The sequence below is a fragment of the Protomyctophum bolini genome (genome assembly GCF_963924005.1).
Source record: "Protomyctophum bolini genome assembly, chromosome: 16".
NCBI classification, from domain to species: Eukaryota; Metazoa; Chordata; class Actinopteri; order Myctophiformes; family Myctophidae; genus Protomyctophum; species Protomyctophum bolini.
In genome coordinates, this window is record NC_137877.1 from 42,493,260 (window position 1) to 42,565,348 (window position 72,089).

The window sequence follows — 72,089 nt, forward strand, 5'->3', positions numbered from 1 at the left end:
AATCACACCCATGTGAAGTGAGGGGCGCTCTTGTCGTCGTACATCATCCAATAAAAAATGTATATACTTCTTCATGAAAAACATCAATTGAGTCATCAAAACAAACATTACATTTGTTTTTATTGTCTATAGCGTATTCTTAAACAAGCATCGTTGAAAGACAAACATTAAAGTTGTATATAGGAGGGGCTTTTCAAAAAAGAAAAGAAAAAAAAGATCACACTCCTCCTTCGACTATTTGTTTAATTATTATTCTTCCAGTTGCTGTTGGCAGTCATGGATGCCAGTTCCCACCTGATGTCATGTGTGAGTCCCGACTGCTCCAGACCATACTGAATAACAGCTAGCTGGCATAATGTCTTCAGACTGGGACTTAAGTCTAAGATGTGCAGGTCATTGGGTGTGTTGAGTCCTCCAAACAATATGATACAATCTTCCACCATGCAGCAGCACATCCTAAGCCTCTGAGACGGACATTTCCCTTTGGGCTCGACCTTCTTCATCCAGGAGAAGGTTTCTGGGCTGAATTTCCACAGATCATTGAAGTCCTGGTCATTGAAGTTGCTGCCACCAAATATGTACAGCTCAGAATTGTAGGTGAAAGCTGAATGACCATAGCGTCGTTCTGGAAGAAGCTGTGCAGAAGGTATACTCAGCCAGTAGTTGGTCTCTGTGTCAAACATTGTGAGGTTGTTGTAGAGGGCCCCAAGGTTCCCCCGGCCCCCAAATACAAACATCTTTGTTCCGATGATGGTGGCAGAGTGACATGACGAAGCAGGTGGCGGCGTGCCGCTAGCGTTGATTAAGGACCAGACCATTGTGGTGGTGTCCAACCCGTAGATGACATTAGTCCATCCAGTCTGCTGGACGTTATGTCCTCCATAGATATACATGACCTTCCCCAAGGCACATGCTGAGTGGTCCCTTCTTGCCTCGGGCAAAATCCCAGAAACCGCGGGCCTGAACCATCGGCGAGTGTCGACGTCAAACGCGTAAAGCACGTTGCCGTAAGGAATCCCGCCCCAGATGTAGATCATGTCCCCTATGGGCACAGCTGAGTGGAGACAGCAAAAGCAGGGAACCTCGAGGGGACGTTCTCCTCTTCCATTTTCCACCACGGGGAGCAACTTCACCCAGTGTAGAGACTCTGTGTTGAAGATGTGCACGCCGATCTGATCCACGTTGTCCTTGTTGCTGTACCCTCCAAAGGAGTAGACCTTGCGCCGTACTGCTGCAGCAGCATGGAGCCCTATCTCTGGCCCTCCCTTCAGGTGTACCCTCCAGTGGAACATCTCACGAGCCACGACGCCGCATGTCTGTCTTCCAACTAACTACAGCGTAGCAAAAGCGTTGCTAAATGGTGTTCTGTCTATTTGACAATTCAGTTTAAAGGACAATTACTTGGTTATGATGACGATATCACTGATGACGTCATCATTTCTTTAACCTTTAACCCCCCCAAAATAATCATAATTATTGTAACTGGGGACCACCCTAAATAATCATATTGGAACTGGCAAGTGGCAACCCCCAAAAAATTATCCTATTTGAACTGGGGACCGCACCAAATTAATCATATTCGAACTTGGGACATCCCCAAATTAATCATATTCGAACTTGGGACCCCCCAAATTAATCATATTCGAACCAGGGACCCCCCCCACCCTAAAGCACTTGTAGTAGTTGAGGCATTACACTGAGGCATTACATTTAGTTTTACTCGGTTAATAGCAGATCTACAAGCTCACAACGTACGCCTTGTAAGGCATTATGAGCTTGTAGATCTGCTATTTTCACAACTTTTGCCTCTTTGGCTCTTTCTTATATTATTTGACAATGTGGCCAATGTTTCACCAGTTTTACATTTACATTACTTTTGATGGCGTTGTGGTCTTTCTTTTCTATCTTTTTTGTTGTTTTTCTTTGTTAAAAAGGTCTTAAAAGTTCTTAAATCGACACTTCACTGTCGTCTGGGGCTCCTACAAAATCACGTGGTGAACGCCCTGGGGGTTCACGTGACAATACCCTTCCTTTGGGGGAGGAAATAGGATAGAGTAAATGATTCAGTCTGATTCAGTCATTTTACAGTAATTTTGCAATGACCTTGCTATGTAAGATCACAGACATTCTAGGACTATAACTAAAAAACATTGCATGCATGCACCTGGGACGTATCCTCAGTGATGTATCCCAAGGTCATCGGGGTTTCGGGTCTCTCGAACATCATACCCCTCACTCAGGTGACCCAGCCGGGGTGATCAAGTCCCGACTTACGTCCCAGTAGCTACCCTCAATCAGTCCCAATAGGGAAAAACCAGGGCCACACAATCCGTTGCTCCGGAACTACTCTGCCAGGACTGGGAGAACCAGATTCTGGCATGTGGAAGGACTAGGCTCTGTGGGTTGACTCCTGTCCGGGACCCTCCTACGTCTCACCAGGTCCACTCCTGCTCTCACCAGGCCCAAGACCTGTGCGTTCCACCAGACTCCCAGCACCAGGCACTTCATTCAGGAGTGGTGGATTATAATGGCCCTTAAAAATGTTGGAAAGGTAATTCATTGGAAAGCCAGACAATGATGCAGGACAGTATTGTTGGCTGCTAGGAATGTCACAGAAAATGTGAAACCAGAAAAGATTTATTACTTAATTGTCCCAGACAACAGGACAAGCCATAATGTCAAGCCTTCAGGTGTTAAATGAGTAGTTCACCCAAAAAGATAGTTACAGTATTTTCTATCAATTACAAACTGTCACGGTCCGTGACAGTGTGTAATGTTTTCTTGTGTACCCTGTTCTTGGTTTTTGTTTTACCCTTCTGTTGTGTTCCTGTGATATTGTAGTTTTGTGTTTTCCCTGTGTCTTAGTTCCAGTTTGAGTTTCACCTTTAACTTGTGTATCTTTTATTTTCTAGTATTGTTTTGTGCCTTCCTGTCTGCCCCTGTAGTTCTGTACCTGCCTTGTCTAACCTGTATTGTGATTAGTCGTAGTTTTCCACCTGTGTCCCCCCCCAGCCAATCCCTGTCTTGATTTTGAGTTTTGTTTCACCTGTGCCTAGTTAGTCTGTCTATTTTTACTCACCTGTTTGTTCAGTTCCCTTGCTAGTTCGTCACTTTATGTCAGTAGTGTTCTCCTCGTGTATCCATGATTGAACTTCAAGTTCCTTGTGGCAAGGGTTTTTTTAATAAATAAAAACCTTGCATTGAAGCTCATCTGCCTGCGCCTATCTGTCTGCTATTGGGTCCTAAAGCTCCTGCCTTTGCACTGTGACACACACACCATTCCTAGGCCAAAACTTTGTCTCTGGTAGTCTCCTACTGACCGATGAACCGGGCATCAAATTATTGGCTTAAGAATGCGACAAAAACACAAAACTTTTAACTCAGCAGGGCAGTAGGACAATTTAACAAATAGCACTATGGAAGGCTTAAAATAATGAAACAATGTACAAATCAGTCAATTCATATTTCCCACTAAAACCCCAAGCAAAATTATACACAGGGTTGAAGTGGATATAGTCAGTTGTGTAGTCTAGTTTTAATACCCTGGGGTCTAAAATAGGCGAGCCAAACATATACCATCCTAGTCAACCAGACTGGTAACCACTAACCGCCTCCCATTCCGACATACCGCCATTCCGACATTGACGTCTAATTGTCGGAATGGCGGTACTTTACATTTCTTGGAAGAGTCCCGCCATTCCGACACAGGACATAATCCCGCCATTCCGACACGGGATATATATATATATATATATATATATATATATGTATAAATATATATATATATATATATATATATATATAACACATAATAAATAATAATAATAAACCGATTATCTTTATAATGAACTGTCGGGGCTTGCACGGCGCACCTCTCTCAACCCCTCCCCCTCTGCACACGCCATTCCGACACGGGATGTATATATATATATATATATACAATAATAAATAATAATAATAAACCGATTATCTTTATATTGAACTGTCGGGGCTTGCACGGCGCACCTCTCTCTCTCTGCACACAACACGCACATCTGAATATATGATTTCATTCAGACCCCCCTCCCCATGTGTCAACATTACCTTAATAAATAAATAAACTGAACTGAACTGATAATTCAAACCAATAATAAACCAATAATGATTATTTATTACAATTGTATATTATATATACAAGTATCTCTGACTCTGTACCATAACGAACTGTCGGGCTTGCATGGCGCGCTCATCCATCGAACACACACACACACACACACACACACACACACACACACACACACACACACACACACACACACACACACACACACACACACAAAAATAATAGGCGTAAAATGATGCATGCACAGCCCATTTCCTAAAACACACAAATCCCCCATATCCACGGCATATGGGTCAGTGATAAGCCTGTTTTTTACGCATTCTTATTTTGTGCTATTTTTCACATGCAGGTGGAGACGCACAATTACGCACTCATCATGAATAAGGCTGAGCAGAAGTTAGGGGGCATTTTCTGTAGCAGGCCAAAGAAACCGAATAAGATCATGACATACTTACTTAAGCCCCCCCCCCCCCCCGTTTCTGTACATTTCCCTCCTTATGGAGTTGGAACAACTGATGTTCAGGAGGCGGAGAAACACACCATGACCATACCTTCACGCCATCCTCCGCCCTCCATGACAATCAACCTGAGCCTACTTATACCCGCCCAATACAACCCAGCATCCTCTATGCTTTTCGTATGAACGCTCGTACTCGCTAAACCGCTCGTACACCACATATGACAAGTGAAGAAAAAAACCAGCAAACACTCAAACCAGCAACCGGCTCACCTGACACCTACCATGGATCTTTCCACCTCGGGCGACGACCCCGATCTCCCCGAGGGCATCCAAGGGAGCCCAACGCTCATCTCGGACACTGCCTCGTCCAGCGACGCAGACAGCCGTCCCACCACAGCCCCCCAGGCCGCCGCCTCCCAGCCATCCAGGCAAAGCCGCATCCGGAGCCGCTTTCAAGCCCGCATCCGAAGGCTTCGCGCAGAAAAGAAGAAGGGTCGCGAGACCCGCAACCAACTACCGGCACCAACCCTCCCTCCACCCATCCAGACGACCCAGCACGCCAGGCGCGTCCTCACCGCCACTCGCAGCCCCGCCACCACGCAACCTCCCAGCAACCCAAGCCCGCCTCAACCCGCCATCTCAGACTGGACGGTAGTAGGACTACATAGGCAGCTCCGCCTGCTCAACGTCCCTTTCACCCGCTCCACCAACAAGGCCGGCTTGTTTAAACTTTTCTGCGACAGCACCATGGACAGCAACAACAACAACAACAACACCGCAACAACTCCCTCAACTTCCTCAACTTTCCCAAACCCGCCCACCGATGACGTCACGAGGTGCGCTCCCAGCGCGGCCGCCACCCATGACGTCACCCGCCGGCCCAAGCGGTCCCGTGCCGTCTCAACCTCTCTCCCCCCCCCCACCTCCAGTGTTGGGTATTTACATTATATTGCGTTACTTTTCGCTTGTTTAATTAATTGTGGTCAATTTACAAGCATTGAGTTATAGTGTTGGTTGCCCAACACTGCCCGGTGTTGGGTGTCTTGCATTACATTCAGATTACTTCCTGCTTAATTAATTGATCTTGGTTGGTTTACAAGCATTGAGTTACGCAGTGTTAGTTACCCAACACTGCCCGCGTTGGGAGCCTTGCATTATATTCAGATTACTTTCTGCTCGAATTAATTAATCGTAATTGATTTCCAAGCATTAAGTTACATAGTGTGGTCACCCAACGCTGGCTTCCTCTAACTCCCCCCCCCCCCCCCTTTCCCCCCTCCCCTCCATTCCTACCTCATTTCTTTCCACCTTTCTCAAACAGTGCAATTCCAACAAGCTCAAGCTCCCTCCCCCCCGCCATCACAATTCCTCCAATCAGCGAAACCCCCCCAGTGCCCGCCCCCCACATCCTCACGTCCCTCCTTTCCCTCCTGACCTCCGCCGCCGCGCAGGCCACACCTTCCCCCAACCACCCCCCCCTCCCCCCACTCAAATTCCTCCCATCCCCCCATCCATCGCAGCTCTCGTGGCTGCGTTGATTCAGGCCTCCGCCGAGGCTCCCAACCTCCCTCGGGCCTCTCCTGCCTTCCCACAGGCTTCACCCGCCTACCCGCCCTCCCCGGCCCCCCCTCCCCAGGCTCCGCCCACCATCCCTCAGGTTTCCCCCGCCGAGGCTCCGCCCACCTTCCCGCTGACTTTTTCTGCCTTCCCACAGGCCTCACCCGCCTACCCTCCCCTCCCGGCCCACCCTCCCCAGGCTCCGCCCACCATCCCGCTGGCTTTTTCTGCCTTCCCACAGGCCTCACCCGCCTACCCGCCCCTCCCGGCCACCTACCACCCCACGCTGACTCCTCCCAGCGTCCTTTCCGACTCCTCCTACCCTCTCCCCCCCCGTCCTCCCAACTTCTCTCTCTCCACAGCAACCCCAGCAGTCGTCCCGCCCAATGCCCCAGCAAGAAATCCCCAGATCATCGGCGCCACCCTCCGGAACCAGATCCTCCTAGGTAACGACATTGACCTAGCCACCCTCCTCCGCCCCTCCACCACCAACACAGAGTCCCGCATAATCGAATGCGGAGACCTCGCCATCCAACTCCGCAACCCCACCCCTTCACGCTCCGCCATCCTCACCGTCACCGAGTTCGGCCTGGCATTTTCCCTCTACAGAGACGTCATCTGTTCCACCTACCCAGCCCGGCGCCAGGAGCTGGATGACTACCTCACCCTCATCCTCGACCTGGCAGTGAGGTTTGGCGGCTCACTCTTCTTAGAGTACCACCGCCAATTCTCCGCCACCGCCGCAGCAAGGCTCAACCAGCTCAATACCGCCACCTACTGGGGCCAACTGGACCTAGAAATGTATTGCCGAATCTTTGCAGGAAGGCTCGCCATCACCTGCAACTTGTGCGGCAACCCCACCCACCCCGCCAGCCAGTGCATCCACGCCGCCCCACGCACCTCCGCCGCCAGCCAGTACTCAGCCGCCAGCCAGCAGGTCCACGCCGCCGCCAAACCCACCACCAAACCCACCACCAGACCCACCATCAGACCCACCACCAGACCAGCTCTCAGCGTTCCCTCCCTCCTCGCCATCAACGCCGCCCCGCCCCCGCAACGACCCCCCCAATACCCAGCTTCCAACCAGTCCACCGACAGGTTGGGCCGCCCTGTCCTCTACTGCGGCACGGAAGCAATATGCAATAATTTCAACAGCAAAGGGTGCGCCGCCGCCGTTTGTAAGATGCTCCACGTCTGCACCCACTGCGGGGGCGCCCATGCCCGCATCACCTGCCCCCAACACCCCACCAATCCTTCCAAACCCAGCTGACTATCCCGGCACCTCTCCACCCCCATCAACATCCCAGCCCTGGCCGCCGCCCTCTCACGCCACCCAGACCCCGCAACCGCCTGCTTCCTCCTCGGAGGCTTGAACTACGGCTTCTCCCCCGGCCTCATCACCCTCCCCACAAACAGCCACACCTGCCAAAACCTCCAGTCCGCCATCACCGACCCCGACTCCGTCACCACCCTGCTCACAAAAGAAGTAAAAAACGGTTTCATGATCGGCCCATTTTCCACCCCACCATTCCCCATCTACCGCATCAGCCCCCTCGGCATCGCCACCCGGAAATACTCCGGAAAAAAGAGGATCATCCTCGACCTCTCATCCCCCCACGGCACCCCCACCCCCAGCATCAACAGCCTCATCCCCAGCCCCACATACTCCTCATCCGTCTCATTTCATTTCATTTCATTTCATATTTATTTATTTCATTTCAGTTTGGTTTTTACATACTTATATTCATTTTACATATTATTTTTTTTACATATTCCAAAACTGAAAAGAAAAGGAGCAGGAAGAAGATAAATCTTATTTATACCTGCCCCTATCAAAATAAAAAAATAAAACAACTAACAACTAAACCCTAACCCTAACCCTCACCCTAACCCTAAAAAAGAGAACAACAAGACGAAATAACATAGAGCTCAACAAGAGAACAAACAAAAACAAAACAAAACAACGCTAAGGGAACAAAATAACACTTATCTAACCTTCTCGTTCATATTTTAACATTTTTTCCTTTTTAAACACTTTCTTAAACTGAAACACTGTTGTACAACTCTTCAACTCCTGGTTTTGTGAATTCCATAATTTTATACCTGTGACAGAAGTGCACATTTGTTTTAGTGTAGTCCGGGCGAACAGATGTTTAAAATCATGTCTTCTTCTGTGGTTCTCATCCTCTGAGCTAAACACAAATGACTTCTGTAACTGTATTGGTAATGATCTGTTTTTCGCTCTAAACACCACCAATAATGTACGTAATTCAACCAAATCCATGATTTTTAAAACACCTGATAACATAAAAAGCCTATTGGTGTGTGCTCTGAAGTCTTCTTTATACATGATTCTTAACGCTCTTTTTTGTAACATTATCAAGGGAGTCATATTACTCTTGAATGAGTTGCCCCATACTTCCAGACAGTAAATAAAATATGGTAAAACCAGTGTACAATACAACATCCTCAATAAATTCGTATCCAAATCATATTTTACTTTGTTCAAAATAAAAATACTTTTTGCCACCTTGGCTTTTATATATGCTATATGATTTTTCCATGATAATTTCTCATCTAATATAACACCCAAAAACCTAAATTCATTCACTCTTTCAATATTCACTCCATCTATAGAGAGAGTAATTTCATCCTTTTTCCTATTAGAGAAAATCATAAACTTGGTTTTCTTCAAATTCAATGATAACTTATTTTTATTAAACCATTTTTTTAATTTATCCATTTCACTTGTAATACTTTCTGCTACCTTTTTTAAGTTATCCCCGGAACAAAATAAATTAGTGTCGTCTGCAAACAAAACAAACTGCATTAACTTTGACACTTCACAAATATCATTGATGTACAAAATAAAAAGTTTGGGTCCCAAGACCGAGCCCTGCGGTACCCCACACTCAAGCCTCATAATATGAGGCTTGAGTGTGGGGTATTATAATCAGATTTAAGATCCCCCAACTGTACATATTGTTGTCTGTTGTGAAGGTAACTGATCAACCAATCTAGCACTACACCTCTCACCCCATAATTATTTAATTTGGATATTAAAATAGTATGATCAATTGTGTCGAACGCTTTTTTGAGGTCAATAAAGACCCCTATTGTGTGTTTATGATTGTCTATTGCTGTTGTTATTTCATCGTTTATTTTCATGAGTGCCAGAGCTGTGGACCGGTTGGTCCGAAAGCCATACTGACTCTCACTCAGTAAGTTGTTCTTTTCAATAAATGAATCCAATCTTTGTCCATACAGTTTTTCAAGCACTTTTGAAAACTGGGAAAGCAGCGACACTGGTCTATAATTAGTAAAATCATGTTTATTTCCTGTTTTAAAAAGTGGTATAACCTTTGCCATTTTCATCCTGTCGGGGAAAACTCCTGTATTAAAAGAAAGATTACAGATATAACTAAGAGGTTTAATTATACAGTCAATAGTCTTCTTTACAATGATCATATCTATCCCATCACAATCGGTTGATGTTTTGTTCTTTGATTTAGCTACAATTGATTTAATTTCATTTTCACTCACTTCTCCCAGAAACATGGACTGAATTATTCTACTTCCCCCTTCATCATTTTCATTTTCCCCAGCATGTTGTGGAATGGCATTGGCCAGGCTTGGCCCTACATTAACAAAAAAAGAATTGAATTCATTCACCACTTCATTTATATTTTCTATCACTCTCTTGTTGTCATTAATAAAATAAGTGGGCAATTCTGTGGATGTATTTTTATTCCCTATTACCTGATTTAATATTTTCCAAGTACCTTTAAGATTATTTTTGTTTTCTTCTAACCTTTTGTTATAGTATTCTTTCTTTGCTTGTCTCATTATGATTACCAGTTTATTTTTATACACCTTGTATTTATTTTCAGCCGTCTTTGTCCTGAATTTCATAAAATCTCTATAAAGTTTGTTTTTCTTTTTGCATGCATTTTGTAAACCTTTTGTTAACCAGGGCTTGTTATTGTACCTATTCTTATTTCTGCATTGTGTTAATGGGCACCGTTTATTATAATGGAATAGAAAACGATTCAGAAATGACTCATATGCATCATTTATCCCTTCTGCATACACTCCTTTCCATTCTTCATTTAATAGGTCATTTCTTAATTTATTTATTGATTCCTCCGTTCTTATCCTAATATATCTGTGACAATTTTCCTCTCTCCTACTCTTTATTTGACTGTTGAACGTTACAAATACTGGCAAATGATCGCTTATGTCATTTATTATTAACCCACTCTTAATATCATCCTTTAATACATTGATAAAAATGTTGTCAATCAGCGTTGCGCTGGTTGTTGTAATTCGACTGGGCTTGGTAATTAAGGGGTAGAACCCTCTACTATATAATGTGTCCAGAAAATCTGATGTTGCTTTATGATTCAGTACCCTGATTAGATCTATGTTGGTATCTCCACAAATTAGACATGTCTTATTTTCATTTAATCCATTCATTAGTTCTTCTAGTCTTTCTTTGAACAATTCTACATTAGACCCAGGTGTTCTGTAAACACACATGACAACAATATTTTTCATCCCTTCTAATTCTATTTCCACTGATAAACATTCCATTAAATCATCAATTATAGTTGTCATATCTTCAACCCTTGTACACCTTAGGTCACGATCAACAAATAAGGCTACACCCCCTCCTCTCCTGTTAGTCCTATTGGCGTAAAATAATTCATAGCCCTCCAAATTAAAATCAACCAGACCTTTCTTTTCGTTCAACCATGTCTCAGATAAAGCAATTACCTTAAATTTTGTCTTGAATGTATTTAAAAAGTCCCTGATATCTGAAAAGTTTGCATACATGCTTCTAGAATTAAAGTGAATAAGTGAAAAAGAATTGGCAAGTTCAACATCATCCCTGACTTGGTCTTCAGTATAGTATTTGCACGTGTTCCCAATATAATTGAAAACATGACTCTCCGGGTCAACACCATCTAAATCATACATATTATGTTCCATTTCGGGTCCCTTTAGTATTTGGTTCTCATCTAGTAGATCAGTAACTAACTTAACCATTGGTAAGTCCAGCCCAAATTATTAAACAAACTATAAGCAGATTCATGTTTCGTTTTTTATTCTTTTTAGATGCTCTCATTTTAAAAATTATACCTTTGTCTGGCTTGTCGTTCCCTTCATGGAACCTTGCCCTCCCTCCCCCCTTCCCCTCTCCCTCCCACCTCCCCCCACCCTCAAACCCCAGAAAGGAAAGAAATAAAAAGGTAAACATAACATATAAATCCCTTATTTTCATCCTCCTGTAAGTGAAAGACCTCTTCCACTACTGAGAGGCTCCCGAGCCACCCGACATCCATTTACATACAGACATTCAGACCCAAACCCCAGTGTAACGGATGTGCTTCTCTGCGTCACTGATCAGTTCATTTTTTGGAGAATTTACAATAGTCATAGATGGTCTCTCTTGACTCTCTTTCATAAGTAAATGTATCTCCGTTCAATGTGAGAGCGATAGGGGTCTACCTTACATTGCCAGCAGAAAAAAACGTCTCGTTGTCTCACCCAGCACCATTGCTTACGTTACGCGTCGTCCCTGGTCTCAACGGGTAGGGTTGGCGGGGCTGGCTCACCGCCCCCGGCCTCCGCGGGCGCGGCGGGCCTACCATCGCCATCCTCAGCCGGTGGCGCAGGTCCATAGCTCAGAGCGGGCTGTATCACGGCTGCATAGAAGGTCTCAGCCTCGTCCGGGGTCTTGAATATTGTTGTCTTTCCGTTGAAAGTGATGAGAAGCTGTGACGGTTGTCTGTATCCAGTCTTCACTTTGGCGTTGAATAGTTTTCTCCTTATTTCCTTGAACTTGGATCTTCTTTTGGTTTCTTCCGCTGTCTCGTCTGGGTATATCCTCACGTTCATCCCGTGGAAATTAATAGCACCTTTTTGTTTTGAGATTTGTACCACCGCTTGTTTCACTTGGAGCCGCTGCATTCTAGCAATCATGGTTCTGCTGTCTTTAGTCGTCTTTGGTCCAACTCGGTGGGCAATTTCAACAAGAGGCTCACAGGGCAGGTCCGCGGCCTGGAATGCCTCCTTGAAGAAGTTAGTCATGAATGCCGTGGGATTACCTTTCTCGATGCCACTTTTTAAGCCGACTACGCGTACATTGAATCTCCTGCTGTACATCTCCAGTCGTTCGATCTTGTCACTGAGTTTGTCGTTTTCTTCCTGGAGTGTAATATTAGAACACTCCAGGTCCGATACCCGTCCGTCCACATTAGAAACGGCGTCCTCCACCTCGCTGAGTTTCCCCTTGCATTCCGTGACAGCGTCTTCTACAGCTTTTAATTGAGGCCGAATGCTGTCAATAGCTGTGCCCACTTCCTCACGTATAACTGTGCGAAGTGCTGTCAGCCCCTCTTGGTGTTCTTCTCTTATTATATTGCGTATTAGGACGGCTAGATCTGCTTTGTTGATCGGAGCAGTCATTTCGACGGTGCGGCTTCTCAGCGTTATTTTCGTATGTTCACTCCTCAAAGCGTCTTTCTTGGGTGGCATTACCCACTACAGTTAGTATATTTAATTTAGCCAATTGTATTGGCATTGGTTCAGGCGATTAGAATATTTTAATTCATTTTTCAAAATGTTTGTCGGGGGCTCTCTGGCGTGTCCTCACGTCCTCACGTCCTCACTCCATGAACCGGCCAAGGCGCCCAGCTGGCCAAAGCCGACGTCACCGCGGCTTTCAAAGTCCTCCCCCTCCACCCCGACAGCTGGAACCTTTTTGGGGTTTTCTGGCAGGACTCCTACTATTTCGCCGTCCGCCTCACCTTCGGCTGCAGGAGCAGCCCAAAGCTGTTTGACACCCTCGCCGAAGCCCTCTGCTGGATCCTCCTCAACAACTACAAGCTCCCCTACGTCACCCACCTGCTCGACGACTTCCTTGTCGTCACCCCCCCTCACGCACCCCCCGCTTCCGGCCTCACCACTCTCACCTCCGTTTTTAACGACCTCGGCGTCCCCCTCGCCCTAGAGAAGACCGAGGGCCCGTCCACCTCCCTTGAATTCCTAGGCATCACTCTGGACACCGTCTCACTCCAAGCCTCCCTGCCCCCCGACAAGCTCAACCGCATCACTCTCCTCCTCTCCAACTACATGGACCTCCCCCAGTGCAGCAAGCAACAGCTCCTCTCCCTACTCGGCCATCTCAACTACGCCATGCGCATCATCCCCCAAGGCCGCTCCTTCATCTCCAACCTCCTCCACCTCTCCACCTCAGTCCCTTCCCTTCACCACCAAGTCACCTTCGACTCCCCCTGCCAGATGGAGTTGCGCCTCTGGCACCTCCTCCTCTCAAATTGGAACGGCATCACCTTCTTTTATAATGACTTCGTCTCCTCCCCCGAAGACCTCCAACTCTTCACGGACGTGCCCCCCTCAGTAGGCTTCGGCGGCTACTATGCAGGAAGGTGGTTCTCCTCCCCCTGGCCTGGCGAACTCCACCTCCTCGACCCCGACCACACCCAATCTTCTACCCTATACGAACTCTACCCCATAGTCGTCGCCGCAGCCCTGTGGGGCACAGAATGGACAAGCAAGAGCGTTCTCATACACACAGACAACCAGGCCGTGGTCCACATCATCAATAAAGGCCGCTGCTCCTCACTCCCCGTCATGTCCCTCCTGCGCCGCCTAACCTGGCTCTCAGTCACCCACCAATTTCTCCTCCGCGCTGCCCATGTCCCCGGCCACCACAACGCCATCGCTGACTCCCTTTCTCGCTTTCTTTTCCAGAAATTCAAGACCTTGGCCCCTCACTCCGATCCCCTTCCGGTCCCGGTCCCTCCATTTTCCGACATCACCTTCCCGTAGAGCATCCTCTCCACCACCTCATCCTCCAGTCCCAGCATTCCATCCTGCTGAGCATAGCAGATTCCACCCTCTCATCCTACCGGACAGCGTGGAACAACTTCCAGTCCTTCCACCTCCGCTACAACCTACCCTTCCCTTCCCTTGACCTCCTTTCCCTCTCAGCCTACATCAGCCACAGCGCCTCTGCCCTCTCCACCCGTTCCTCCACAATCCGTGTCTACCTCTGCGGGATCAGCTTCTTCACCAAACTCCTAACCGGTTCACCCCATCCATTCACTCAGCACCCCCAAATCCTTCTCCAACTCAAAGGATTACAGCGCTGCGAACCACGGCTCCCACCTCGGCGCCTCCCCCTCACCATAGAGATCCTGGCCCCCTGCATCCATACCATCAGATCCGGCTACGCCAACCAAACCCTCAACTCCACACTCGAATCCATGTTCCTCCTCGCCTTCTACGGCTTCCTCCGCTGCTCGGAGTTCACAGCCGCCAACCGGAACTTCGACCCTGCAATCCACCCCTGCCTCTCTGACATAACCTCCCACGACCACGACACACTGGTCTTCACCCTGAAACGAAGCAAGACCTCCCAGCATCGCCCAATTCCCATCTACCTCTTCCGCCTCAACTCTCCCACCAGTCCCTTCGAATCCCTGGCCAACCACGTCCGCCTCAGACAATCCCAGCACGCTCTCCCCCCGGACCCCCTCTTCACCGACGAACACGGAACCGTCGCCACCCGCGGCTGGTTCCTCCTCCACCTCCGCCAAATCCTCACCCTCTCAGGCTACCCTGCAGAAAACTTTTCCGGCCACTCCTTCCGCATCGGCGCCGCCTCCACAGCTGCCAGCCGAGGCCTCCAGGACCACACCGTCCGCCTGTTAGGTAGATGGTCTTCCCAGGCATACCTGACCTACATCCGCTCCTCCCTCCACGACATCAAGCAGGCCCACAACTCCCTGGCCTAGTGGTCGCCCCCGTAGTCCTTTTGGGGATCACGCCTCCAAGCGTACTGCGGGCTGACCGACACGCGGTCACGCCCCCACGTGTACCGCGGGATGACCGCCACACGACCCCCTCCCCAAAGACTTCAGGGTCGGCGACCCTCCCCGGAACCCACGCCTCGCTCTCCTCCTCATCATCACTCTTCTCCTCATCACTTCATTCTCTCATTCAATAAAACCTTTAAACCTTTCCACAATGGTGTGTTTATTCCAACTAGTGAAATGGAGTTGGAACAACTGATGTTCAGGAGGCGGAGAAACACACCATGACCATACCTTCACGCCATCCTCCGCCCTCCATGACAATCAACCTGAGCCTACTTATACCCGCCCAATACAACCCAGCATCCTCTATGCTTTTCGTATCCCGCCACCATCCCCATCACCACCTCAAGACCAGCAGCATCTCCACTGCTCCATCTCCTCCATCTCTCCTCAGTTCCCACGGGGGATCACGCCTCCAAGCGTACCGCGGGCTGACCGACACGCGGTCACGCCCCCACGTGTACCGCGGGATGACCGCCACACGACCCCCTCCCCAAAGACTTCAGGGTCGGCGACCCCCCCCGGAACCCACGCCTCGCTCTCCTCCTCATCATCACTCTTCTCCTCATCACTTCATTCTCTCATTCAATAAAACCTTTAAACCTTTCCACAATGGTGTGTTTATTCCAACTAGTGAAACATGATTTATGTTTTTTATTTTATAGAAGTGTATAGGCCTATAGGCCTACGTCTCTAAATGTCCTGATTAATTGGAAAGGTAGACTCTTTTGTAAACAAGTGTAATGCTTTGTCAGTGTGTCGTCCACAGCAAGTATAGCAACAGTCTTTGTATAGTGTGAAATGTATAGGCTATACCCATTCTGCAAACTGAATAATACTTCAATCAATCAAAGCTCTAACTGTACAACAAGTTAAATAATCACATAAATAGAGTGCAGAGAACAGTGTGGTGCCTCAAAGAACCTTGCATGTAAGATAAAATCATAGAAAATGCATGGGCTTCAATACCATATCCCTCAGCTGTGGTCTCTCACATATACCGGCAACTTTACATATAACATTCATGCATACACGTAGGGTAGGGATCTTTTAGGATTTTAATGGTAGGTACTGTAATTCCTTCCCTCAAACAAACAAAAAACGTCAGCAATATAGAAAATATACAAAAAACGTAAAATTTACTAAATATATACAGAACATATACAAAAAAGCCATATAGGCTACCAGTATAGGCTTACCCAACGAAAAATTAGGCCTATTCAAAGCTGACTATCAGGTACTGCACTGCCTCCCAGTACTGCTCCAGTGTCCTCTCATCCCTCCGGTACTGCCTCTTCAGCCTCTTCAGCCTCTCCTCCTGCCTCCTCCATTTTCTGAGCTGTGTTGGTGGGCGCTCACCGCGGTCTGCCATCCCGCAAACCGTCTCCACCAGGCGCTGCTCATCTTTGAGCCGGCGGATGAAAACCCAGATGGAGGGGTGCGTTCGGTCCATGGCAGCGTTCCATCTGTGATGGAAACCTGAAACAATCATATATATGTGTAAATACAGCATACACAGATAATCTGTAATATTATTTTGTTTAATATTATTTTGTAATAAGTTTTTAGTTTAGTTACCTTCAACGCGGTTGTTCGTCCTATTGTCAGACCCACGGAGAAAAACGTTCCAGGTGCGTGGGGGGAAGGTGGCATTTGCCCCCACTGTCCCCACGTACGTGCGCTCCAGGTACTGGATGAAGTCGTCCAGTTGTGGGTGGACACGCCTCAGCCGTCTGGTCTCTCGGGACGCCACCAGGAGAGTGAAATTATTCCTGACAACGGCCAGCGGCAGGAAACCAAGGGCCATGGCCTTCCTAATCCACTTCTTCAAGTAACGGTTCAGCCGATATGGACCTGCAAAAGATGTGAAGAAATATGAAATAACGTTTTTAGTTAAAATGTAACCATTCTGCAAACTGTTAATAAATACTTCAATCAATCAAACAAACTAAATACCTGGAGGCACAGTGCATTTTTTCCAGATATATTATTGTGTGTACTGGGACAAGTTGATAGGCTTTCATAAAGATCACATAACAGTCTATGCCTGCATGCAGGTGCAGGATCATGTTTTATGGAAATAGAATGGAACATTAATTTAAATGACTCGTTAACTTGTTGTGTGCTGTTGTGTTAATACACTGCCACTGACCTGACAACCCAAGCTCCTGAATTTTCCGCCATAAGCTCTGGCAAAAATGGAAATACGTGTAACACCCATAGGTGCGGACCCCTGGCAGCTCAGCTTCAAGAGCATTCATTGCTGCCAATTCAAAGTCCGTCACCACTCTGTCTGGCATCCATCTGTAGATTTATGACAGGAGTGATGAAGGATAGAAACAGACAGACAGACAGAAAAATGGGTTACTCTTATTTCCCAGAAAATATAAAGCAATTAAGGATACAGTGAATGTGCAAACAGACTGACAGACTGACAGACAGACAGACAGACAGACAGACAGACAGACAGACACTCAATAACCTACTCTTGTCCAGTGACTCGGCGGACTCGACGCTTGATGTGCCGTAGGACGCTACGGTACATGGCTTCGGTCTTTCCGCTCATGAGGACCATGCAGAAAGGCAGGGCCCCATGTACAGGCCATGGATGGTGTAGAATTGATAAAACGGCCTAGGACACGTTTTAAAAGTCCCGTCCATATAGATCTAAAACAAAATTCAAATGTTTAATTCATATACATGCAAAGACTATATATATAAATTAGTCTATTATTTCCATTAACCTTATATAGATTTAACTGTGACGGATACAAAGTTTCATGACGGACGGAGGGTTTCTAACCTGGCGGCACTGGGCAAGCTTCCCGAAATTGTCTTCGGTCCCGAAGACAATATAGCCGTGGGGGATGTTGTGCTTGGAGAGAAACTCATCCCCCCCCCAGCTCACAGCCCATTCTCCCACAAAGGCCACTTCTTGGAGGGTATGTGGGATAGGGGGCATGAGGCTGGCCCGTCTCCTCTCCAGGCGCGTCCTTACGGCCTCAAATGGAGGCATATCGCCTGGGCCAGGATCTGATTTAAAAACATTATAGGGTTATGTTTCGTTCATATATTGACTTGCAGAATTAAGTTTGACAAGCATCATGCTACAGAATATATCATTACCTGGTCATAGACCCTTCTTGATGGGAGAGACGGATCTGCGGCCACGTGGCGCAGCATTTGCTCTATCAGAGCAGTTGTGGCCAACAAATCCGTCTCCTCTCCATGCCCGTGTTGGCCAGGTCCGTTGATAACGCGGATTTGGGGGTCATCCGCATCAACGTCGAAGGCATTGGTGGTTAAATACACCCGGCACCCTGTTCTCCCACACCGCCAGTACATACGGTCATTCCGTACCTTATTCCTAAGGTAACGGAATTCCCCAATTACCAGCACCCTGCCACCCCGACTGTTTGCTATCTGCATATACGGATCCATCATGAAAGAAAGAAATACCACGAGATGCTGTTCTTTTATACTAGCCTAAACAGGTGTTATTCGTAAAAGTAATTGCCCTCTGATTAATTCAGGGTCTGAGCGTAAAAGTGATTGGCCTCTACAAATTAATAGGGAGCTTGTGCGTTAAAGTGATGGGCCTCCAATAATCCGCAGGAGATGGGCATAGCCTACACGTGATTTCTCCCTTCTAATTAACACAGGAGCTTGTGCGTAAAACTGTTTGGACTCTACAAATTAATACAGGAGCTTGTGCGTAAAACTGTTTGGACTCTACAAATTAATACAGGAGCTTGTGCGTAAAAGTGTGTGTGTGTGTGTGTGTGTGTGTGTGTGTTACCAGTGCAATCTTATGCCCTCTGCCCATGGAAAACATTGAATTGATACTCTCACTTCTGCTGATTATAGTAAAATGAATCTCAGAAATTTGTGGGGAATTAGGAGAGAATCATAGCCTACATTGCAATTGGATTCAGCAATAATGAAATACTCTTTAATTAAATTAATTAATAATTTGGGAGAGACCTGCCACACCTGCAAATTGACAATCTAGTTGTCATATAGCTATACATGTATCTGATATTATGTTCCTTTATATTCAATCTATCAGAAGAAATGTTCCGGTTCTATCTATCTATCTATCTATCTATCTATCTATCTATCTATCTATCGCATTTCAACAAGAGCTGTCCACATAAACTCGGTGCTGAAACGAAATCACGCTGCCAGATTTAGCCTTGTCATACGAGCTCATCATGTGAACCATAGGCTATGCCAGACTAACCGATCGTTCACTTCACACGGATAGAGGTGACGGGTGACCACCTCTATATTGTTATGGACTACTTATGACTTCACTTTGTGTGGTGTTGGAGGCGAGTGGGTGCAATAATGCCACACCAAGTAATATGCAGTCAGGAACTTATAGGCCTACTTGGCAGAACGGCAGGTATACACACATCAGTTCACAGGACGGCACAGGAATAATAACAGCACTTCACAGGTCGCAATATCACAGCAGGCATATATTCTGTAACTCACGCATCCGTAAACACTGATACATGCACTTCTTTTTTAATATACGTTTTTATTAGAAGGTTTGACAAGTCAAAACAGTTTAACAGTATCTCCCCCCCCCCCCCCTCCCTTGCTAAATGCCTACCTGCCAATAATGTAGAGTACAATACAAACAAATAGCATGAGGCCCTATATTAGGAGGACACATCCACATCCGACACATGTTTAAGAGAAAGGGGGAAAAAAAGTCATCACAATTTCAGAGACCTTTAAAGTGACCTGCCAATGCCAGAGGCCTACAAAATGGTATGAGGCACTATTGGGAGGTTTCCTGATTAGTAAAATTAGAAATTAGTTTTGTTTGGAATTTGGATTAGAGACCTCTATTTTGGGCAACTGAGCGTGCAGGCAGGGGCGTCAGCAAGCTCATAGAACCATGGTTTATTCTGATAGCCGGAAAGATCAATTAATTTCTATATGAAAGATTACCAATCGTCATTCACTTCTCCTGTGAAAGATCAAATCCCAGGTTGCGTGCGCATTGACAGCCTACCCCTTACTGATGATTTGGAATGTTATATTTTTGCAATTGATGCAATTTTTTGCAATGGATTCATAAAACTAAATGGAGAGGGAAAGGGCGCGCTCCGTGCGTAATGAAAGCCCGACAGTTCAACAGATCCCTGGCAGTCAATAAGCTTGCATGGTTGGTTATTATTATTAGCCTATATTATTATACTAGTGTTTACACATGGGAATACAGTGCGTCCGGAAAATATGGATTATTTTTCGTTGCACAAGGGTGTACGCGATGTACAAGACCACGGATGAGAAGCGTGCACAAATAAATCAGGAAACATTCTCTCTCTATATCTCTAGTGTCGATGATCAATAGATGCGATGTGTGTGTGTGTGTGTGTGTGTGTGTGTGTGTGTGTGTGTGTGTGTGCGTGCGTGCGTGCGTGCGTGTGCGTGTGCGTGTGTGAGAGAGAGAGAGAGAGTGAGAGAGAGAGAGAGAGGGCGTGGTAATGCAAGCCCGACTCCCGCTAGTTCATTATAAAAGAGAATTGAATCACATATCATAGAGGACGTTAAAATAGACAAGTGAAAGATTGAATAATTTTTCAAACATAAATGACACACGGAGCAACTAAGGGAAATAATCAAAAGCATACTAAAACTAACCTCTTGAGTTTTAGACACACTAACCTAACAACCGAAAATAAAGTGACAACAGTGCCCTACCATTGCCTACTCTACTCTAATCTAACAAACTGTACAAAAAGCAGGCTTCCGTGGCCCGGTGCTCAGAACGTAGAAATACTACTGGTGACACAATTTAACCTCACGCATAGCAACTCTTGCTATGCGATGGTTCCATAAGATTACTCCGTGCATTCTCTCGCTGCACGGAGGGCGCGCTGCCTCTAGCCTGCTCCACTCTGGAGTGACTGTTGGACAGCGGCCGGGAGTGAAGGCTTCAGGACGCCTTTATGCCGTCAGGTGGGCGCAGGTGAGATGCGGGTTGGAGGAGCGAGGTGCGGAGCGGGCGACCAACAGTGGAGCCGGAGCGGCAGGTAATGCTCCCCACCAATGGCTGCGCTGACGGATCTACATGCAGTGAGGGGTTAGGCAAAGGGACGCGCACTGTGCACACCACGCAGGCAAATATATACCTATAGGCCTGCGGCCGTAACACCAATGCTATAGAATGATGACCAATGCTATAGAATGATGACCAATGCTATGGAATGATGACCAATGCTATATGAAAACACATACTGTACCTGTGATTTGTGAGAATTGTTTATTTGCAAATTTGTATGGAAATTAATGTTATATAGGTTTGTATTGTCCAGTGTTTGTTCAACTATTCTGTTAGTAGTAGAGCTGGGCATAATTGATCTGTGCAGGGATCTGCTTTAGGTTTTACTCTAGGGAGTAGCCTATGCATACAAGGTTTTACTCTGGGGCGCCTGTCACACCTATCAGACAAGCGTCTTATCAATGTTTTATCGTTTCATCTGTCTTGTCGTTTGTCGCATCAATGTACCACAATGCTTTGCGTAATCTGGGCGGTGCGTGGGCGGTGCGAGGACATGCGGAAACAGATCCACGTGTTCGTGTTGCCTGTTGTTGTCCTTACGCTGTTAGCTGCGGGACACAGTAGCTAGTAGCTTGTTGGTTGTGTCAACGTGTTTGTGGTGACAAAATGTTTTTTTGGAGGAGAAAGAGGGCTCTTGTCCTGGCGATGTTGGTGGCGAGGAGAAAGAGGGAAAGGGAGACGCGCCAGAGAGAGCTTAGCAACGACTCCATTATTTTTAATAAAGCGCATCCATTTTACCACAACACACGACTTGCTGCATTTCAGGCTGTTAGCCATGGGGCGCCTGGGCGCACGGCTCTCTCCTATCTGCAGTCAGACCGTTCAGCGTTACTTCAGGAGAGGAGACGACAGATTGAGTGCATGCCACTGCTTTGGCATTGCCAGTGGACACCTCGATGTTAATGTTATTAAAAAAAATGAGAGAGAAAAAAGGGGGGGAATCATAACATTTCATGCCCAAAATGATTGTTTGGGAGCAGTAGCATTTTCAGAAATATAAGTCATGGCTACGACTCTTTCATAATCTCCAGTCCAATGCGCACTGCCCATGCGAACTGAAAACATGTTCATTCATATTAACTGTTTTATTTTATTTTAACAACCAAATCATATGGAATGGTTTGAAGAAACTTCACGGAGTCGACGTGACACCTGAATTATTTGATAGCTTGCATGCAATCTCTTTTGATATGCTACTGTACTGTTTCTGCAGTTTATAAGTAGCTCCGGTCCATTCTGTCAATGCAGGGTGTGCGTGTGCGTGTGTACACGATAAATATCTAGTACATTTGTATATTCACGTACAGTCGTACAAGTAGGCTACACAGCATAGGCACTCAGATCATAACACAGGGCAGAATCATATAAGCATTAGGAGTGAAAAGGCATGCACCTTGAATTATAACGTTTGTTTTAATTTTCTGTTCGGCCACGACGGGCAGGGATTATATTTTCCTGTTGAATTGCTTACTGGAACAGACCAAACTACTTTACTTAACAATAAAATCATTTTCGTTAATACGAAAGTGCATAGGCTTTCCTCTTCCGTGTCTGCACTATGCAGAAAAAAAACAACAGACTCAGAGTGTGAAAAGACCGCCCAGTGCAGCGTAACAAACGGACCTTCTCTCCTATTGGTTGGCGGGTAAACCCAACCCTTTTTGTCTTGTCTGAGGTGCCGCCCTGTTCTCCAGCTTGTCGCCTACAAAATGTTTTGTGTCTTGTGTCTTGCCCCCCCCCCCCCCCCCATGAAACACGTTTGTCTGATGAGACCACGTGACTCCCATTAGAAATGCATTGGGAGCTGTCTTGTCTGATGCTTTTCATCAGACAACCATAAGACGCTTGTCTGATAGATGTGACTGCGGCCCCAGAGTATGCATACAAGGTTTTACACAGATGGGTTTCTGAGGCTGTCTCACAGGAGAGGCTAGAGAGGACAGCAGGGAACTCACTAGCACACTGGATGCTTTGAGGAAAGAGCATAATTATACTATACATGCATAGTGTATATGTTCACTGCATTTTACTGGATTTTGATACTTGACATTCTCTTTACAATATGATAATTTTGTTGCACACTAAGTAAGTGCACTGAATGATGTTTGTATGTAGATCCTTTTACCATGAATTTGACTTTTTTTTCTTTCTTTTTTACATGATTCAAGAATGTGTCTCCTCAGTTCAAAATAGCAAGATTTATTGGCCATAATAACGTCAGGCAATATCAATATCAACTGTCTATTTTCAGGAACTCAACAGACAAATAATGAAAATTCGCCTGGCTGTCGCCCGCTGTTAAAATGTACTGTAATGCTCTCTGTTGTAAACATTGAACACTTTACAAACCTTTACAAATGTAATTTCCAACAGTGATCAAAGACCGGGTCAAAGTTTAGGCTGTATTTTAATTTGTATTTGTTATTTTTATTCTAACTCAAGTTTCTATCGGCGACACAGATGTTGCTTTGCTGTAAACCAGTGGTCCTTGAGGGGGTTCCAGGTGGTCCCCAGATAAATACATATGATGAGTTGGTAACCATCTGGACCTTAACACATAGACTGCTACAGGTTCTAGCGGACCCTGGCTTACTGGTGCTGAAGGCTTAACATGGGCTTTTTGAACTTTTTGGGGGGCCCACAGCGAGGGGCCTCTTATAGCGAGAATCACAATCGCATAAATAAAAAGAAAGCCCAACTTGTCCACAAAATTATGATTCTACCATCTTCCATTCTGGAGATATTGACCTTTTTCTAACACCTGCTTTTGCCTGCACGCTGCTTGTGAAAAAAAACAACAGAGATATGGAGGCCTGAAGTTGACAGACATTTCAGTTCAGTTTTTTTAGTTCAAAAGACCGATATAAAATTGAGCACAAATAATATCCTATACAAACCATATACCGAATGAAAGCCCTGAATGTCTACTTTTAGGAGGAAAACAGTACACATTGTACACATATACAGTTTGTCACTAATTGGCTATTGAATGCAGCTTGCGCCCACCAGAGAACTTTAGAGAAGGCATGGACCCGAAGAACTATTATTCACAAAATAAGGCCTATAGCGACATGTACATACTATATACCGTATGAAACAGTAGACTCTCTGCTTTCATAAGAAAAATACCACCCAGAAAAATCACACCCCTGTGAAGTGAGCAGTGCAATTGCACTGCTCACTTCACAGGGGTGTGATTTTTATTATTATTACAGTATTAGTATTTTTCTTATGAAAGCAGAGAGTCGACTGTTTCATACGGTATATAGTATGTACATGTCGCTATAGGCCTTATTTTGTGAATAATAGTTATTCAGGCCCATGCCATCTCTAAAGTTCTCTGAAAAAGATAATTTTAGAGAGCATGGACCTAACAACTAAATATTCACAAAATAAGGCCTATAGCGACATGTACATACTATATACCGTATGAAACAGAATACTCTCTGCTTTCATAAGAAAAATACTAATACTGTAATAATAATAGAAATCACACCCCAGTGAAGTGAGCAGTGCAATGTTGCACTGCTCACTTCACAACATTGCACTGCTCACTTCACAGGGGTGTGATTTTTATTATTACGAGTAAGACGCGCGAACGCGGAAGGCGAACGCAGATCGTAAATTGCAATAACAATTAGAATAAATTACAGACATGATCTGCAGGGTGTCATAGTTAGTGCTTGGACCACGCCAGCTCCATATATGGTCACAAAAGACGCCATCACACTCATGTCACCATGACTCAGCCATAACCATATAAGGAGTCCCCAAAGCAGGACCACGCCATCACACTCATGTCACCATGACTCACAAATCACTCAGCTCCATATATGGGCACAAAAGGGCCAGGTCCACATATACAGTAAGCGGGACAGACAGACACACACACACACACACACACACACACACACACACACAGACAGACAGACAGACAGACAGACAGACAGACGTGATCTGCTAGGTCTCATAGTAAGTGCTCATTGCATTCGCAATTACAGTATTAGTTTTTTTCTTATGAAAGCAGAGAGTCTTGATGCACATTATCTGATCATAAAACGGACTTGGAAACTTTCTTCAATCGTAGCCCCATATGTGCCCTCTCCCTACGCTCATTGAACTCATTCTGTGATTCGAGCTACAAACAATCGCAGTAACGGGGGGGGGGGGGGGCAACTAGGCTTTGAGGAAATGATCTTGCATAATCAACATTATTGTCGATTGTCGTGTGCCGCTCCAAACATGTCCAGACATACCACTAACCTCATCGATCCAGTCTCGCGTATCTATAAGGTGAGACGCGAGACTGGATCGGATTGTGTCTGGACATGTTTGGGAAAAAAAACAAGAAAAACAACGAGATGGATGCGGCAGCAGCAGAAGCAGCACGTCAACGTATTTGGAAGAAAAAAAACGAGAAAGCACCACCTGTCGTTGCAAGACAAACACCCGTATGTTGCTGATAGACAGATAATAATCGATCCGATTTTGTCCTGCCGTTCATTTTATCACATTAGGTGCAGGGCAGGCTGCTCGACGGTGAGTTTATAATAGCCTGTTGTAACGAGAAAGGGGGGTGGATTGGATGGTTGGATGCGAGCAGCGCAGCAGCAGTACGGCTTGCGATCAGCGACCAACGTATCATGGCGGGCCCTCGATAATGATGTGCAATCTGTCCATGACTAACTCCACATGTGTCTGGCAAACGTTACGTTATGAAATCAAATGCCGATCGTTGCAGGTTTATATACGGGCAGAGAGCAAATCGCGTTGTATCTTGTTCCGAGAATGAGAGTGAGTGCAAGCCTTGCAGTTGAAAGCAGTGGGGACTCGGGAGTGGGGGGGGAACTGCCAATGCGATCCAAGAGGAAGAGACCCCCCCCCCACCATTCTCCCTCGGGAGAAACCATGTAGAAACAGGAGGGGAGGGGGAATCGAGTGTATTCACACAAACAAGAGCATTGTCCCATCCATTTTAGATCCCCTGACATCTGCGTTGGTCTATGCCGGACGGCCGTCTCCAATACGTCGTACGTCCTCGCATAGACCAACCAATAGGCGGTGCCAGACGCTTCTCAGACCAACACCTCTTTTCAGCAGGGGGGGGTTTTAACTCTTTTTAGAGCCGATCGGTGTTACATTATGAGTTGTCCGGGCGCAAATATAGTTGAACTATAGTAATCAATAAAAAAACGTTTTTTGGACCATAAAACGTATAAAAACGTTATGCGCTTCTTGCGCTTGGCTATAATAAAACGTTTAAAAACGCTTTCAGCATTCTATGAGTTAAAATGAAACCAACCAAACTATCAATAATGCAATAATAATGCAGGTTCCGCCTATACCTTTTTGATCATGTCAAATGAGTTTAATACAGGATTCTTCTTGTGATGTTCCAATGGCATAAGATCGAAATAAACCATTCAAACAAATATAGAAATACTCAACCTTGGTCACATTTATTCAGTGGCAGCAAAAACAAGTCAATGTAGTGCAAGTCCAACTATGGCCAGAAAATCTAGATCAGGGGTGTCCAAAAGGTAGATCTACCAGTAGGACACAAAGGCTCTGCAGGTAGACCACATGACACCCTAAAATATATATATAATTTAATTGTCCTATTCCAGGACATTTGTAAAGCCAGAGCCGCTATTCCAAAGCCCCCTCAGGTACATTTATAAACTATTTTCAGCAATGAGAACATTTGGTGGGTAGATCTTGTTGAGCTGGTCCTTTTGAAAGTACTGTAGTAGCTCTCAATTCAAAAACATGTGGGCACCCCTGATCTAGATTGTAGTAAAAGGACCTTGGTCACATTTATCAGTGGCAACAAAAACAAAAACAATTAAAAGTAGTGCAAGTTCAACTTGTGCAACTGTGTTGCAAGAACATCTAGATTGTAGTAAAATATCTAGGTATTTTTCTTTACTGCGGTAATACGGTTGTTGACAACCAGACATTCTGTGTATTTAACTGACTGAAACTCGTGTCACACTGTTAAACTATCTAGTTTTAGCCAACTAAATATGAACACTGGCATAAAAAAAAACTAAAACATAATTGCTCAGACACTTCAACAACTGATGGCAAAAACAAACATTCTTTGTTCTGTATTCATACATACAATTGTATAGTACAAAACACTGAAGTCCTTAAACCAGAAACCTAACGCCAACCCTAAACCCTAAGGTAAGTGGGGAACATAGAACCTGGGGAACATAGAGATGACCCCGCTGGCGTCTGTTCAGATTACTTGAATGCCAGAAACTCTTGTCACAATGTTTACACTGAAAAGGGATGTAGCTCGTTCATTTTGTATTGATAACGGGCAGTTTATCGATCAGCCTTATCGAGCCCACTATCAAGCATGTTCTAGCAGCTATAGATCAGTTAATTTGTTATTTTCAGTGTGTTTGTGCCAGGCGTGGATGATTACATTTATTTATTGATCACCTCCTGTCTTGATTGTTTAATGTTGCTTAATGTAAATCCCTCTGGATAAATGCTAAATGCCTAAATTGAAAACATGATGTCATGGGCCGCTATGCTCCATAACAGGCTTGATAAGCCCAAAGCTTATTGATAACGGGTACTAAATAAGCTTGTTATCAGATTTTGTCGGGTATCGGTTATCAAACTCAATCCCTAGTGTGGACATGCTGGTGTGTCTTGAGATAATTTGACTGAGTGAAACTCTTGTCACAATGTTTACAGTTGAAAAGTTTTGTCTCCAGTGTGGAGACGCTGGTGCTTCTTCAGATTACATGAATAATTGAAACTCTTGTCACAATTTTTACAATGGAAAGGTTTTACCCCAGTGTGGATATGTTGGTGTGTCTTCAGATCACCTGACCATCTGAAACTCTTTTCACATTGTTTACACTGAAAAGGCTTTTCTCCAGTGTGGATACGCTGGTGTCTTTTCAGGTGCTGTGATACTCTGAAACTCTTGTCACAATGTTTACACTGAAAAGGTTTTTCTACAGTGTGGATGTGCTGGTGTGTCTTCAGACCACCTGACTGTCTGAAACTCTTGTCACAATGTTTACACTGAAAAGGTTTTTCTCCAGTGTGGACACGCTGGTGTCTGTTCAGATTATTTGACTGAGTGAAACTCTTGTCACAATGTTTACACTGAAAAGGTTTTACTGCAGTGTGGACACGCTGGTGTCTCTTCAGATCACCTGCGAAAATGAAACTCTTATCACAATGTTTACACTGAAAAGGTTTTTCTCCAGTGTGGATACGCTGGTGTGTCTTCAGATGACATGACTGAGTGAAACTATTGTCACAATGTTTACAATGAAAAGGTTTTTCTCCAGTGTGGATATGCTGGTGTATTTTCAGATGACGTGATAGACTGAAACTCTTGTCACAATGGTGACAGTGGAAAGGTTTTACTCCAGTGTGGACACACTGGTGTCTGTTCAGATTATTTGACTGAGTGAAACTCTTGTCACAATGTTTACACTGAAAAGGTTTTTCTCCAGTGTGGACACGCTGGTGTTTGTTCAGATTACTTGACAGAGTGAAACTCTTGTCACAATGTTTACAATGAAAAGGTTTTTCTCCAGTGTGGATATGCTGCCTATGCTGGTGTCTTTTTAGAAGACGTGATAGACTGAAACTCTTGTCACAATGGTGACAGTGGAATGTTTTTTCTCCAGTGTGGATACACCGGTGTGTCTTCAGAACACTTGACCATCTGAAACTCTTGTCACAATATTTACACTGAAAAGGTCTTTCTCCAGTGTGGAGACGCTGGTGTGCCTTCAGATCACCTGACTGAGTGAAACTCTTGTCACAGTGTTTACACTGAAAAGGCTTTTCTCCAGTGTGGATACGCTGGTGACTTTTCAGGTGATGTGATACTCTGAAACTCTTGTCACAATGGTGACAGTGGAAAGGTTTTTCTCCAGTGTGGATACGCTGGTGCGTCATCAGGTGATTTGCCCGGCTGAACCTCTTGTCACAATGTTTACATTGGAAAGGTTTTTCTCCAGTGTGGCCACGTCCACTTGTCTTCCCCCAATCATCAATCATGGCTTCAGTGAGTTCAGTGTCAGATTCAAGTTTAACTTCAACTTCAGGGCAGTGTGAAGAGATGTCTTCATCAACTTCACTTTTCACTGCTACTAATGTGAACATTGACCCATCACCCTCCTTTGGTCTTTGAAATAGCATCTCCTGTTCCTCTTTAATCAGTGGAGCTTCTAGCTTCACCTGGACCAGACATGGGCTCCTCTCCTGCTGTTCAGGGGAAACCTCCTTGAAATCTGGAAGGAGGAGAGGGGAGGTAACATCAGCAGAGATAAACACAGTTTCTTTAGTACATACTACACACTAAGGCTGCAACAACGAATCGATTAAATCGATAAAAATCGATAATTGAATTCGTTGCCAACGAATTATCTTAGCGATTATTATCGCGGGTGTTTTCCAACATTAAAATGTAACATAAAGCTGCTTTCTTTTTACCGTTCAGTAACGGCACTAGGCTGAACGAACAATATGCAACGGGTCGTATAAACACAACACAAGATGGTCTTGAACGTGACCAGAGCGCTCCGCATCTATTCTACCCCTCTCTCTCACAACTTCAGTCTCCCCCCCCACACACACACACACACACACACACCGCAACGATCCTGTTGCAACGTTAGCTTGCTAGCCTAGCAAGGTTGTGTTTACTTTTGATAGCTTTAGCAGCTATCGCTAACATGAGGAACAGCAACAACCAAGTCCTCTTTGGCTCTCCGTGTTCATCGGATTCTTTATCTTACATAAAGAAATACGAGCGACCTGTTAAAGAAGTTAAGAACACAGCGTGGGGACAGAAGTCACAGTGACAGACTTGTACTGAGCGTGCCGTATGTGACTGTGAGCATTGCGGGCTGAGAGGACTCCCCCCTCCGCTCCCAAGGCTCAGGAGGGAGGGGGCTGTTTGACTGTACTGTGCGCTGGGCAGGAGCATGTCTTAACGGTAGAACGGAGCGGCACTAAAAGTCAGCATTGCAAAAATAAAAAGTATGATTTTATAGTAATGATTTATATAAAAGTAAGTCAATTCTGTCTTTCATATATTTTATTTATTCCATGAATATTTTTCTTCACAGTTAGGTTTGTGGGCAGGGGGTGCTTAGGGAGGGCTGAGCCTCCAGCAAGGGGGGCTAAAGCCCCCCCAGCCCCCCCCTGGCGCTGTCGCTGACCCTAAACCTAAAGGGTCTGTAACAGAGTACAAAAATGGAACCAAATGGACTCAAAATTGATTTTACAATAGAAATTAAAATATAAAAATTGGGGTCCCAGAGATAGAAATGGAAAGAAAGACAGTCAGCTATACACGGTCAACATTACAGATTACAGATTACAGTATCATTACAAGTAGGATTGGCAATGAAATCAAATTGGATAAAAAAGGGGGTAACATATTAATTTTGAAGGAGTATTCATTTTTATTATCTTTATTGTTAGTTACAACATGCCTAAAATAACTTGAAGCTAATTTTTTTAAGTAATTGCAAAAAGGTGCCATAATCCGATTAATCGATTCATCGTTTAAATAATCGGTTATGAAATTAATCGTTAGTTGCAGCCCTACTACACACATTAAAGGACCTGAGCCTCCTCAGGAGGTACAGTCTGCTCTAGGGGTGTAACGATATAGTAACGAAAACAGCAACATTGATTATGTATCGTATCGTTTTGCTATGCAAATAATCGATTGTATCAATACTATATTTTTGTGCACGGTATTTAGCAATTTTCAGAAGATAAAAGGGGATTAATTACTTAGTTTAAAATAATGTCAATGTATTTTAAATAGTTACTGTATCGATTTCAAATAATTTAATCGTATCGGATCACCATAATGAACCAATATCGTCCATGTATCGTATGTATCGTATGGCTGTTGAAATGTATCGTTACACCCCTAGTTTGCTCTGTCCCTTTTTGTAGACGGCCTCTGTGTTGTCTCGCCGGTCCAGGTCTTTATTCAAAAGGACAACGCGTTGCTTTTTTAAAACAAGCCCCGCCAACAGAGCTAGCTCCCTTTGTAGGAGCAAGATACGGCCAGGTCTTTTGCAGGGTCCTTACAATATGTTTTAAACTCACATGTTCAATGATTGTTTTTTTTCATGATTGCATTTGTTTTTTCATGATTACATTTACTATTTTCTGGTTATCATATGCATTTCTACTCATTACCTTTTTCTATAGCCACATGGTCGGCACCAAACATCTTGAATGCTACGTCCTATGCTAGCTACGTGTGTATTCAGCTCTACAGTTCCCTCATCAAAAGGTACTGCTTTAGACTTGTGCTTGAATTAGGCATGTACGTTTACTGTTTTCCTTTTTCTTGAACCGTATATGTTTGGACAGTGGACACCTTCCTTGCATGAACAAAAACAAATCTAAATGTTTCGTTGTCAATTTCTGTACACCTAGCCCTCATCCAAACAAACTAATTCGCAATGACCTACCAACAGTGATGAAGAAGTGTGTGAAAACATGTAAGGTAGGTGATGATACCAATTTGTTCAGTCAGTGGCATAGCAGGCACTACCCCCATATGTTTTACAAATCTTTGTTGTATAAACACGTTTGTCATCTCGTCTCTGTTCATTTTATGACAGTCACGCAGTCACAGTAAGTAACCTGAAACTGGCACGTGTGTTACAGCGGAATGAATGGGCCACGTGTCGAAAATAGCAGATCTACAAGCAGGGAGTAGTATAATAGTGTGGTGGCACAGTACCAAATCTGACCACTAGTGGCGCTAGTGAGCAATTAATGCATAAATTATGCAAATGAGTAATTAAAATTCTCGACATTCCTTGAATTCCATAGATATAATTAGCATAATCATAAATCATAAATATCCATAAATATAAATATCCATAAATATAATTAGCATATAATAGTTTATTATTAAATAATATATTTATATATTTATAAAATGCATGATGTGGGGTATGTGTGTGTGTGATTAGCTGGTACATCTCAGCTCTCCCTCTCCCTCTCCCTGCGTCACCATTTGCCATGTCCCCAACATGTAAATTTTGTCACTGGGGTTAAGGTGGGGGGGATGGTCGCTAACCTCAGGCAATATTTATTTAGGGCAGGGGGGTCACTGTCTTAAGGGGGGATGGGCTCTAACCATGGGCCAGGTGCGACATGCAAATTAAATGAAGCGCGGGGGTGGGGTGGGGGGATGGGCACCCCCCCTCTTTGTGGAATGCTAGGTGCCAGACATGCAAATTAAATGAAGCGTGGGGGTGAGGTGGGGGGATGGTATCTAAACAGGTGCAAGTTAGATAAACAAGGGGGTGGGGTGGGCTCTAACCAGGTGCTAGTAGTAAAATGCAAATTAGATAATCACAAAGGTGGGGGTCCTTATCTTTGAAGTGAATTGTATGCATAAATTAATCAAGGTAGTATTTAAATTCCTTACATACATTGACAGTGGGTGTGTGATTCCACCTAGTGGTCAATATCTATATAAATATTTACACTGCAATACCATTTATGCCCTGATGTGATCTCAGTCATCTAGGGAAATGTTTTTCAATCATTGGTCTGGGGACCACCAGTGGTCCTTGAATGTAATTATTGTGTAAGTCAAGGATATCCCCCTAGTGGTCAATTTCTATAAATATATTTACAACTGCAATACCATTTATGCCCTGATGTGATTTCAGTCACCTAGGGAAATGTTTTCAAGCAATGGTCTGTGGGCTACCGATGGTCTTTGAGAGGGTTCAGGTGACCCTCCCCAGCTAAATCATGGAGAGTTGGTAACCAAATAGTCTCCTTATAGATCTTTAACTCTATACTTTTCAAAATGTTGGGTCTTTGAATTTTGTATGCTTCATGTGGTACTAATGTGTTTGGGTTATTGTCTGTCTTGTATTATTTTTGGTGTTTTGTGTTGGGATCTTTGAATTTTTTATGTTTCATGTTGTCCAAATGGGGTTGGGTATTGTAAATCTTGTATTATTTTTGGTGTTTTGGGTTGTGTCTTTGAATTTTGTATGCTTCATGGGGTACTAGGTGTTTGGGTTATTGTCTGTCTTGTATTATTTTTGGTGTTTTGTGTTGGGATCTTTGAATTTTTTATGTTTCATGTTGTCCAAATGGGTTGGGTATTGTAAATCTTGTATTATTTTTTGTGTTTTGTGTTGTGTCTTTGAATTTTGCATGCTTCATGTGGTACTAGGGGTTTGGGTTATTGTCTGTCTTGTATTATTTTTGGTGTTTTGTGTTGGGATCTTTGAATTTTTTATGTTTCATGTTGTCCAAATGGGTGGGGTATTGTAAATCTTGTATTATTTTTTGTGTTTTGTGTTGTGTCTTTGAATTTTGCATGCTTCATGTGGTACTAGGTGTTTGGGTTATTGTCTGTCTTGTATTATTTTTGGTGTTTTGTGTTGGGATCTTTGAATTTTTTATGTTTCATGTTGTCCAAATGGGGTTGGGTATTGTAAATCTTGTATTATTTTTTGTGTTTTGTGTTGGGTCTTTGAATTTTGCATGCTTCATGTGGTACTAGGTGTTTGGGTTATTGTCTGTCTTGTATTATTTTTGGGGTTTTGTGTTGGGATCTTTGAATTTTTTATGTTTCATGTTGTCCAAATGGGGTTGGGTATTGTAAATCTTGTATTATTTTTTGTGTTTTGTGTTGTGTCTTTGAATTTTGCATGCTTCATGTGGTACTAGGTGTTTGGGTTATTGTCTGTCTTGTATTATTTTTGGTGTTTTGTGTTGGGATCTTTGAATTTTTTATGTTTCATGTTGTCCAAATGGGGTTGGGTATTGTAAATCTTGTATTATTTTTGGTGTTTTGGGTTGTGTCTTTGAATTTTGCATGCTTCATGTGGTACTAGGTGTTTGGGTTATTGTCTGTCTTGTATTATTTTTGGTGTTTTGTGTTGGGATCTTTGAATTTTTTATGTTTCATGTTGTCCAAATGGGTGGGGTATTGTAAATCTTGTATTATTTTTTGTGTTTTGTGTGGTGTCTTTGAATTTTGCATGCTTCATGTGGTACTAGGTGTTTGGGTTATTGTCTGTCTTGTATTATTTTTGGTGTTTTGTGTTGGGATCTTTGAATTTGTTATGTTTCATGTTGTCCAAATGGGGTTGGGTATTGTAAATCTTGTATTATTTTTTGTGTTTTGTGTTGTGTCTTTGAATTTTGCATGCTTCATGTGGTACTAGGTGTTTGGGTTATTGTCTGTCTTGTATTATTTTTGGTGTTTTGTGTTGGGATCTTTGAATTTTTTATGTTTCATGTTGTCCAAATGGGGTTGGATATTGTATATCTTGTATTATTTTTGGTGTTTTGGGTTGTGTCTTTGAATTTTGCATGCTTCATGTGGTACTAGGTGTTTGGGTTATTGTCTGTCTTGTATTATTTTTGGTGTTTTGTGTTGGGATCTTTGAATTTGTTATGTTTCATGTTGTCCAAATGGGGTTGGGTATTGTAAATCTTGTATTATTTTTTGTGTTTTGTGTTGTGTCTTTGAATTTTGCATGCTTCATGTGGTACTAGGTGTTTGGGTTATTGTCTGTCTTGTATTATTTTTGGTGTTTTGTGTTGGGATCTTTGAATTTTTTATGTTTCATGTTGTCCAAATGGGGTTGGGTATTGTAAATCTTGTATTATTTTTGGTGTTTTGGGTTGTGTCTTTGAATTTTGCATGCTTCATGTGGTACTAGGTGTTTGGGTTATTGTCTGTCTTGTATTATTTTTTGGTGTTTTGTGTTGGGATCTTTGAATTTTTTATGTTTCATGTTGTCCAAATGGGTTGGGTATTGTAAATCTTGTATTATTTTTTGTGTATTGTGTTGTGTCTTTGAATTTTGCATGCTTCATGTGGTACTAGGTGTTTGGGTTATTGTCTGTCTTGTATTATTTTTTGGTGTTTTGTGTTGGGATCTTTGAATTTTTTATGTTTCATGTTGTCCAAATGGGGTTGGGTATTGTAAATCTTGTATTATTTTTTGTGTTTTGTGTTGTGTCTTTGAATTTTGCATGCTTCATGTGATACTAGGTGTTTGGGTTATTGTCTGTCTTGTATTATTTTTGGTGTTTTGTGTTGGGATCTTTGATTTTTTTATGTTTCATGTTGTCCAAATGGGGTTGGGTATTGTAAATCTTGTATTATTTTTGGTGTTTTGTGTTGTGTCTTTGAATTTTGCATGCTTCATGTGATACTAGGTGTTTGGGTTATTGTCTGTCTTGTATTATTTTTGGTGTTTTGTGTTGGGATCTTTGAATTTTTTTATGTTTCATGTTGTCCAAATGGGGTTGGGTATTGTAAATCTTGTATTATTTTTGGTGTTTTGGGTTGTGTCTTTGAATTTTGCATGCTTCATGTGGTACTAGGTGTTTGGGTTATTGTCTGTCTTGTATTATTTTTGGTGTTTTGTGTTGGGATCTTTGAATTTTTTATGTTTCATGTTGTCCAAATGGGGTTGGGTATTGTAAATCTTGTATTACTTTTTGTGTTTTGTGTTGTGTCTTTGAATTTTGCATGCTTCATGTGGTACTAGGTGTTTGGGTTATTGTCTGTCTTGTATTATTTTTGGTGTTTTGTGTTGGGATCTTTGAATTTTTTATGTTTCATGTTGGTCCAAATGGGGTTGGGTATTGTAAATCTTGTATTATTTTTTGTGTTTTGTGTTGTGTCTTTGAATTTTGCATGCTTCATGTGGTACTAGGTGTTTGGGTTATTGTCTGTCTTGTATTATTTTTGGTGTTTTGTGTTGGGATCTTTGAATTTTTTATGTTTCATGTTGTCCAAATGGGGTTGGGTATTGTAAATCTTGTATTATTTTTTGTGTTTTGTGTTGTGTCTTTGAATTTTGCATGCTTCATGTGGTACTAGGTGTTTGGGTTATTGTCTGTCTTGTATTATTTTTGGTGTTTTGTGTTGGGATCTTTGAATTTTTTATGTTTCATGTTGGTCCAAATGGGGTTGGGTATTGTAAATCTTGTATTATTTTTTGTGTTTTGTGTTGTGTCTTTGAATTTTGCATGCTTCATGTGGTACTAGGTGTTTGGGTTATTGTCTGTCTTGTATTATTTTTGGTGTTTTGTGTTGGGATCTTTGAATTTTTTATGTTTCATGTTGGTCCAAATGGGGTTGGGTATTGTAAATCTTGTATTATTTTTTGTGTTTTGTGTTGTGTCTTTGAATTTTGCATGCTTCATGTGGTACTAGGTGTTTGGGTTATTGTCTGTCTTGTATTATTTTTGGTGTTTTGTGTTGGGATCTTTGAATTTTTTATGTTTCATGATGTCCAAATGGGGTGGGGTATTGTATATCTTGTATTATTTTTGGTGTTTTGTGTTGTGTCTTTGAATTTTGTATGCTTCATGTGGTACTAGGTGTTTGGTTATTGTCTGTCTTGTATTATTTTTGGTGTTTTGTGTTGGGATCTTTGAATTTTTTATGTTTCATGTTGTCCAAATGGGGTTGGGTATTGTCTGTCTTGTATTATTTTTGGTGTTTTGTGTTGGGATCTTTGAATTTTGTATGCTTCATGTGGTACTAATGTGTTTGGGTTATTGTCTGTCTTGTATTATTTTCGGTGTTTTGTGTTGTGTCTTTGAATTTTTTATGTTTCATGTTGTCCTAATGGGGTTGGGTATTGTATATCTTGTATTATTTTTTGTGTTTTGTGTTGGGTCTTTGAATTTTGCATGCTTCATGTGGTACTAATGTGTTTTGGTTATTGTCTGTCTTGTATCATTTTTGGTGTTTTGTGTTGTGTCTTTGAATTTTTTTATGTTTCATGTTGTCCTAATGGGTTGGGTATTGTATATCTTGTATTATTTTTTGTGTTTTGTGTTGTGTCTTTGAATTTTGCATGCTTCATGTGGTACTAGGTGTTTGGGTTATTGTCTGTCTTGTATTATTTTTGGTGTTTTGTGTTGGGATCTTTGAATTTTTTATGTTTCATGTTGTCCTAATGGGTTGGGTATTGTATATCTTGTATTATTTTTTGTGTTTTGTGTTGGGTCTTTGAATTTTGCATGCTTCATGTGGTACTAGGTGTTTGGGTTATTGTCTGTCTTGTATTATTTTTGGTGTTTTGTGTTGGGATCTTTGAATTTTTTATGTTTCATGTTGTCCAAATGGGGTTGGGTATTGTATATCTTGTATTATTTTTTGTGTTTTGTGTTGTGTCTTTGAATTTTGTATGCTTCATGTGGTACTAGGTGTTTGGGTTATTGTCTGTCTTGTATTATTTTTGGTGTTTTGTGTTGGGATCTTTGAATTTTTTATGTTTCATGTTGTCCAAATGGGGTTGGGTATTGTATATCTTGTATTATTTTTGGTGTTTTGTGTTGTGTCTTTGAATTTTGTATGCTTCATGTGGTACTAGGTGTTTGGGTTATTGTCTGTCTTGGATTATTTTTGGTGTTTTGTGGTGGGATCTTTGATTTTTTTATGTTTCATGTTGTCCAAATGGGGTTGGGTATTGTATATCTTGTATTATTTTTGGTGTTTTGTGTTGTGTCTTTGAATTTTGTATGATTCATGTGGTACTAGGTGTTTGGGTTATTGTCTGTCTTGGATTATTTTTGGTGTTTTGTGGTGGGATCTTTGATTTTTTTATGTTTCATGTTGTCCAAATGGGGTTGGGTATTGTCTGTCTTGTATTCTTTTTGGTGTTATGTGCTGTGTCTTTGAATTTTGTATGCTTCATGTGGTACTAATGTGTTTGGGTTATTGTCTGTCTTGTATTATTTTTGGTGTTTTGTGTTGTGACTTTGAATTTTTTATGTTTCATGTTGTCCTAATGGGGTTGGGTATTGTATATCTTGTATTATTTTTGTGTTTTGTGTTGTGTCTTTGAATTATGTATGCTTCATGTGGTACTAATTCAAAATATTATATTATTACAAACAGGCGGCCTGTTGTATTAATATAATATTTTGAATTAGTACCACATGGAGCATGCAAAATTCAAAGACACAACCCAAAACACAAAAAATAATACAAGATATACAATACCCAACCCCATTAGGACAACATGAAACATAAAAAATTCAAAGACACAACACAAAACCCCGAAAATAATACAAGACAGACAATAACCCAAACACATTAGTACCACATGAAGCATGCATAATTCAAAGACACAACACAAAACACAAAAATAATACAAGATATACAATACCCAACCCCATTAGGACAACATGAAACATAAAAAATTCAAAGTCACAACACAAAACACCAAAAATAATACAAGACAGACAATAACCCAAACACATTAGTACCACATGAAGCATACATAATTCAAAGACACAACACAAAACACAAAAATAATACAAGATATACAATACCCAACCCCATTAGGACAACATGAAACATAAAAAATTCAAAGTCACAACACAAAACACCAAAAATAATACAAGACAGACAATAACCCAAACACATTAGTACCACATGAAGCATACAAAATTCAAAGACACAGCACAAAACACCAAAAAGAATACAAGACAGACAATACCCAACCCCATTTGGACAACATGAAACATAAAAAAATCAAAGATCCCACCACAAAACACCAAAAATAATCCAAGACAGACAATAACCCAAACACCTAGTACCACATGAATCATACAAAATTCAAAGACACAACACAAAACACCAAAAATAATACAAGATATACAATACCCAACCCCATTTGGACAACATGAAACATAAAAAAATCAAAGATCCCACCACAAAACACCAAAAATAATCCAAGACAGACAATAACCCAAACACCTAGTACCACATGAAGCATACAAAATTCAAAGACACAACACAAAACACCAAAAATAATACAAGATATACAATACCCAACCCCATTTGGACAACATGAAACATAAAAAATTCAAAGATCCCAACACAAAACACCAAAAATAATACAAGACAGACAATAACCCAAACACCTAGTACCACATGAAGCATACAAAATTCAAAGACACAACACAAAACACAAAAAATAATACAAGATATACAATACCCAACCCCATTTGGACAACATGAAACATAAAAAATTCAAAGATCCCAACACAAAACACCAAAAATAATACAAGACAGACAATAACCCAAACACCTAGTACCACATGAAGCATGCAAAATTCAAAGACCCAACACAAAACACAAAAAATAATACAAGATATACAATACCCAACCCATTAGGACAACATGAAACATAAAAAATTCAAAGATCCCAACACAAAACACCAAAAATAATACAAGACAGACAATAACCCAAACACCTAGTACCACATGAAGCATGCATAATTCAAAGACACAACACAAAACACAAAAAATAATACAAGATATACAATACCCAACCCATTAGGACAACATGAAACATAAAAAAATTCAAAGACACAACACAAAACACCAAAAATGATACAAGACAGACAATAACCAAAACACATTAGTACCACATGAAGCATGCAAAATTCAAAGACCCAACACAAAACACAGAAAATAATACAAGATATACAATACCCAACCCCATTAGGACAACATGAAACATAAAAAATTCAAAGACACAACACAAAACACCGAAAATAATACAAGACAGACAATAACCCAAACACATTAGTACCACATGAAGCATACAAAATTCAAAGATCCCAACACAAAACACCAAAAATAATACAAGACAGACAATACCCAACCCCATTTGGACAACATGAAACATAAAAAATTCAAAGATCCCAACACAAAACACCAAAAATAATACAAGACAGACAATAACCCAAACACCTAGTACCACATGAAGCATGCAAAATTCAAAGACACAACACAAAACACCAAAAATAATACAAGATATACAATACCCCACCCCATTTGGACATCATGAAACATAAAAAATTCAAAGATCCCAACACAAAACACCAAAAATAATACAAGACAGACAATAACCCAAACACCTAGTACCACATGAAGCATGCAAAATTCAAAGACACAACACAAAACACAAAAAATAATACAAGATTTACAATACCCAACCCCATTTGGACAACATGAAACATAAAAAATTCAAAGATCCCAACACAAAACACCAAAAAGAATACAAGACAGACAATAACCCAAACACCTAGTACCACATGAAGCATGCAAAATTCAAAGACACAACACAAAACACAAAAAATAATACAAGATTTACAATACCCAACCCCATTTGGACCAACATGAAACATAAAAAATTCAAAGATCCCAACACAAAACACCAAAAATAATACAAGACAGACAATAACCCAAACACCTAGTACCACATGAAGCATGCAAAATTCAAAGACACAACACAAAACACAAAAAGTAATACAAGATTTACAATACCCAACCCCATTTGGACAACATGAAACATAAAAAATTCAAAGATCCCAACACAAAACACCAAAAATAATACAAGACAGACAATAACCCAAACACCTAGTACCACATGAAGCATGCAAAATTCAAAGACACAACCCAAAACACCAAAAATAATACAAGATTTACAATACCCAACCCCATTTGGACAACATGAAACATAAAAAAATTCAAAGATCCCAACACAAAACACCAAAAATAATACAAGACAGACAATAACCCAAACACCTAGTATCACATGAAGCATGCAAAATTCAAAGACACAACACAAAACACCAAAAATAATACAAGATTTACAATACCCAACCCCATTTGGACAACATGAAACATAAAAAAATCAAAGATCCCAACACAAAACACCAAAAATAATACAAGACAGACAATAACCCAAACACCTAGTATCACATGAAGCATGCAAAATTCAAAGACACAACACAAAACACAAAAAATAATACAAGATTTACAATACCCAACCCCATTTGGACAACATGAAACATAAAAAATTCAAAGATCCCAACACAAAACACCAAAAAATAATACAAGACAGACAATAACCCAAACACCTAGTACCACATGAAGCATGCAAAATTCAAAGACACAACACAATACACAAAAAATAATACAAGATTTACAATACCCAACCCATTTGGACCACATGAAACATAAAAAATTCAAAGATCCCAACACAAAACACCAAAAAATAATACAAGACAGACAATAACCCAAACACCTAGTACCACATGAAGCATGCAAAATTCAAAGACACAACCCAAAACACCAAAAATAATACAAGATTTACAATACCCAACCCCATTTGGACAACATGAAACATAAAAAATTCAAAGATCCCAACACAAAACACCAAAAATAATACAAGACAGACAATAACCCAAACACCTAGTACCACATGAAGCATGCAAAATTCAAAGACACAACACAAAACACAAAAAATAATACAAGATTTACAATACCCAACCCCATTTGGACAACATGAAACATAACAAATTCAAAGATCCCAACACAAAACACCAAAAATAATACAAGACAGACAATAACCCAAACACCTAGTACCACATGAAGCATGCAAAATTCAAAGACACAACCCAAAACACCAAAAATAATACAAGATATACAATACCCAACCCCATTTGGACAACATGAAACATAAAAAAATCAAAGACCCCAACACAAAACACCAAAAATAATACAAGACAGACAATAACCCAAACACCTAGTACCACATGAAGCATGCAAAATTCAAAGACACAACACAAAACACAAAAAATAATACAAGATTTACAATACCCAACCCCATTTGGACAACATGAAACATAAAAAATTCAAAGATCCCAACACAAAACACCAAAAATAATACAAGACAGACAATAACCCAAACACCTAGTACCACATGAAGCATGCAAAATTCAAAGACACCACACAAAACACAAAAAATAATACAAGATTTACAATACCCCACCCATTTGGACAACATGAAACATAAAAAATTCAAAGATCCCAACACAAAACACCAAAAATAATACAAGACAGACAATAACCCAAACACCTAGTACCACATGAAGCATGCAAAATTCAAAGACACAACCCAAAACACCAAAAATAATACAAGATTTACAATACCCAACCCCATTTGGACAACATGAAACATAAAAAATTCAAAGATCCCAACACAAAACACCAAAAATAATACAAGACAGACAATAACCCAAACACCTAGTACCACATGAAGCATGCAAAATTCAAAGACACAACACAAAACACAAAAAATAATACAAGATTTACAATACCCAACCCCATTTGGACAACATGAAACATAAAAAATTCAAAGATCCCAACACAAAACCCCAAAAATAATACAAGACAGACAATAACCCAAACACCTAGTACCACATGAAGCATGCAAAATTCAAAGACCCAACACAAAACACAAAAAATAATACAAGATTTACAATACCCAACCCCATTTGGACAACATGAAACATAAAAAATTCAAAGATCCCAACACAAAACACCAAAAATAATACAAGACAGACAATAACCCAAACACCTAGTACCACATGAAGCATGCAAAATTCAAAGACACAACACAAAACACAAAAAATAATACAAGATTTACAATACCCCACCCATTTGGACAACATGAAACATAAAAAATTCAAAGATCCCAACACAAAACACCAAAAATAATACAAGACAGACAATAACCCAAACCCCTAGTACCACATGAAGCATGCAAAATTCAAAGACACAACACAAAACACAAAAAATAATACAAGATTTACAATACCCAACCCATTTGGACAACATGAAACATAAAAAATTCAAAGATCCCAACACAAAACACCAAAAATAATACAAGACAGACAATAACCCAAACACCTAGTACCCCATGAAGCATACAAAATTCAAAGACACAACCCAAAACACCAAAAATAATACAAGATTTACAATACCCAACCCCATTTGGACAACATGAAACATAAAAAATTCAAAGATCCCAACACAAAACACCAAAAATAATACAAGACAGACAATAACCCAAACACATTAGTACCACATGAAGCATACAAAATTCAAAGACCCAACATTTTGAAAAGTATAGAGTTAAAGATCTATAAGGAGACTATTTGGTTACCAACTCTCCATGATTTAGCTGGGGAGGGTCACCTGAACCCTCTCAAAGACCATCGGTAGCCCACAGACCATTGCTTGAAAACATTTCCCTAGGTGACTGAAATCACATCAGGGCATAAATGGTATTGCAGTTGTAAATATATTTATAGAAATTGACCACTAGGGGGATATCCTTGACTTACACAATAATTACATTCAAGGACCACTGGTGGTCCCCAGACCAATGATTGAAAAACATTTCCCTAGATGACTGAGATCACATCAGGGCATAAATGGTATTGCAGTGTAAATATTTATATAGATATTGACCACTAGGTGGAATCACACACCCACTGTCAATGTATGTAAGGAATTTAAATACTACCTTGATTAATTTATGCATACAATTCACTTCAAAGATAAGGACCCCCACCTTTGTGATTATCTAATTTGCATTTTACTACTAGCACCTGGTTAGAGCCCACCCCACCCCCTTGTTTATCTAACTTGCACCTGTTTAGATACCATCCCCCCACCTCACCCCCACGCTTCATTTAATTTGCATGTCTGGCACCTAGCATTCCACAAAGAGGGGGGGTGCCCATCCCCCCACCCCACCCCCGCGCTTCATTTAATTTGCATGTCGCACCTGGCCCATGGTTAGAGCCCATCCCCCCTTAAGACAGTGACCCCCCTGCCCTAAATAAATATTGCCTGAGGTTAGCGACCATCCCCCCCACCTTAACCCCAGTGACAAAATTTACATGTTGGGGACATGGCAAATGGTGACGCAGGGAGAGGGAGAGGGAGAGCTGAGATGTACCAGCTAATCACACACACACATACCCCACATCATGCATTTTATAAATATATAAATATATTATTTAATAATAAACTATTATATGCTAATTATATTTATGGATATTTATATTTATGGATATTTATGATTTATGATTATGCTAATTATATCTATGGAATTCAAGGAATGTCGAGAATTTTAATTACTCATTTGCATAATTTATGCATTAATTGCTCACTAGCGCCACTAGTGGTCAGATTTGGTACTGTGCCACCACACTATTATACTACTGCAGGGGTGTGACCCTGAAGGCGGTGCGCTAGTTCTGGGAACCCATTGGCTTGAGAGATGAGAGTTCTGAAGGTTTTTTTTATTTCCACAACAGCTACCAGATCACACGCTATGCGCCCCTTAATGCTGACGTCACGTTGCCAGGCTCAGTGGCAGATTTCAGCACTTTTTGAATCCACGGTACAACAGGACAGTCAGAGAGGAGCACATACGGTTCCTACCCAATGCCCATCCTGTACAACTTTACTACGGGTTGCAGCGTTGCATCAAACAGTCCATGTCCCTGGCGGTCCATATCCCGCTGTTCCTCTGACCGTGCTGAATGACTTTTGGAGGCCATCTCTCTCCTGATGGCGTGAGATCTCCTCCTGTGGTGCTCTGTGGAAATCACCAACAGAGAAGAATGTTTAGTTATCATTCAGCAACCTGAATGATCACAGCATCCTGACATGCTGTCTCCATCATGGCCATCGGACATAGATGCCACACACACACACACACACACACACACACACACAGTCGTGAATACATGTTCATAAAGGAGAGTTTATGAATGAATAGTACGGCTGCTTGGGTACAATTCGATGTTTAAACAACGTGTCCACTGGAGCTAAAGTGAAAACATTCACCAAAAATAGCAGATCCACAAGCTCAAACAACGCATCAAGTTGAGACGTATGGTGGGCTTGTAGATCAGCTATTTTAGGCTGTGGTAGTCCATATTTTAGGTTTGGTGGTCCAAGTATAAGTGGTTAAACTGAAGAGACATTGATACATTCCAAATATGAGAGTATTCTGCAGCACCACTGGACCAGCTGGGCTAGTCACTGTAGGCCCATCATTAACCCTAACCCACCCACTGGGCTAGTCACTGTAGGCAGTGTTGTACCCCAACGCGGTCAAAGAACCATCCTTCACGAACTCGTTCATATTCAGGGTGAACGTTAGCGGAACGTACTGTATTTCTACTTGATGAACGTCATCGTGAACGCGTTAAATTCTGGCGTGTGTGAACGTCACTTTCGCAGGTTCAACTTCAAGAGTGAGTGAGTGTTTCCATAGAGCCTTCCAGGCTAAATCCCCGACGCTGAAACATACACCCTAAACATGCCTTAAGGCTCATACATAGTCTGGATTTTCGGTGGTGAGGTGACCACCGAACTACAACATGACGTCACTGAGCAAACCACCGCCACCGCTCCAGCCCTTCTCTGTTTTTACTCACCACCGCTCAACGTTATTTCAGCTCCGGTAGTCAGCTCACCACCGTAAATCCAGACTATGAATAGGCCTTTAATATCTAGCGAAAAACCCACTAATAAGTCCTTATGCGATACAAATTAACTAATCTTTCTCAGCCGTCACTGGAGCGCGCATCTAGCTACTGCATGATGATCATGCACTCATGCTGCATGCACACAGCACGCAGACAGACAGCAGACGCTGTCCCAACTCCCAACACAAACACTGAGGAAACTTGTTTGATTAAACATAATATGCCACGAAAAATAGCTTAGTTGGTTATTATCGTGTCGAGGAGGTATGTGTCCATAATATCGCCACGAATGGCCAACAAAAGACATCTCTCTTCCACAGTGAGTGAAGCACAGTGATGCCTGATTTATTCTTCGTCGTACAATGTGTTCCGTGCTGAAAAAAGCTCACAACGTGTAGCGTACGCAACACGTTGTGAGCTTGTAGATCAGCTGAGAGATGCAGGCTCTGAGAACATTCAGAAGCGTTTGCCTTCACAATAAAAGCATGCAGCTTTCAAAAATATTTTATTTTCACATTGCAAAAGAGCAATTTTTGTAAAATGTAAAATAAAATGATAGAGCCCTGCACTTAAAAGTTCCTCCAACAATCCCCTCAATATAAAAATCTAAGAGTGCATTAATACAAACGGAATGACCAGACATAGATGTCTGCAATGATAAGTTCAGGAAAAAAGAAATAAAGAAAGTTACTATGTTTACCCTGCAGGGTAACTGGACTAAAGTTACTATGTTTACCCAGGGTAACTGGACTAAAGGTACTATGTTTACCCAGGGTAACTGGACTAAAGGTACTATGTTTACCCAGGGTAACTGGACTGAGCTCAAGAACTTGTTTACAGCCAGGCCCTCATGCTCATAGAACATTTCATGGTAGGAGTTCAAACCCAGGTAAACAAACCCATAATGTTTATAAACAATTACAAAATGTGTATAAACAAATCCCAAATGGTGGTAAACAATTCACAAATATGTAAAATATTTGTAAACAAATCATAAATGTTTATAAACAAACCCAACATATTTGTAAGCTAATCACATGTTTATAAACAAGCCCAAAATGTTTGTAAACACATACATGTGTATAAGCAACCCACCCCCCAAAGAAATGTTTATGAACAAATCCCAAATGTTTAAAACAAATCCCAAATGTTTAAAACAATTTGCAAGCGTTACTCTTTTACCTGCTTTGTTCACTAACATTATAAAGATGCCCAAAGGAAAGGAAAGGTACTATGTTTAACCAGGGTAACTGGACTAAGCTCAAGAACTTGTTTACAGCCAGGCCCTGCTCATACGTATAACATTTCATGGTAGGCGGGGTTCAATGCCTTGCTTAAGGGCACTTCAGCGGTGGTAAAGCGTGCCGGTCCGGGGATACGAACTACAGCGACCTTCCGATATCAAGACCGCGCTCCGCAAACCGTTCGGCCACCGCTGCCCAAAGACATGGACATGTAGTCAGTGTTCTGCGCTGGCTTTTCAGACGCCTATGTAAACATTACATTGATCTGCGTTACAAAAAAACGTTCACACTATAAAGTCTGACACAATAACTGATACAAAACGACTAATCCACACAATTAGCGACCACTGTCACGTGACAGTGTGCATATCAACAGATCTTATGTTAGTTTTAGGCTACTATAAACAAAACAAAAATTGTATAACTTACTTTATCAGAGAAACAGCAACGAGGGACTTAGCTTAGCTACTAGCACAACTGTTGTTGTTGTGACTGGAGCAGTGTGAGAGAAATAAGACGTTTGAGTTAATTAAGCCCTGGTTGATCAAAGCTCTGGGTTGTCCTCTGTGTGTCTTCAGGTTGAAAAGGAAAAGGATTCAGATTTTACAGGGGCCAGTTCCGAATTGCAGCCGTCCGTAGGTGCCCTTTGAGAGCGGTGGTCTTAAGGGGTTTCTACTGTAGGTGGTCCCCATGTATCAAAATGATGGAGAGTTGGTAACCAAATGGACCCCTTTTTAACCCTTGAGAGTGTAAAATGAAACCAAATGGACCCTTGGTTTCATTCTACACTCTCAACTATAACACTATAGAAACAAACACTATACACTATAGAAACACTACAACACTATAGAATGATGACCAATGCTATAGCATTACGACCAATGCTATAGAACGATGACCAATGCTATAGAATGATGACCAATGCTATAGCATTAATAATACTATAATAATGGATATTTATAACGCACTTTACATTCGCAAGAATCTCAAAGTGCTACAGCAGTGAATAAAAGCAAAAGAAACAGCACACCATTAAAAACATAAAAAAGAAGAGGAACATTTAAAACATAAGGGCAAGGTTATAAAAATGCTTTGGTAAAAAGGAAAGTTTTGAGTCCTCTCTTAAAAGAGTCTTCAGACTGTGGGGCTCTCAGGTGGGCGCGGAGAGCGTTCCACAGTTGTATGGAAATTATTTAATGTTATATATGTTTGTATTGTCCAGTGTTTGTTCAACTATTCTGTAGTAGAGTTGGGCAGGGATGGTTTTACTCTAGGGCAGTGTTTCCCAACCTTTTTTGTCCCAGGGAACACTTTTCATAGCCTAAAAATACCTTGTCTTTATTATGGGCCAACTTGTGAAAGCTGCATGCTTTTATTGTGAAGGGTCTCAGTTCTCACAGCCTGCTTATTTCCACGTGCTGAAAATAGCTGGTCGACAAGCTCACAACGCGTTGCGTTGCGTCGGCAACGCGTTGTGAGCTTGTAGATGAGCCATTTTCAGCATGCAAGCATAACACGTGTACGACGAAGAATAAATCAGGCAGACACTGCGCTTCTGTGAAGGGGGGGGAGATATATTTTGTTGGCCGAACGAGGCGATCATGTTTGGACATTCTATGGACAGCTATTTTTCGTGGCACATTATGTTTAATCACAACAACGTCACGTTTACTTTACCTCCTCAGTGTTTGGGTCGGGACATGTATGTGTCTGCTGTCTACGTGCGTATGCGCTCTGCGCGCTCCTGGAGGGAGCGAAATGTAGCGTCTTCTGCATGCATCTAAGCATTAACATTTCAATGGCCGAGGGTCGTTAGAGTCTATTGTTCCGTGTTGTAGTTATCGCACGTCTAATGGTTAGACGTGTGACAACAACGACGCAACAATAAGAAGCCTGCAGCCCAGTAGCTATAATATTGCTTAAGGGGGAGAGTTAGTGTGCCGCCTGATTTGACAGAAAGTAACACTATAACTTAATTTCGGTCAAATTACGCGGAGCACTTGGACACATCAAGCGGAGCACCAAAGCTCCGCGACACACAGGTTGGGAAACACTGCTCTAGGGAGTAGCCTATGCATAGGCTACAAGGTTTTACACAGATGGGTGTCTGAGGCTGTCTCACAGGAGAGGCTAGAGAGGACAGCAGGGAACTCACAAGGACACTGGATGCTTTGAGGAAAGAGCATAATTATCCCATTTAGACCTGATTTAAAAACATTAACTTTGAAAGAATATATATTAAAATATTTGCACCACATTAAGATTTAAAAAATAGCATACCTACAAGCTCGTAGCTCTGCTATTTTTCAATAGCTAAATTATAAAATGTTTAAAACACAAAAAGGGGTTCCCGCCCAAAATGTGTTAAACTATACATGCAAACTGTATGTTTTACTGGATTTTGATACTTGACATTCTCTTTACAATATGATAATTTTGTTGCACACTAAGTGCACTGAATGATGTTTGTACAGTATGTAGATCCTAAATCTGACAGTTTATTTTTTTACATGATTCAATAATGAGTCTCCTCAGTTCAAAATAGCAAGATTTATTGGCCATAATAACGTCGGGCAATATCAATATAAACTGTCCATTTTCAGGAACTCAACAGACAAATACTTCCGGAAGATTTGCCTGGCTGTCGCCCGCTGTTAAAATGTACCGTTATGCTCTCTGTTGTAAACATTGAACACTTTACAAACCTTTACAAATGTAATTTCCAACAGTGATCAAAGACCGGGTCAAAGTTTAGGCTGTATTTTAATTTATATTTGTTATTTTTATTCTAACTCACGTTTCTATCGGCGACACAGATGTTGCTTTGCTGTAAACCAGTGGTCCTTGAGGGGGTTCCAGGTGGTCCCCAGATAAATACATATGATGAGTTGGTAACCATCTGGACCTTAAAATGAAACCAACCAAACTATCAATAATGCAATAATAATGCAGGTTCCGCCTATACCTTTTCGATCATGTCAAATGAGTTTAATACATGATTCTTCTTGTAATGTTCCAATGACATAAGATCGAAATAAACCATTCAAACAAATATAGAAATACTCAACCTTGGTCACATTTATTCAGTGGCAACAAAAACAAGTCAATGTAGTGCAAGTCCAACTATGGCCAGGACATCTAGATCAGGGGTGTCCAAAAGGTAGATCTACCAGTAGATCACAAAGGCTCTGCAGGTAGACCACATGACATCCTAAAATATATATAATTTAAAATAAAAGAGCTTTTCTGCAGTGTGGACACGCTGGTGTGGGAGCGTACCCATGTTCCCCAGGTTCTATATTCCCAACCATGCAAAAAAGGTTCTTTGTTCACCAATTAGAATAAACATAATTCTAGTAAGACTAAAAGTATTTTAGCAACTTAGTCTTACTCTTTGAACAATCCATTGAACTTTAGGCCTGCCTAGGCTACTTAAACTATCTAGTCTTAGCCAACTAAATATGAACACTGGCATAAAAAAAACTAAAACATAATTGCACTTCAACCACTGACGGCAAAAACAAACATTCTTTGTTCTGTATTTATACATACAATTGTATAGTACAAAACACTGAAGTCCTTAAACCAGAAAATAGATCAGTTAATTCGTTATTTTCAGAGTATTTGTGCCAGGCGTGGATGATTACATATATTTATTGATCACCTCCTGTCTTGATTGTTTAATGTTGCTTAATGTAAATCCCTCTGGATAAATGCTAAATGCCTAAATTGTAAACATGATGTCATGGGCCGCTATGCTCCATAACAGGCTTGATAAGCCCAAAGCTTATTGATAACGGGTACTCAATAAGCTTGTTGTCAGATTTTGTCGGGTATCGGTTATCAAGCTCAATCCCTAGTGTGGACATGCTGGTGTGTCTTGAGATAATTTGACTGAATGAAACTCTTGTCACAATGTTTACACTGAAAAGGTTTTTCTCCAGTGTGGATACGCTCGTGTCTCTTCAGATGACATGACTGACTGAAACTCTTGTCGCAATATTTACACCGAAAAGGTTTTTCTCCAGTGTGGACAAAATGGTGCTTCTTCAGATAACTTGAAAGAATGAAACTCTTGTCACAATGTTTACACCGAAAAGGTTTTTCTCCAGTGTGGATACGCTCGTGTGTCTTCAGATGACATGACTGACTGAAACTCTTGTCACAATGTTTACACCGAAAAGGTTTTTCTCTAGTGTGGATACGCTCGTGTGTCTTCAGATGACATGACTGACTGAAACTCTTGTCACATTTTTTACAACTAAAAGGTTTTTCTCCTTTGTGGATAAGATTGTGCTTCTTCAGATCACCTGACCGACTGAAACTCTTGTCACAATGTTTACATTGGAAAGGTTTTTCACCTGTGTGGATACGCTCGTGTGTCTTCAGATGACATGACTGACTGAAACTCTTGTCACAATATTTACACCGAAAAGGTTTTTCTCTAGTGTGGACAAAATGGTGCTTCTTCAGGTAACTTGAAAGGGTGAAACTCTTATCACAATATTTACACTGAAAAGGTATTAACCCAGTGTGGACATGTTGGTGTGTCTTCAGCTCACTTGACTGACTGAAACTCTTGTCACAATGTTCACACTGAAAAGGTTTTTCTCCAGTGTGGATACGCTGGTGTGTCTTCAGATTACTTGACTGACTGAAACTCTTGTCACAATATTTACACTGAAAAGGTTTTTCTCCAGTGTGGATACGCTGGTGTTCCTTCAGAATACTAGACCGACTGAAACTCTTGTCACAATGTTCACACTGAAAAGGTTTTTCTCCAGTGTGGATACGCTGGTGTGTCTTCAGATTACTTGACTGACTGAAACTCTTGTCACAATGTTCACACTGAAAAGGTTTTTCTCCAGTGTGGAGACACTGGTGTCTGTTCAGGTTATTTGATAATCTAAAACTCTTGTCACAATGGTGACAGTGGAAAGGTTTTTCTCCAGTGTGGCCACGTCCACTTGTCTTCCCCCAATCATCATTGGATTCAGTGAGTTCAGTGTCAGATTCAAGTTTAACTTCAACTTCAGGGCAGTGTGAAGAGATGTCTTCATCAACTTCACTTTTCACTGCTAGTAATGTCAACATTGACCCAAAAGGTTCCTCTGGTCTCTGAAGTAGTTCCCCCTGTTCCTCTTTAACGTGTGGAGGCTCTGGTTCCTCCTGGAGCAGACTGGAGCTCCTCTCCTGTTCAGGAGAAACATCCTCTTTACACACAACCATGTGTTCAGTTGAGGTGCTGGCCAGAGGCGTCATTCTGTTTTCATCATCTTCATTTTTTACAGCTACTAATGTGAACATTGACTCATCACCCTCCTTTGGACTTTGAAATAGCATCTCCTGTTCCTCTTTAATCAGTGGAGCTTCTAGTTTCACCTGGACCAGACTGCTGCTCCTCTCCTGCTGTTCATCTTTAATCTGTGGATGTTCTAATTTCACTTGAACCAGACATGGGCTCCTCTCCTGCTGTTCAGGGGAAACCTCCTCGAAATCTGGAAGGAGGAGAGGGGAGGTAACATCAGCAGAGAGAAACACATTGTGTTTTCTGTCACTCTCTGTGATCAGCGTCTCTGTTGCTAGTAGATGAGATACAGCAGCATAATGTGACACATAAATACAACAGAAGCTACTGGACAAACAGAAACAAAAGAAACAGACACAGGTGGACAAAACCACACAAGACCAGGGCAAACATAGGACAGTATGCATTAGGGGAGACTGTTGTTACGCATTTGCATTATAGTCGGATGGCAGTTGGCATAAAATAGTCTGTAGTGCTCCATATGCATCCTCGGGGGGAATGTGAGCATTCGGCTGAAGGTGCTGCACATCTGAGGCCAACAACAGAGGTGGCCTTCTTAACACTTTTAATGCCGGGGACATTTTCAGAATAAAGGGGCTAGAGTGCCAAACAGATGAGATTTTACTCCGAACCCCCCCCCCCCCCCCCCAAAAAAAAAGAAAAAACACGACCGCCCCCCCAGCATACCACTGCATGAAATAGAATGCTACAGAATACAATAGACAACACACACAAAACACTACTAGTGCATACTACACACAATACCTACTACACACATTAAAGGACCTGAGCCTCCTCGGGAGGTACAGTCTGCTCTAGGGGTGTAACGATATAGTAACGAAAACAGCAACATTGATTATGTATCGTATCGTTTTGTAATCGAGTGTATCAATACAATATTTTTGTGCACGGTATTTAGCAATTTTTTGAAGATAAAAAGGGGATTAATTACTTAGTTTAAAATAATGTCAATGTGTTTTAAATATTTACTGTATCGATTTCAAATAATGTAATCGTATCGGATCACCATAATGAAGCACTATCGTCCATGTATCGTATCGTCAACCGTGTATCGTATCGCTGTTGAAATGTATCGTTACACCCCTAGTTTGCTCTGTCCCTTTTTGTAGACGGCCTCTGTGTTGTCTACAAACAGGTTTGTATTCAAATGGACAACGCGTTGCTTTTTTGGGGGCTTGTTTTAAAAACAAGCCCCGCCAACAGAGCTAGCTCCCTTTGTAGGAGCAAGATACGGCCAGGTCTTTAGCAGCGTCCTTACAATATGTTTTTAAACTCACATTGTTTTTTTTCATGAATGCATTTGTTTTTTCATGATTCCATTTACTATTTTCTGGTTATCATATGCATTCTACTCATTACCTTTTTAGATAGCCACATGGTCGGCACCAAACATCTTGAATGCTACGTCCTATGCTAGCTACGTGTGTAATCAGCTCTAGACAGTTCCCTCATCAAAGGGACATGTACGTTTACCGTTTTACTTTTTCTTGAACCGTATATGTTTGGACAGTGGACACCTTCCTTGCATGAACAAAAACAAATCTAAATGTTTCGTTGTCCATTTCTGTACACCTAGCCCTCATCCAAACAAACTCATTTGCAATGACCTACCAACAGTGATGAAGAAGTGTGTGAAAACATGTGATGATACCAATTTGTTCAGTCAGTGGCATAGCAGGCACTACCCCCATATGTTTTACAAATCTTTGTTGTATAAACACGTCTGTCATCTCGTCTCAGTTCATTTTATGACAGTCACGCAGTCACAGTAAGTAACCTGAAACTGGCACGTGTGTTACAGCAGAATGTATGGGCCACGTGTCGAAAATAGCAGATCTACAAGCAGGGGTGTGCTGAAGGCGGCGCGCTAGTTCTGGGAACCCATTGGCTTGAGAGATGAAAGAGTTCTGAAGCTTTTTTTATTTCCACAACAGCTACCATATCACACGCCATGCGCCCCTTAATGCGGACGTCACGTTGCCAGGCTCAGTGGCAAAGATTTCAGCACTTTTTGAATCCAAGGTACAACAGGACAGTCAGAGAGGAGCACATGTTTAACTAACTGTAAATAAAACGGTACCTACCCATCCTGTACAACTTTACTACGGGTTGCAGCGTCGCATCAAACAGTCCATGTCCCTGGCGGTCCATATCCCGCTGTTCCTCTGACCGTGCTGAATGACTTTTGGAGTCCATCTCTCTCCTGATGGCGTGAGATCTCCTCCTGTGGTGCTCTGTGGAAATCACCAACAGAGAAGAATGTTTAGTTATCATTCAGCAACCTGAATGATCACAGCTTCCTGACATGCTGTCTCCATCATGGCCATCGGACACACACACACACACACACATGTTCATAAAGGAGAGTTTATGAATGAATAGTACGGCTGCTTAGGGACAATTTGATGTTTAAACAACGTGTCCACTGGAGCTAAAGTGAAAACATTCACCAAAAAGAGCAGATCTTGTTGTTTGATTAAACATAATGTGCCACGAAAAATAGCTTCCAATAGCTTAGTTGGTTATTATCGTGTCAAGGAGGTACATGTCCATAATATCGCCACGAACGGCCAACAAAAGACATCTCTCTTCCACAGTGAGTGAAGCGCAGTGATGCCCGATTTATTCGTACAATGTGTTCCGTGCTGGAAAAAAACTGATATACAAGCTCACAACGTGTCGCGTACGCAACACGTTGTGAGCTTGTAGATCAGCTATTTTCATCATGCGGAGAGATGCAGCTCTGAGAACATTCAGAAACGTTTGCCTTCACAATAAAAGCATGCAGCTTTCAAAAGTGTGCCCATATAGACAAAGGAATATATTTAAGAATTCGGTGGCATTTCACATTGCAAAGGAGCAATTTTTGTAAAATGTAAAAAAAAAATGATAGAGCCCTACACTTAAAAGTTCCTCCAACAATCCCCTCAATATAAAAATCTAAGATGCATTAAAGGGATTGTGACATTTAAAACACATTTTTGTAGATATTTTGTGTTCTTTGGCTTTTCTTGACATCAATTTCACCAAAAAAAACCCAAATTTGAACATTCAGTGTATTCTCTGCTGTCTGGACTTTTGTGAATAATTATGCAAATATGACTCGTGGGTTGGACGACGGAGGCCTACGTAATGTACCGCTAAACCTCCGCCCCCTCTCCTCTGCTCCCTACCTACCAATTCTACTACCCGCCCCTCTCCTCTCTTCCCCGCCCCTCTCCTCCCCTCACCTGAGGTCTCTCCTCTCTTCTTCCTCATTCTGACCGCGACTTTGTTTCAGTATAATAATAATAATGGCTTCTAGAGAAAAAGCAATCTGCTCCGTTGTTGGCTGTGTCAATCAACACAAGTCCTTGCACTTTCCACCAACTGGCCTAGATGAAGATTCACGCTCTAGGTGAATTAATTTTATTTTTGATGGTGATATTCCAACCAAGTGGTCAAAGAAGCGACTCTTGGTGTGCGCACATCATTTCACCCCAGAAAGTTTTTCAAATCTCGGACAAGTTCAGAGTGGATTTGCAACCAAACTTTTTATGAACCCAGGAGCAATACCAAGCATTCGTGTCCCAATCCCAACTATAAGTATTTATACTGCAATGATTTGTGTTAAATTGTTGTGCAGTACTATTTGAGTGGACTCACAATAAAAAAAATCAATCGCCTGCAGCACTCCAAAGTGCTTCATGGTAGCCTACTTTTAATTTATAGTCAATCACTGCCACTACCCGCATTAGCTGTGTGTTTGACTATTATTAATCTTTGATTCGTGGCGTGCACCAGCTGTTGTAGATTGCATGTGCTCATTATTGTTCTTGTAATGCGATAGAGTGGAATAGCAACGCAGCCAACGCTCGTGTGATATAATCCACGTTAAAAGTATGGCGAATAATGATAGGCTATAGTCATTGAGTATGATATCGATGACATTACACAAGTTTATGTCGACGTGGTCGTGGGGTGAGATATTGCAGGAGTTTCATAGGCGCGTTCGGAAATAGCGCACTGAGCCCACTGGCACTGTGCAATGCAAACTAATAGGCGAGTGCGCTCCGGTGCGGCATTTCCGAACGTGCCTTATTTGTTTACCAACTGTTGCTCGTACGATGACGTTGAATAGAGAATACATGTTACAAAGGGAGTCTACCAACGCGCCTCAAGCCTAAAACGGCTGATCCGGTGCTTCACAGGTGCAGGGACAACAAAGTTGCAAAAGGAGAGGAGACTGGAGCAACACGGACATTTAGAGCCTTTTACGTTTCGACCTTGCGGTCTTCATCAGAGTGGACTCTGATGAAGACCGCAAGGTCGAAACGTTAGTCGTTTTGTATACTCAGCACCTTAATAAAAGGCTCTAAATGTCCGTGTTGCTCCAGTCTCCTCTCCTTTTAATCATTAAATTAAATTAATCCAGCCAGATCGGCGCGGGTAAAACCCGGAAATGCCATAGTAGAAGAAATGACTCTGCCCGGTAAATTCAGGGTACATTGCGTTATTAAGATGACACAAAGTGCATTTTAGAGAGAAACTGGGGACCTGAGACGCTTCCCAGGTTCGAGAATAGACTTTTACCAAGGTCTAGCAGGCTTTATTTCGGTGAGTGGTTACGTCGTTTTGTTTATTTGCTGGTATTAGAAAAACAGCGCACGGGAGTGGAAATATGACCAGTGGGCTGTGGAAGGTATTTCAACAAGGCGTCAGAGAGAGACACTCGCTGTAAGCATTGGACCAGGGCTAGGGTTCAATGCCTTGTTCAAGGGCACTTCAGCGGTGGTAATTTTAACGTGCCGGTCCGGGGATACGAACTAGCGACCTTCCAAAATCAAGACCGCGCTCCGCAAACCGTTCGGACACCGCTGCCCAAAGACATGGACATGTAGTCAGTGTTCTGTGTTGGCTTTTCAGACGCCTATTACATTGATCTGCTTTACAAAAGAAACGGTCAAACTATAAAGTCTGACACAATAACCGATACAAAACGACTAATCCACACAATTAGCGACCACTGTCACGTGACAGTGTGCATTTCAACAGATCTTACGTTACTTTTAGGCTACTATAAACAAAACAAAAATAGTATAACTTACTTTATCAGAGAAACAGCAACGAGGGACTTAGCTTAGCTACTAGCACAACTGTTGTTGTTGTGACTGGAGCAGTGTGAGAGAAATAAGACGTTTGAGTGAATTAAGCCCTGGTTGCTCAAAGCTCTGGGTTGTCCTCTGTGTGTCTTCAGGTTGAAAAGGACCGACAGTCCCTCAAAACGACCAACTGGTTCAAGTTTGTTCAAGTTTAGCTACAAAACGTCTGTTCACTTGGAATGGACCGACCCAGCAAACACACATAGTTTTTGTGCACATGCGCATTAGCACTGGAGCCAGTGTTGCCAACTCTCGTGAGAGAAATAAGCCAACCCACCTCCAAAACAAATCCAATAACATCCATATAATCCTAATAAAAAGGATTTGATGCATTTATCATTATACATACTATGTATGTCTATGATAATTAATGTTTTAGTAATTTATTATACTAATAATTAGCTCATAAAGAAAATAAAAGGATCTCTGGAAAAGAAGATGCCAAAAGTCGCGGAAAATAAGCAGACTTTGCAACCCTGGCTGGAGCGTGCACATGCACGTACCATAAACGGTCGCTAGGGGGAGCCATAGTACAGCGTAATACTATGCAGCATAGGAATTTAATATACTATAGCAAATACATATCCGTTACACCAGTGGTTTTCAACCAGTGGTCTTAAGGGGTTTCTACTGTAGGTGGTCCCCATGCATCAACATGATGGAGAGTTGGTAACCAAATGGACCCCTTTTTAAACCCTTGAGAGTGTAAAATGAAACCAAATGGACCCTTGGTTTCATTCTACACTCTCAACTATAACACTATAGAAACACTAGAACACTATAGAAACAATATAACACTATAGAATGATGACCAATGCTATAGAATGATGACCATATGCTATAGAATGATGACCAATGCTATAGCATTAATAATAAATAATAATGGATATTTATAACGCACTTTACATTCGCAAGAATCTCAAAGTGCCGCAGTGAATAAAAGCAAAAGAAACAGCACACCATTAAAAACATGAAAAAGAAGAGGAACATTTAAAACATAAGGGCAAGGCTATAAAAATGCTTTGGTAAAAAGGAAAGTTTTGAGTCCTCTCTTAAAAGCGTCTACCGACTGTGGGGCTCTCAGGTGGGCGCGGAGAGCGTTCCACAGTTGGGGGGCGACCGAGCAGAAAGCCCGGTCACCCATGGTGCGTAGGTTGGTCTTTGTGGCTTTGAGGAGGTTGGTGTTTGAGGAGCGGAGGGAGCGGGTTGAGGATTGAAGGGTGACAAGTTGCTATGACCAATTCTATAGAATGATGACCAATGCTATAGAATGATGACCAATGCTATATGTAGGAGCCGGTATCTGAAAACACATACTGTACCTGTGATTTGTGAGAATTGTTTATTTGCAATTTTGTATGGAAATTAATGTTATATAGGTTTGTATTGTCCAGTGTTTGTTCAACTATTCTGTTAGTAGTAGAGCTGGGCATAATTGATCTGTGCAGGGATCTGCTTTAGGTTTTACTCTAGGGAGTAGCCTATGCATACAAGGTTTTACTCTGGGAGTATGCATACAAGGTTTTACTCTGGGAGTATGCATACAAGGTTTTACACAGATGGGTTTCTGAGGCTGTCTCACAGGAGAGGCTAGAGAGGACAGCAGGGAACTCACTAGCACACTGGATGCTTTGAGGAAAGAGCATAATTAAACTATACATGCATACTGTATGTTCACTGCATTTTACTGGATTTTGATACTTGACATTCTCTTTACAATATGATAATTTTGTTGCACACTAAGTAAGTGCACTGAATGATGTTTGTATGTAGATCCTTTTACCATGAATTTCACTTTTTTATTTTATTTTTTACATGATTCAAGAATGAGTCTCCTCAGTTCAAAATTGCAAGATTTATTGGCCATAATAACGTCGGGCAATATCAATATCAACTGTCCATTTTCAGGAACTCAACAGACAAATAATGAAAATTCGCCTGGCTGTCGCCCGCTGTTAAAATGTACTGTTATGCTCTCTGTTGTAAACATTGAACACTTTACAAACCTATACAAATGTAATTTCCAACAGTGATCAAAGACCGGGTCAAAGTTTAGGCTGCATTTTAATTTGTATTTGTTATTTTTATTCTAACTCATGTTTCTATCGGCGACACAGATGTTACTTTGCTGTAAACCAGTGGTCCTTGAGGGGGTTCCAGGTGGTCCCCAGATAAATACATATGATGAGTTGGTAACCATCTGGACCTTAAAGGTCCGCTGACACGCCCCGAAATTAATATGGGTGGTACAGCACATCACGTGGTCTGACTGAAAACAGTTTGAAAGGGGCTACGGCAAAAAAGCGTTTTTGACGGTACATTTAGCGTCATATTGGCTATAAATGTAATTGAAAAAAAATATTGTTTCGCCAGAAATGCTTAGTTTGAATGCAATTGAGGTTGGCGTGGGGTTTTTTAGGGGAACTGCAGCACAAGCGCAAATTTTGGAGTCGAGTCCCATGTTCCCCCGGTCGCCAACACCCCTGTCTGCCCGCTCTGAGACCTCTCAGCCCCGCAGCGCGACAGTCGCGACTACGGACGTCTGCTGTTGTCTGGCCGCTGTGAGAGCAGCGCGACTACTGTTCTTTCCCCCTCTCAGCCGCAGGCTGACATGTACACCCTCGCTCTCACTCTGTAATACCGTAGTTAGTTACCACAACATTGTTCAAGTGAACTATAGTGTGTTTATGTTTGTATTCATTGTAATAATAAATATCGCTATGCCGAGGCATAGTCTTGCGGACGAGATCATGAGCCTCTACGGGGGACTGGGCATATGCACACACACACATCACACACACGCGTCTTTAGCTCTCTTCCCCGCTGTCATGCACTATAGCCACGGCTAAAAGTTTGTGTGTGTGTGTGTGTGTGTGTGTGCGTACACACATGCCCAGTTCAATGCGGGGACCTGACCAGAGACTACACGTCCGTCCGTCCGTCCGTCCCCCCGTGTGTGTGCAGCCTGCATCTGAGACGGGCTAGACTGTATGTTGTCATGCGGAGCGACGCGGCGATAAATAAAATAATCATAGCGATATTGATTATTACAATGAACAAGCATAAACACACAGTTCACCTGAACAATGTTGCGAATTTTTTTTTTTTTGAATGAGACTTTCACCCAGTATTCAAGCTAAATGTGACACCAAAATAGTAGCATAAGTTGCTATGCTACCACGGCCACCAAGCCCGGCGAGCCCGCATAGAAGTCGTTGGGGAAAGCCCCTCGCCACTCTGACGTCAGAATCATGATAGCATTGTTTGATAGCAGTTATTAGCTCCCGAGGGGCGTGTCAGTCCTCCTTTAAAATGAAACCAACCAAACTATCAATAATGCAATAATAATGCAGCTTCCGCCTATACCTTTTTGATCATGTCAAATTAGTTTAATACAGGATTCTTCTTGTGATGTTCCAATGGCATAAGATCGAAATAAACCATTCAAACAAATATAGAAATACTCAACCTTGGTCACATTTATTCAGTGGCAACAAAAACAAGTCAATGTAGTGCAAGTCCAACTATGGCCAGAACATCTAGATCAGGGGTGTCCAAAAGGTAGATCTACCAGTAGATCACAAAGGCTACAAGGTAAATCCAAGGTACAACAGGACAGTCAGAGAGGAGCACATGTTTAACTAGCTGTAAATAAAACGGTACCTACCCATCCTGTACAACTTTACTACGGGTTGCAGCGTTGCATCAGACAGTCCATGTCCCTGGCGGTCCATATCCCGCTGTTCCTCTGACCGTGCTGAATGACTTTTGGAGGCCATCTCTCTCCTGATGGCGTGAGATCTCCTCCTGTGGTGCTCTGTGGAAATCACCAACAGAGAAGAATGTTTAGTTATCATTCAGCAACCTGAATGATCACAGCATCCTGACATGCTGTCTCCATCATGGCCATCGGACATAGATGCCACCCACACACACACACACACACACACACACACACAGTCGTGAATACATGTTCAGGAGAGTTTATGAATGAATAGTACGGCTGCTTAGGGACAATTTGATGTTACTATCAGTGCCGGAAGTGCTTCAAAATAGGAGCTCTGGGGTGCCGGAGTAGTCTGAGTGCTTTTACTCTGAAAGCCATGAACCGGAAACAGTTTCATAAAAAAGTTGACTTTACAAAGTTGACCTTACATTGCTATCATTTTAATTTATACGATATATGATCCAAAAAGCGTTATTATTTATATTGCGGGAGAGACGGATTAGGAGCAGAAATGAAGCGCCAGCATATCGATCCATTCATCACCACGGAGAGCGCCCTGGATTAGGAGATACGAGTAATTCTTTCCGCCGCGCTAACATGGGAGTCAATGACAAGCTAATAGTTGCACAGAGCGTTAGCATACGGCAAGCGAAAGTCGAACGGGCAAAAAAAAAATAGGAAAATTCTGAATATTCTTATCTCGTATCATTGAGGATGCGCTAGGACGTCCAAGGATCCACTCGGTTCGAATCCTTAAGACGGCCTGAGGCGTCGTATGTAAAAAAAATTGTGTTGTTTGATTAAACATAATATGCCACGAAAAATAGCTTAGTTGGTTATTATCGTGTCAAGGAGGTACGTGTCCATATCGCCACGAATGGCCAACAAAAGACATCTCTCTTCCACAGTGAGTGAAGCGCAGTGATGCCTGATTTATTCTTCGTCGTACAATGTGTTCCGTGCTGAAAATAGCTGATATACAAGCTCACAACGTGTCGCGTACGCAACACGTTGTGATCTTGCAGATCAGCTATTTTCATCATGCGGAGAGATGCAGGCTCTGAGAACATTCAGAAACGTTTGCCTTCACAATAAAGGCATGCAGCTTTCAAAAGTGTGCCCATATAAACAAAGGAAAATATTTAAGAATTCGGTGGCATTTCACATTGCAAAAGAGCATTTTTTGTAAAATGTAAAAAAAAAAAAGATAGATGCTCATAGAACATTTCATGGTAGGGGTTCAATGCCTTCAGCGGTGGTAATTTTAACGTGCCGGTCCGGGGATACGAACTATAGCGACCTTCCGATATCAAGACCGCGTTCCGCAGACCGTTCGGCCACCGCTGCCCAAAGACATGGACATGTAGTCAGTGTTCTGCACTGGCTGTTCAGACGCCTATGTAAACATTACATTGATCTGCGTTACAAAAGAAACAGTCAAACTATAAAGTCTGACACAATAACTGATACAAAACGACTAATCCACACAATTAGCGACCACTGTCACGTGACAGTGTGCATTTCAACAGATCTTACGTTAGTTTAAGGCTACTATAAACAAAACAAAAATAGTATAACTTACTTTATCAGAGAAACAGCAACGAGGGACTTAGCTTAGCTACTAGCACAACTGTTGTTGTTGTGACTGGAGCAGTGTGAGAGAAATAAGACGTTTGAGTGAATTAAGCCCTGTTGATCAAAGCTCTGGGTTGTCCTCTGTGTGTCTTCAGGTTGAAAAGGACCGACAGTCCCTCAAAACGACCAACTGGTTCAAGTTTGTTCAAGTTTAGCTACAAAACGTCTGTTCACTTGGAATGGACGGACCCAGCGAACACACATAGTTTTTGTGCACATGCGCATTAGCGCTGGAGCCAGCGTTGCCAACTCTCGTGAGAGAAATAAGCCAACCCACCTCTAAAAACAAGCCAAAACAAATCCAATAACATCCCCATATAATCCTAATAAAAAGTATTTGATGCATTTATCATTATACATACTATGTATGTCTATGATAATTAATGTTTTAGTAATATATTATACTAATAATTAGCTCATAAAGAAAATACAAGGATCTCTCGAAAAAAAAAGATGCCAAAAGTCGCGGAAAATAAACAGACTTGGCAACACTGGCTGGAGCGTGCACTTAGCATAAACAGTCGCTAGGGAGAGCCATGGTACAGCGTAATACTATGCAGCATAGGAATTATACTATAGCAATACATATGTTACACCAATGGTTTTCATTGATTGATTGATTGAAATATTTATTAACAGTTTGTAGAATTACAGTACATTTCAAGCACAGAGACTGTTAACTGTGAGTGGACGACCCAATTAAGCATTACACTTGTTTACAACAGTTTCCACATTGTTCAATTCATCAAAACATTTAGAGACATACAATTAGACACTTCTATATAGTTAATGAGCAGGACAGGAATTCATCATAAAGGAAGCAAAAAGGTAAAAGAAACATATACAGTGAGGGGATAAGGGGTGGGATTCAGATTTTACAGGGGCCAGTTTCAAATTGCAGCCGTCCGTATAGGTGCCCTTTGAGAGCGTTTTTTAAGGAGACAAGGGATTCACATGTCTTAATGACTGTTGGTAGGGTGTTCCACATTTTGGTGACATTGGAGCGAAAATAATTTAGTCCCTTGTTTGTGCCGAATCTGGGTTGTACATGGTTTGTTGCACTCCCTCTGGTGTTGTGGGTGTGGACTTCGGTGGTCTTAAGGGGTTTCTACTGTAGGTGGTCCCCATGTATCAAAATGATGGAGAGTAGGCAACCAAATAGACCCCTTTTTTAACCCTTGAGAGTGTAAAATGAAACCAAATGGACCCTTGGTTTCATTCTACACTCTCAACTATAACACTATAGAAACACTATAACACTATAGAAACACTACAACACTATAGAAACACTATAGAAACACTACAACACTAGAAACACTATAGAATGATGACCAATGCTATATGTAGGAGCAGGTATCTGAAAACACATACTGTACCTGTGATTTGTGAGAATTGTTTATTTGCAAATTTGTATGGAAATGAATGTTATATAGGTTTGTATTGTCCAGTGTTTGTTCAACTATTCTGTTAGTAGTAGAGCTGGGCATAATTGATCTGTGCAGGGATCTGCTTTAATGGTTTTACTCTGGGAGTATGCATACAAGGTTTTACTCTAGGGAGTATGCATACAAGGTTTTACTCTGGGAGTATGCATACAAGGTTTTACTCTGGGAGTATGCATACAAGGTTTTACTCTGGGAGTATGCATACAAGGTTTTACTCTGGGAGTATGCATACAAGGTTTTACTCTACTAGGGAGTATGCATACAAGGTTTTACTCTGGGAGTATGCATACAAGGTTTTACACAGATGGGTGTCTGAGGCTGTCTCACAGGAGAGGCTAGAGAGGACAGCAGGGAACTCACAAGGACACTGGATGCTTTGAGGAAAGAGCATAATTAAACTATACATGCATCAAATCAAATCAAATCAAACTTTATTTATACAGCGCATTTACATCGACCAAGGTCGAACCAAAGCGCTTCACATTTGCAAAGCATAATTACAAACACAAGCAAACTGAAATTATTGCACCACCACTGCTCCACCAACAGTACCAGCTGTCAGATACCCAACATGCACTGTGGCCAGAACTATACCATCACAGTGACACCATATAGTGACTCATGTACAGGACATCCCATCATTCCTCTTCACTTCAGTGCAGGTACACAGAGAGCAAGACTTAATATCTAAAAGATATGTACGGAATCTGAATTGTCTCCAAAATACTACTTTGATCAGACAAGGATTTGTTCATTGTATGTATTATTTAATCAGTTGAAGCAACAAGTTTAAAGTTGGTTTCTCTCCACTTGTTCCCTCCATCTCTCCAGGTCCCTGTTCCCCCAGTAATGTTTCTGTTTCTACAAAATGTGGTGTTAGCACAGTGTCCTGGTCTCCTGTTTCAGGAGTAGACATGCACATAGCAACAGCAACAGCACACGATGGACATGAACACACCTGCAACTCAAGCACTGAAAATCCTGCTCTTTCACTGATCTACACTGTGGTGAAAACTACTCTGTCAGTGTTGTAGCTGTTGACAGAGGTTGTCACACAGAACCAAGTGCATCTCTGGAACTGAAAACCGGTGAGAAGATGTTCATCAAAGACTCTGTATGCTACTCTTTGTTTAATCATGCACTCTTCAGGAAGATTTATTTAGAATGAATGGATTTATATGTAGGTTGGCTTGAAGGCTAAAAGACAAATTAATCTCATAAAAGTGTGTGATTTTTTTTTTAAATCTTTTCGGATTTCATTTCATTTCTTGAACTGGAATTAATTGATTACAATGTAGTTAAGGATGGATGCTTTATTTACTGAATGAATTAACCCTATAATGAAAGATTCAAGTAAAATAATGAAATGTAAGTGTGCGATCATTGAACCTTGAGAGTCTCATACGTCATTTAATTCCCTGTATAATGTGAGATTTCATCGCATTTTCAAAACTCATTTTGTTTTGTTTTGTTTCTCTTCTCTTTCTCTTCCCAGTCCCATGTGCCCCAGTGAATGTCAATGCCAGTCTGGTGTGTCCCAACTCAGCCCATGTGACCTGGGTACAATTTACAATTTACAATTTACAATTTAGGCATTTAGCAGACGCTCTTAATCCAGAGCGATTTACATTAAGCAAGAACAAAAAAGCATGGGAATACATCACATAAAGACATTTATCATGAAACATGCGTAAGCTAAGAAAGTAACAGTGGAATATCTATAATGAAACTATACATATAAGCTATACATCTATACTACTATGCTACACATATGTACTATGACGTGCTATGACTACATACAATGCACTTATGCTGTCTACATAACATGCTATAAGTCTGTATCAAATGCTATCTAAGTCTACAGAATTGCTATCTAAGGGGGTGGGGTAAGTGCTATGGGCCATGATGGAGTCTGAAAAGGTGGGTTTTCAGACTACGGCGGAAGATTGGGAGTGATGCTGCAGTTCTGACTGCAATGGGAAGTGCATTCCACAGTTTTGGAGCCAGAAGGGAGAAGAGTTTGGGACGTGTGGAGCGTTGTCCCGGCGTTTTTAGTGAGGGTACTTCCAGCTTCCCTGCGTTGGCTGATCTGAGTGAGCGGGAGGGTTTGTAGGGTTCGATCATACTTGCAAGATATGGGGGAGCCATACCTTTGGTTGCTTTGAATGCCAGCATCAGAGTTTTGTATTCTGTGCGGGCAGCGACCGGGAGCCAGTGGAGGGAGCGGAGCAGGGGGGAGACATGTGAGAATTTTGGCTGGTTGAAGACCAAGCGAGCTGCAGCATTTTGGATCAGCTGGAGAGGCTAAAGTGCACAAGAAAAAGCAAGAAAAAGGTAGAAAGCTCCAGTGCCACATCTTACAATGTGACGGCAGTGGGTCAGGATGGACACATATATGACTGCTCCACCAACAGTACCAGCTGTCAGATACCCAACATGCACTGTGGCCAGATCACAGTGACACCATATACTGAATCATGTGCTGGGAATCCCAGTACTACTCTTCACTTTAGTGCAGGTATTGACAGAGAACAAAACATAACTAATTTGAACAGTCTCCAACAAAATAATTTAGATAGAAAAATCTAGATTTGCTCAACAAATGTATTATTTGATCAGTTTTGTACAAAACATGGAATAATCTTTCTTTCCATCAACTCTGTCCCTCCATCTCTCCAGGTCCCTGCCCCCCCAGTAATGTTTCTGTTTCTGCATCATGTGGAGACAGCACTGTGTCCTGGATCAATGTTTCAGGAGCAGACATGCACATAGCAACAGCAACAGCACATGATGGACACGAACACACTTGTAACTCAAGCGTTGCAAACTCCTGCTCTTTCACTGATCTACACTGTGGTGAAAACTACTCTGTCAGTGTTGTAGCTGTTGACAGAGGTTGTCACACCGAACCAAGTTCAGCTGTGGAAATGAAAACAGGTTAGAAGATGTTGATCGAACACTATAACATGACTTATTAGGTAATTTTCCCCTTTGAGTCGATTTAATTATATTGAATGGTTAAAAACATCTATGATTTAGTCCATGAAATGAGTAAGTGGAGGAAGGAAAGATTACGTTTGCCACCCCACAATGTAAAATCATTGTAGAATTGGGAACACAAATAATACAACATGATTCAGCTAAAATTATTTCTCATAACTTCTTGCTCCTTGTCCTGTCACTGATTTGGAGATTCTAATGATAACTAGAACTGCACTCTGTCGGGTGCATACTTGCTTGTTGCACACTAGTAGGCCATAAATGGTCAACTAGTGCGCAAGCAGAGCGCGCAAGTACTTTCGACCGCTACAAACTGTCAACCAATTACATACATATACTATGTATATGTATATTTGTCCGTCCCAGCCAACACGCCACTTTTTATGCGTATGCACCGTCCCAGCAAATTGTGCCTGATACGGCAGTGGTGCCAGATTACATACATGTATATACAGGAGCATTACCTTTAATCCTCCCAACACTAAAACATATCGTCGTTACGTCACCATCGAAAACCAATTACACTCTGGCATTGGGTCCTTTAATCCACATATTTCTTACGTCATCATTGAGAGCTAGTTATTTATTTTACAAATTACATATTGACTAGCTCTCAATGATGACGTAAGAAATATGGTCATGTATGTAATCTGGTCCCAGCAAATCAGGCACAATTTGCTGTTTTATTTGCATACGCATCAAAAGTGGCGGGTTGGCTGGGACGGTTTTTGGCGCAAAGTAACCACAGTATACCGCTAATCAACTTACAAATTACATATATATAGTATCTGTATGACTAGCTCTCAATGATGACGTAAGAAATATGGTCATGAATGTAATCTGGTCCCAGCAAATCAGGCACAATTTGCTGTTTTATTTGCATACGCATCAAAAGTGGCGGGTTGGCTGGGACGGTGCATACGGACCGGGCGAAAATATTACTTGCGCGCTCTGCTTGTGCAAGTAATAATTTACATTTTCTACATGAGATCTCAGAGCCTGCCCAGATATGTTTTATTTTCTCCCCCAATGTTCCATCCTCATATTATTTCTGTATAATGTTTAACTCTGTATCCGTCCTTTGCAGTGCCATGTGTTCCTACCAGCGTCTCGGTAGCTCCTGACTGTATCAGCAACACTGCTGTTGTGTCCTGGTCTGCCAGCAAGGGGGCAGTACAGTACTCTGTTTCTGCCTGGAGTAGTCAGGGCAATACCACCTGCATGTCCTCTGATCTCAACTGTACTCTTACAAACATCACCTGTGGCTCCAACTACACTGTAGATGTAAAGGCTATTGATGGAAACTGCTCCAGTGACCTGAGTCAGACCCTGACATTCAGATCAGGTAAGACATGGAGAACATATACTGTAGGCTTATGTATGCACAACAAAGGCCATTGGCAACGTAATGCTGCTTTTAGATCGTCTTCACTTAAGAAAGATTTAAGTCGAATCAATGGAAGTGAATGAATGAATGAATATGTTACATTTCAGCAATGAGAAATTCAGATCCTTCCTTCTTAAGATATCATCTTAAAGTGAACATTTTCTCGTCAATAACAACACTCCCCCACCTATCTCTCTCCCCAGCCCTGTGTGCCCCAGTGAGTGTTAGTGCCAGTCTGGTTTGTCCCAACTCAGCCAATGTGACCTGGCAAAGAAGTCCCAGTGCCACATCTTACAATGTGACAGCAGTGGGTCAGGATGGACACATACATGACTGCTCCACCAACAGTACCAGCTGTCAGATACCCAACATGCACTGTGGCCAGAACTATACCATCACAGTGACACCATATGCTGACTCATGTGCTGGGAATCCCAGCATTCCTCTTCACTTCAGTGCAGGTACACATGGAGAACAAAATATGTTCTAACTAAAAGGGTGCAATTTTGGGAAATTGAAAGTGTGGTTGCATTGACACAAGTCACGAGGAATCCACTGGGAACTGAATTCTGTCTTACCATTATATATTTAATATATAATATAATATTATATATTGCGAATGTGATATCATGTGAAGCATGACAACAGTGACAACAGTGTGTGAAACATGAAAAGAAATCTCGGGCCGAGAACAATAGTGTGTTGCCTATAGCAACCACACTAATATGACTAATATGAACAATCTCCAACAAACTAATTTAATTAGACTAAGTAAGATGCTCAGCATACGTTTTGTACTTTTGTTTGATCAATTGAAGCGCAAATGAAAGAGAATAATCATTCTTTCTCTCCACTTCTTCCCTCCATCTCTCCAGGTCCCTGCGCCCCCAGTAATGTTTCTGTTTCTGAAGAATGTGGGGCTAGCACAGTGTCCTGGTCCCCTGTTTCAGGGGCCGACATGCACATAGCAACAGCAACAGGACATGATGGACACGAACACACATGTAACTCAAGCACTGCAAACACCTGCTCTTTCACTGATCTACACTGTGGTGTAAACTACTCTGTCAGTGTTGTATAGCTGTTGACAGAGGTTGTCACAGTGAACCAAGTTCAGCTGTGGAACTGAAAACAGGTGAGAAGATGTTCACGAAAAACACTAATGCTGCTTTGGACCGGTTTATTCATGTTCTCTTCCGAAAGATTTATTTGGAATGAATGGATTCGAATCTAGGTTGGACTTAGTGACTTGATTGCTAAATTAATAAACAAATTATAGTAGAACATTAGACTTGAAAACGTTTCTGAAAGTGTGTGATTTCCTTTCGAAATTAATTTAATTCCTTGAACATCATTATGATATAACATGCCAACATTGTGTTTTGCCTTTGTCTCTTACTCTCTTCTCAGTTCCGTGTGTTATGTACCTGGCCTAGGGGGTGCCAAGATACACAACAAAAAACAGGGGAGACGCAGTTGACCAAAGAAATAGAATTTATTAACTAAACAAAACTGTAAATTAAGGAACAAATCATGATGGAACCGATGAAGTGTGGAGATCAGTAGTCAGTGGTGTAGTGCGTGTATGCATGAGTGAAATGTATGTGTGTGCGTGTTGTATGGATTAACATAAATGTTGAGAAGTGTGCATGGTGGAGTGCAGGAGGCAAATGAAAAGAACAGATCTGTGGAAGGACTGGGGAAGCAGGCATTTATAGGGCGTCGACACCCGGGCCCAGGTGCGAGCCACTTAGGCTGAACATGAGTAGCTCTGCTCCCCAATCCTATTGGATACAAAGAACAGAAGTTACTATAGGTCAAACCGTAAACACAACATATACCTAAACCAGACAACTATAGAGTAATATACATATAACACAATATAGGGAACCGTCACACCCCCCCCCATAAAGACGGGGTCCCAAAGGGAACACCGGCACCCACTACTTGAATTAGCTTTAAAATAGATCCAATACTAACATTAGCATTAAGAGTGCTCCTACCATGGCCAACCCCCCTTGTTAACAGTCTCCACCCCAGCAACTGATATCATGAAGCATTTAAGGGATGAAATGTCAAAAACAAAGATGAACCACAGAGAAGACCCATAATAACATTAGTACTCAAAGACCGGAATGGCCTCAGTAAAACTCAAGAATGGCCTGTCTACCTGTGGGGCTGCCAGAATAAAACTGTTTGTTTCTTACGTTTCTTTCGTTTCCTACCACGTTTAGGTGTAGAAATCCTGTCATTTTGATCAGAGATCTGCTTTACCACAGTGTGTGGACCAGATACGTCTGCCCGAAAAGTGGCCGCTTCCCTCGTTACCATGGGAACGGACGTCACCATTGCTGGTGGCTGAAGCCCCGCCCACACCTGAGCACCAACCAGGTCGTTACCCAGGATTAGAGTCACTCCCGGAATCGGCAGTGCTGGGCGCACGGCAAGCTTTGCTTCTCCCTGAAAAAGTTCACATTTAAGCACCACTTTATGCAAGGGAACCATCAAAACATTCATGTCCATGCCCCGAACAGGCACCTTGTCACCCGTGTCAGAAACATGGTTTAACGGAAGAATACCAGTTTGAATAAATTAATTAAAAGCCCCCGTATCCCTTAGAATAGTTACAGGTACTTCTTTTCCCCCTTGCACCAAAGACACAGACCCCTGCCTGATAAATGGATGGTAAGATCTCAGTGCTGCAAACTCTGTATCCTTATTTGGACCGAAATTAGGTGAAACACAAATGGACACCGGATTAACTGGAGCGGCAACGCCAGCCCCTTTTGGTTGCGAATGACCTGCGCTCAAAGATTCAGTCCTGGGGTTTAACCTGAAACACTCAGATTTCCAGTGGCCACGCCTATGACAGTAATTGCAAACCTTGTCTTCCTCATGCATATTACCGTTAGTGTCCTTTTCAACAGGACGAGGTTTATCATAACGGCCATGAGACTCGCCACCGCCAGGCATAAACTCTCCACGGTCACGGTGCGTCAGGACATAATCATCAGCGAGTGCTGCCGCAGCCGATGCGTTGCGCGCCTTCTGCTCACTGATATCAGTCGCCACTCGAGCAGGAACAGAATTCTTAAACTGCTCCAAAATCATCAAATCACATAGCTCGTCAAAATCAGTTACCTCCGCGGCGTTGCACCAGCGGGTAAAACTAGTAGTCAAATCACGTGCAAATTCCAAATGACTCTGCTTGTCATGTTTCTTCCTAAACCTGAAGCGCTGTCGATATGCCTCGGGGACACACTCGTACGACTTTAGCACCGCGGTCTTAACAAGACCATAATTCTGGCTGTCAGCAACAGTCATAGCTGAAAAAACCTCTTGCGCCCTGCCTGTCAAGACACAATGCAACATCAACGTGCGCGCCGAGTCAGGCCATCTACGCACGTCGGCCACCCGCTCAAACATGGCAAAAAATGCCTCAGGATCACGTTCAGAAAACTTGGGCACCAGACGTAGATTTCCACTGATATCAAAACCCCCTGCGGACTCTGCAGGTTCTGTAGTAGATACTTGTGCAGCAACTGAAATCTTACCATCCCTTATTAGGTCCAGCCTGTTCTGCTCTACTTGCCATTTAACCTGTTCAGCATCATGTTTCATTTTCTCAATTGTATATTGCGCCTCAGCGGCGTCAGCCATTATTTTAGCCTGCAACAA